This window comes from Mobula hypostoma, chromosome 1, assembly GCF_963921235.1.
Source record: "Mobula hypostoma chromosome 1, sMobHyp1.1, whole genome shotgun sequence".
Taxonomy (NCBI): Eukaryota; Metazoa; Chordata; class Chondrichthyes; order Myliobatiformes; family Myliobatidae; genus Mobula; species Mobula hypostoma.
This window is the reverse complement of record NC_086097.1, coordinates 213,865,503-213,937,591: the sequence shown is the minus strand read 5'-3', so window position 1 is coordinate 213,937,591 and position 72,089 is coordinate 213,865,503. Positions and strand designations below refer to the sequence as shown.

Below are 72,089 nucleotides of genomic sequence, written 5' to 3'. Positions count from 1 at the left end.
CAAAATGACAAGAAAGAAAGTCCACAGGTAGAGAGCTGTCAAATGCATGAGTTGATCTAGTATAAGGAGGTTAAGCTGCAAACTGGAATTTGCTTAGTGGAGATAGAGTGATTAATTGACAGAGGGGAAGAACAGATTTGCATCCAGATGATGTATTTCTAGTATCTGATGTTTCAGCAGAGAAAATAAATTCATACAAATATTATTGACAATGAATAGTCATCTCAACTCTCTGAAAATAACTACATATTCATTTCAATTATGTTGCCTCCCAAAAGTAAAGTACAACTACTTATGCCCAAAAATAAAATTGAGGCCCCAATAGAAATTCCAATGAAGTTTAAAGTAAATTTATCATCAAAGTACGTAGATGTCACCATATACTACCCTGAAATTCATTTCCTTACAGACATTCACAGTAGAACAAAGAAAATATAATATAATCAATGAAAAACACAAAGATGGGCAATGTGCAAAAGATGATAATTTGTGCATAAACAAAAATAAGTAAATAAATACTAGTGAGAACATGATTTGTAGAGAACTTGAAATTGAGTCTATAGGTTGTGGAATTAGCTAAGAGTCAAGGTGAGTGAAGTTAGTCATGCTGGTTCAGCAGCCTGATGGTTGAGGGTAATAACTGTTCCTAAATTTGGTAGTGTGAGACCCAAGGCTTCTGTACCTCCTTCCTGATGGCAGCAGCAAGATGAGGGCATGGTCTCGATGGTGGGTCGCCTCATGACTGATGCTGCTTTCTCGTGGCAGTGCTCCTTGTGGCTGTGCTCAATGGTTGGGAGGGCTTTTCCTGTGATGGCCTGGGCTGTACCCACCAGTCTTTCTAGGCTTTTCCATCCTTGAGCATTGGTGTTTCCATACCAAACAGTGATGCAACTAATCAGGATACTCCCCACAGTGCATCTATAGACACGTCAAAAGTTTTAGATGACACACTGAATCTGCACAAACTTCCAAGAAAGTAGAGACATTCTCATACCTTCTTTGTAATGGTACTTATGTGCTAGTTTCAGGGCGGATCCGTTGATATGGTAATGGCAAACCCACATAAGCTCAAGGAATAGCATGAATATCTTCCATTTGGGCATGTTGTAGCTCCTCAAGACTCAATAGTAAATTCCACTGTTTTAGACAACCAGTCTTTACTGTCTGTCTCAGAACTGACAGATTCAGATGCAAGTTTATCCATGGATAATGTTAACTCAGTTTTTCTTGCTCCACAGATGCTGCCTGCTTTGCTGGGCAATTTCTACTATTCTCTTTAGTTTCAGATCTCCAACAAGCCCTTTGTCCATCTTCTTACAATCCCAGTATGTTCTTAAGTTTTGTTTTTCTCTAACTGCCCTCATTCATCCGTTAATTTCCAACTTCTTTTAAAAAACTTTTTTAAAAACTGGAATCTTTTTTTTAATAATGTTATAGTTTTTGAAGAAACCCTTGTAGCCAAATAAACTGTCCCTCCTGGCACTTATCCATGTAAGCGGGACAAGTGCTACACATGCCCTTACACTTCCTCCCTTACCACCATTCAGGGCCCCAAACAGTCCTTCCAGGTGAGGCATCACTTCACCTGTGAGTCGACTGGGGTGATATACTGCGTCCGGTGCTCCCGATGTGGCCTTTTATATATTGGTGAGACCCGACGCAGACTGGGAGACCGCTTTGCTGAACATCTAGCCTCTGTCCGCCAGAGAAAGCAGGATCTCCCAGTGGCCACACATTTTAATTCCACATCCCATTCCCATTCTGACATGTCTATCCACGGCCTCCTCTACTGTAAAGATGAAGCCACACTCAGGTTGGAGGAACAACACCTTATATTCCGTCTGGGTAGCCTCCAACCTGATGGCATGAACATCGACTTCTCTAACTTCCGCTAAGGCCCCACCTCCCCCTCGTACCCCATCTGTTACTCATTTTTATGCACACATTCTTTCTCTCACTCTCCTTTTTCTCCCTCTGTCCCTCTGAATATACCTCTTGCCCATCCTCTGGGTCACCTCCCCCCCTTGTCTTTCTTCCCGGACCTCCTGTCCCATGATCCTCTCGTATCCCCTTTTGCCTATCACCTGTCCAGCTCTCGGCTCCATCCCTCCCCCTCCTGTCTTCTCCTATCATTTTGCATCTCCCCCTCCAGCTTTCAAATCCCTTACTCACTCTTCCTTCAGTTAGTCCTGATGAAGGGTCTCGGCCTGAAACGTCGACTGCGCCTCTTCCTATAGATGCTGCTTGCCTGCTGCGTTCACCAGCAACTTTGATGTATGTTGCTTGAATTTCCAGCATCTGCAGAATTCCTGTTGTTTGCGTCCAGCCTAATTTATTGGCACTGAACAGAATACATGTACTGACACACATGACTTTTTTCGCATTTTCAGTTCTGATAAAGATCGTAAACCTGAAACATGAACTCTTTCCTTTCCCACTGTCTGAATTGCTGAGTATTTCCAACACTTACCATTTGGTTACAAGAGGGCTCAGAATCCAAACGTCACTCTGCTTGCATACCCTTACCCGAAGCATCACTCACTCTTATCCCTAAGCGCCAGATAGAGACAAACAAGGTTGGTAGCTTCTCACAGCTACCATCAAGCAGGAGGTACAGAAGCTTAAAGTCCCACACCATTGGGTTCAAGAATAGCTACTTCCTTTCAGACATTCAGTTCTTGAACCAACTTGCATAACCATCATCACTACCTCAGTACAGTAACACAATGACCACGTAGACTTCGTCACTTATTACATGGATTTTGTTTTGTTCTAAGTGTGTCCCTTATGGTATAATTTTGTGTAATTTGTGTCTATGTTTTTGTTTTGAAAGCTGGATCTCTAATGCTATGTGCCTGTGATGCGGACATGTACCTGGATATATGAGTATAAACTTGATTTTCAAGTTTTTAGCTTTTGACCTTCAAGACATGAGCCCAGCAGTTTTCTGACAAGGATGGGGGAAGACCAGCGGAAAAGGGTGCAATTGCGTAGAAGAATGATATCCCTGCGAGCCTGGCTGCACTACTCCTTGACTAAGGAGCTTCAGGGTATACAGTAGGTCTAATATGTCTTGGTTTTAATTTAAGGTTATTAAATCCAATCTGCAGATCAATAGGGGTATATCCCAGTACTGAACCACATTCCTGTACAGTTGGCGGAAACACTTACAAGAGAGAGTGAAACCTACTGAATTTAACATCATATTAGGGAACAGTAAGCTTTGACCACACAGTTTCACAGAGGTTCTGGTTTTCCTGAGCTCCAGGGTACAGTTGATGGGATCCATTTTACCTGTTAAGTTCCATGCTGCAACACTTCCCAATGGATGACTTTTTTCTTGTACGATCATAATGCATGACAACACGGAAACAATTCTGCATTTCATTGCAGAGTTTGCTGGAGAATGTCATAATGCATTCATGCTTAGAATGAGCTCTTTTCTGCCCTTTTAAGGTAGAAAATTATTTTAATTTTGGAGAGAAAGCCTAGACAATCTACCAACTAAATGTTGCCTGAACTGCATCAGGGACACTTCACAGTCAAGGGCAACTGTTGACAAAAAACGGTCATGAATGGGATCAATTTAGTCAACTGATGTTTTGGTGTGGATGGATTGGTCATTTACACCAAGTACAGATGCACAGTTTATGACCACTTGGCAACTGGTGGTGGGTTTGCATATAAGTAATGTATTTTAAAATACTCTGCAGTAAATTAAGTTGGGTTACTTTTTCTCAAGTTCCAAACGGTTGATGGGCTTTTTCCATATTGTAATTTTCTTATGAAGGTGCTCTACTAACATCCTATGTGTTGCAGCCTGACTGGAAAACATTTGGAGTCTGTGTTACACTTTTAGTATTGCCACAACTAAAGTAGATTCAGCCTGGCATCGTGAAGCCAGAGTCACTACTTGAATGATATGTATCTGAGGCCTATTTGTCAGTATATTGTATTGACTACATCACATTTAGATTATGAAGACACGTAGTCCCCTTTTATTGTCATTTAGTAATGCATGCATTAAGAAATGATACATTATTTCCTCTGGTGAGATATCACAAAACACAGGACAAACCAAGACTGAAAAAACTGACAAAACCACATAATTATACATATAGTTACAACAGTGCACAATACCATAACTTGATGAAGAAAGTCCGTGAGCACAGTAAAGTTCAATGTTTCTCAAATGTCCCACATCTCACGCAGACGGGAGAGGGAAGAAAAACTCTCCCTGCCATGCCGACCACAGTCCGACTCTGAGTCATCCGAAAACTTTGAGCTCTGATCAACTGTCCGACACCAAGTACTGAGCGGCATCTCTGCCAAAAGATTCGACCTCCTTCTCAGTCGCCAAAAGCAGGCAAGGCCGGGGGTTTTGAGGCCTGCCCTCTGAAAGATTCCCGACCACACAGTAATGACAGCAGCGGACGGGCGTTTCAGAAATTTCTCTAGATGTTCCTCTGTGATATCATGTCCATTCTCCATCAAATCAGAATTGTCCATGGCCCCTATTTAACAGATACGACATCATTTAAAATTAGATTTAAAGAGAAAGATTGAAAATGGGGGTTGCAGAGAATGGCCAACCCATAAATGTCAAATAGCAAGGTACATCATTTATCTAGCACTAAATGATCATGATGATGAAAATAGATAAAACTTTAACATTGACCTGAAGTACGTAAGATGTGTGGAGCAGATCTAAAGTGATCACACACTACAATAGATTAAAATGTGTCCTTGTTGCTACAACAAGTTAGCAAACTAGGAGCAGGGCTATCTTATAATCAATATTGTAGACAGGAAAATATGTTTAAAATAATGAAATGTCTACAGTGTTCTTTCTAGCATTGTTAAACATTAAATAAGAGGTCAACTATATAAAACAACAGTTCATTATCTCTCAGTGCAGGTATTTTACTGAGATCCAAAGCACACTGACACCATGTGGAAAAGATAAGCTAATACTGCAGGACAATGTCATCAATACATGACCTGTGACAGTAAAAGTCCATGTCATTCTGAACACAGGAAGGAGCATTTTAATGACTCTTCGGAACCTGCGTCTTTGATCACCAGAGCAATAATTGAACATGAAGGCTGTGCAAGCACTGAAATCAAAGGATTTATGCACCATGTATCAATAGCCATTGCTGTTTTCATAACAATTTTTATTTCGACCAGTCAGGGGTTGTTAGCCCTGAGCTGAACCTGCGAACCTGGTGGACAGGCAACGCTGTGAGATGTCAGCGATATTACTTAACCTGGTGATTGACTGGGTAATGAGTCAATGAAAGATAAAGCAGAAAGCATTAGGTAGACTCTAATCTCTACTTTAGAAGACCTTGACTTTGTGGATGACCTCACATTGCTATCACATGCATACCAGCTTCATGCAGGAGAAAACTCAGTGCCCATGTACCTTTGGACAGGTTGGACTCAGTCAGCCAGAGAAAGGTAGAGACAATGACCCTCATTGTACAGTTTCCTCCTCCCATCAAGGCATATGGCGTTGACTTGCCCAGCACCAGCAGATTTACCTACCTGGGCAGCATCATTTGGCAGTATGTTGGAACCAAGGACAACATTGAGTGCGGACTCAGCAAAGCTAGAAATGTCATCAGATCAATGAGTAACATATGGAGATCAACCAAGCACAGCGTCCACTCCAAAGTGAAGCTCTACCAGAGCTGTGTTATGTCCACACTCATGGGAGGTCAGAATGCTGGCACATGACAGAGAACGAGCTTGCCAAGCTGTTGCCATTCCACACCATAAGCTTCTGGACTATCTTCCACACTTCTTGGCCAAGAAACATCTCCAACCACACCCTACTCCTTCAGTGTCACCATGAGGCCATGGCCATAATCATCACAGGGAAATGTTAGAGATGGATTGGACCTCATCAGGACAGCACCTCATTGGACCCCTGAAGGGCGGAGGAAACGTGGAAGACCAAAGGTAAGTTGGCCCAATACCGTAGAGGCAGAAATGCGGACCCTGATCCACACCTGGGACACAATAGAGAAGATGGCTAAAGACAGGCAAAGATGGAGGACCTTCTTTGTTGCCCTAAACACCTAGAGCATAACAGACATTTGATGATGAAAGTAAATCGTCAATTGGAGTGAATTTTTCGTAGGAGCACTGTGGATGGAATTGTGCTAACTTCAAAGCAAAGATGGAAAATGCTAAAAACTTGCTGTAGGTCAAGCAGCATCCTTGGGAAAAGGAACATCTCCATTTCAGGTTGTCAGAACCGAAAAGGAATCAAAAGAAACTTGACAAGCTGTAAAGAAGGAGGTGCCAGTATAGAGTAAGCGTGGAGTAACCATGGGGATAAGTTGTAAAGAAGGTTATCTGGTCATTTTGTCAATGGGGGCAGTTAGAGAGCGAGAACACCTGACAAAAGAAAGCACCAGAGATTACAGATGCTCGAGGAACTCGACAGCATTCGTGGATGGAAATAACAGTCAATGTTTTGGGTCAAGATCCTTCATAGGATACAACAAAAGAATGTGGGAATTGTGAGGTGCAGGACAGGAGAACAAGTCCAGCAGGTCAGGATTATTGGGTTTGAGTTTGGTTTCTCCAGTTAAGGGAAGATTACAAGGTGATGACTAAATGTACAGTAGTACACTAGTTTTGTGGAAGTGCAAGTGAATCATTGTTTCATCTGAAAAGATGTTTGGGGTGCTGGATGGTGGGAAAGAAAGGAGGGGAAGGGTAAGTGTGGCAACAGCCATACTTGCATGGAAAGTGCAGTGCGAATGGGGAGTGGACCTGGGTTTCAAAAAGGGAATAATCCCTATGAAGTGCTGAGAGAGGAAATGTGTCTGGTGGCGGAATTTCTTTAAAGATGGTAGGAGTTGCAGAGAATGATCCGGATGAATGTGAAGGCTGGTGGGCTGGAATTTGAGGATGAGGGAAACTCAATCCTTCTGTCTCTGAGGAGATGGAGGGTGAGATCAGAGATGAGACCGTGAGGCATAGGAGCATAATTAGGCCATTTAGTCATAACATAAGAACATAAGAAACAGGAGCAGGCGTAGACCATCCGGCCCATTGAGCCTGACCCGCCATTCCATAAGATCATGGCTGATCTGTCCGTAAACTCAGCCCCATCTACCTGCCTTTTCCCCATAACCCTTAATTCCCTTACTATGTAAAAACCTATCTAACTGTTTCCTAAATATATTTAGTGAAGAAGCCTGAACTACTTCCCTGGGCAGAGAATTCCACAGATTCACCACTCTCTGGGAAAAACAGTTTCTCCTCATCTCCATCCTAAATCTTCTCCCCTGAATCTTGAGACAATGTCGCCTAGTTCTAGTCTCACCTACCAATGGAAACAACATTCCTACTTCTATCTTATCTTATCTATCCCTTTCAAAATTTTGTATGTTTCTATAAGATCCCCTCTCATTCTTCTGAACTCCAGGGAGTGTAGTTCCAGACAACTCAATCTCTCCTCATAGGTTAACCCCTTCATCCCTGGAATCAACCTGGTGAATCTCCTCTGCACTGTATTTCCTTCCTCAAGTATGGATAACAGAACTGCACGCAGTACTCCAGGTGCGGCCTCACCAGTACCCTGTATAGTTGCAGCATGACCTCCCTGCTCTTGAATTCAATCCTTCTAGCAATGATTTCAATCATGTCTGTTCTGCCATTTCATCATTGCTGACTTATTGTCCATCCCAACACTGCTCTCCTGTTTTCTCCCCATAATCTTTGACAGCCTAAGTCATCAAGACCTCAACCTCCACTTGCTCTCCTCCACCCTCTGGCTAAAGAAATCCCTCCTCATCTCTGTTCTAAGCGAACATCCTTGTATTTTGAGCCTGTGTTGCCTCATTCTAAACTCTCACACTATTGTAAACATCCAACATCCACTCTATCTAGGCCTTTCAATATTCAGTAGGTTTCAATAAGATTCCCCCCCCCCCCACCACCCATAATGTGTGATGATGCATGGCATGTGCCTGTGCTAACTTTGTTTAGAGACGGAAGCCAAGTAACTGCTGTACAACTTAACAACCCTACACCCTGGACACTCACAAAGGGACTGTATTTGAGTACATCATGGATCTCGAGTCTTAATTTCCAAATTTCTGGAGGAAATGACCTAAAACTAGTCACTTCCGGCATTTCTCAGTCCATCTCATAATCTGATGTGTAACACCCTGAGAAAGGTTTCACCGTTAATGTAATGGTCTCTCTGTAGCAGCAGAATGGATTATGGCTAGAGATAATGGGGGCTTTGGAATGTGCACCATCCAATGAAGGGGGTGTTTCTTTTCTTGCTGTGTGCCTGAGACTGAGATGATCTGGATCTTTGGTTTGGCAGAAGATGGGGAGAGAGGATGCCAGAACAGAGAGGTCATAGACACCAGAAAGGAGTGGACATGGAGTGGGGCCAGGAGTCGACGACGCCCGGGGAAATCGATGGAGGACCAGCGGAACCAAAACTGTGACGCCAACTTGTGCACATTAGATTGTTTCATTAAAATGGGCCTTTTTCTTTTTATTTTACTTTACTAACCCTTTGGTCAAATTAAGAATTATAAAGCTAAATTGTTTAATTGCACATGGTGTACTGTCTGTTATTTCGCAGTACTGATTTGTAACAGGGGACACATCACGCAGCATCCACCCAGACGGGGTTTTGCACCTCAATCTCACACACTTGGTGGGGCCAGAGATTGTCTTCCCTAGACTTACACAGCCGACAGAACCCGAGGGTTACAGATGGAGTTTCAACTTTAGTTGCTACATACTAACATAATTTTATATGAGATCTTTTTACATTATATGTGTACATCTTTTATCAATTTGAACTTATTTTCTTCATTTTAATGTTACCCTTTATGGTTTCTGATCTGGAAAGCCAAACTGATCTAGCAGAAACTAAGATGGCTTAATCTCTCATAGATCAGCGTTCTTCAGTCAAGTTGAATAAGAACAGAAACTTGCCATATGAAAACAAAACACTGCAAAGACGTTTCTATCATTTTATTATGAATATGGAAAGTTAAGGTGTGGTAAAGCAGGTAAGAGCAAAAGAAGGCATTTAGCATGTGGACTTTGGAAATGAGTGTCATCTAAGGTAGATTTAGAAGACATGACGTTTTAGAAAGCGCAGTCAAACAAATCATTGTGACCACGAGAAACAGATCGTTAATACTTGGAAAATTATAGAAGTATAGGTGGTATAATAGCTTGGCCAAGACAGGTACCAAGAACAGAAAAGATGTCAAAAATCAGAAAGTAGCAACAATATAATTTTAATTTACAACAAGATTGAAGATAGAATTTCACAGATATATTCAGTAACTGCTTCATTTCAAAAAACATGAAGTAGAAAACCATAAACACAAGATAATCTGCATATGGTGGAAATTCAAGGTAACACACACAAAATGCGGGAGCACCTCAGCAGGCCAGGCAGCATCTATGGAAAGGAATAAACAGTTGATGTTCGGGCTGGGACCCTTCATCAGGGAGAGCCATGCTTCATGAAGTACTCACTTGTTTACCAGAGCTGCTGGCTACCTGGAAACAAATGAACATTTGGTTTCTGGTAATTAAAATGTTCAATTTAAAATTAGTGTTCAATGCTGAAAACAGCAACATTAAATCAACTAGCAGGTAGTTTTAAGAAGGCTGAAGCAGACTGGGACGGCAAGACAATAGAATATTTTCATTCCTCGAAATGACCACTCTCTGTGGAAGGCAACTATTGTCTGTGTGATATGGTTCCATAGGCATCAGTCGCCTTCTGGCATTTTACATAAACAGCAGTTTCCAAAACACTGAAATTCATGGCCCTAGGGCTACTGAGACAGCATATTGTGGGTAGATGAGGTTAGAGCTGGGAGTGGGAATTATTTCTGCCAAATCCTCTCCTATTATAAGGCTAAGCAAAAGAAGATAATATATCACAGACCACACTTCCTGTCATTTCACCCTAGTAGAGGAATAACTGCTCACGCATGGGGATTATTTAGAAGGGTACTTGCTGTCTACAGTATGGAAAAGACATTGAAATGGACTACTTTTCTACTTTTCACTGGCAGACCATAAACACCCAACACTGGGAAAAAATGGAGACTACATCTGCAATTAAATCATTTGGCATAATGTGTGGGTCAATAGCTAAAAGAATTCCTTTAAAGGTACAATTTCTAATAAAAATTATTTGGTAGCAGTACCTTTATCATTGTGTCTTTTGCTATGTGACAGTAATTCCATCCATCATAATGACTGGAGCTATTTACAGAAGAACAGAGATAATTATGGCATCAGTTACATGTGCTGAAATCAAAATCAGCTAAGTCACAGGTAGATTTGAAAAAGACCCTGGATTATATTGGAATTTCTCCCACTACACCATCATGGTGCTACTGGAGGAGGGCAGAAATCCCCTAAGCAGTTTTCAGTAGACATCTGACAAAGTTACCGAGGCAGGACTTCTGTGAGAGCTTGTATCTGATAATATGAAGCCTTCCAGTATGATCACTTAGGTTGTACGATTATACTTGCTTTAAAGTTCTCCTGATTAATCACCGTCTACCTAGTTAACCACCTTATTAACTGGTGCAGCAACTTTGAGGGATCTATGGATTTGGACCTCATAATCCATCTGTTCCTTGACAATGCTAAGAATCCTGCCATTAACCTTGTACTTTGCCTACAAGTTTGATTTTTCCAATGTGTATTGCACTCTTCCAGATTGAACTACATCTGCCATTTCTTTGCCCAACTCTGCGCCCCATCTATATCGCATTGTACACTAGCCACAACATTTCCAACCTTTGTGTCATCTGCAAATTTACTAACCCACTCCTTCTCTTCCTCTTCAAAGTCATTTATAAAGTTCACAAAGAGCAGGAGCCCCAAAATAGATCCCTGCAGAGTAACACTGGTCACCAACCTCAAGGCAGAATAAACACATCAACAACCACCCTCTGTCTCCTGTGGACAAGCCAATACCAAATCCATGGATCCCTTGCTTCAAGACTTTCTGGATGAGCCTACCATGGGGAAATGAAGCCCAAGCCTGCCCTACTCAATATCGCCTGTCCTGGCAGCACCCCTGAGTTGTTTTCCTGCATTTTTTCCAGTTTAATAACGTGTTATTTTCTCTCTACAGAAGGGTGACTAAAACTAAACACAATACTCGATGTGCAGCTTCACTGGTGTCCTGTAAAATCATGCTATGGTCTCCCAACTGCCATGCTCTATGCTGAGTTATTAAGGCCAGTATAAGAAAAGCCTTTTTCATCACTATCTACCTGTGACTCCACCTTCAGTAAACCATGTGCTTGTACTCCAGGGTACCTCTATTCTATAGCACTCCCCAGTGCCCTGCCACATACTGTGAAAATCCTGTCTGGATTTGACCTTCCAAAATGCAATACCTTGCACTTAGCTAAATTAAACTCTATTTAGCATTCCTCAGCCCATTTACTCAGCTAATCAAGATCCCCCTGTAATTTTTGATAACCTTCTTCATTGTCCACAAAATCACGTATTGTAGTGTCATCTGAAAATATGCTAACTATGCCATGTACATTCTTACCCAAATCTTTGATATAGATGACAAACAACAATGGACCTTGCATCAGTCCCTATGCACACCACTAATCACATAGTCTCCAGTCCAAGAACCAACTTTCTACCTTCGCCAACATACATCAAAGTTGCTGGTGAACGCAGCAGGCCAAGTAGCATCTATAGGAAGAGGTGCAGTCGACGTTTCAGGCCGAGACCCTTCGTCAGGACCTGACCTTCGTCCAGCATCTGCAGAATTCCTGTTGTTTGCGTTTAAATTCACTACTGCGAAGCCTCTTCCGGTGATGCCTACACCGAAGAAGTTTAGATCCTCTCTTCGACGAAAGTCGTGACGAAGGGTCTCAGCCTGAAACGTCGACTGCACCTCTTCCTATAGATGCTGCCTGGCCTGCTGCGTTCACCAGCAACTTTGATGTATGTTGCTTGAATTTCCAGCATCTGCAGAATTCCTGTTGTTTTTTTTCTACCTTCGCCCCTTGCTTTCTACCCTCACACCAATTCTCTATCCAATTAACCTACTGTCACCAAAGTCAATGTGATCTAACTTTCTAGAGCAGCCTACCATGTGGGATCTTTTCTTTTTCTTTTTCAATATTTTTTATTAATTTCTACATAGAAGAATGCAGAGTACAAGATGACCTTATCAAAGACTTTCATCTATTGAGATATTCCCACAAGCAATGGTTTCAACTTAAGCACTCTTTATCTTGTTATTTCATGCTCTTGTTATTTATATTTGCATTTGCACAGTTTGTTGTTTTCTATACCTTTGCTCTTTTTAATCCTGTTTACTGTTACTGTTCTATAGATTTGCTGAGTATGCCCGCAGGAAAAACAGTCTCAGGGTTGTATGTGGATTTATGTATGCACTGTAATAATAAATTTTATTTTGAACTTTGAACTTTACAGTTCCAAGGTTTTCCTTTGCTGCTCTTGTTAAATAAAGGCACAAGGTTTGTTAACCCACAGTCTACTCACAACTCAGCTATGGCTAACAATGATGCAAATACCTCAACCGGGTCTCCCACAATTTCTTCTCTAGCCTCCCACGGTATTCTTGGATAAACCTGGTCAGGCATTGGATATTTGTCTGCTTTCATATCTTCTAAGACATCTAGTACCTCCTCTATGGTCACATAGACTAGCCCCCAGACCTTACCATTTACTTTTCCTGTCTTCAATTCTTTCTCCTTGGTAAAACCAAAGAGGAGATATTCATTAAGGACCTCACCCATCTCCTGTGGCTCCACACAGAGGTGTCTCCTTTGGTCTTTGAGGGGCCCTTTCTCTATCTATTTACTCTTTTTCCATTAATATACATACAATCACTTCAGATTTTTCTTAACCTTCTCTACAAAAGTTGTTTTATGCTCCTTCTTGCCCTCCTGATTTTGTCCTTGAGGACACTTCTGCATCCATTATACTCTTCCAGGCATAGACTTGATCCTTGCTCCTTGTACCTGACCCATTCCTCCTTTCTCCTGGCCAGGGTTTCAGTATCACGTCTGGAATTGCCTACTCCTGCTAGCCTTGTCCTTCCACTTAACAGGAACAGGAAGACCTTGAGTGCTATCTCATCTTTAACATGGTCTTCTTCTTTTCATGGGTGCTTTTGTGTTTCTTTGTTTTGTGGCTGCAAATCTCAAGGTTTGTATAATGTATACATGCCCTGATAACAAATATACTTTGAAGTTTGAAAAACCTCCCAGTTGCCTGTGATCTCTTTGCCTGCAGACAACCTACTGTAATCATCCTCTGCCCTCCGAGGGTAGCAGCACGAACCAGCGGCTCCTCAGAGGGAAGCGACTCGAACCAGCGGCCCCTCAGAGGGAAACGAATCGAACCAGTGACCCCTCTGATGGGCAGTGATTCAAACCAGTGGCCTCTCCATGTGAACCAACTCAATCCAGTGGCCTCTCCATGTGAACCAACTCAATCCAGTGGCCTCTCCGTGTGAACCAACTCAATCCAGCGGCCTCTCCAGGGCAGTGACACGAACTCAGCAGCCTCTTCGCAAGCCACTCGCTCTCTTTCACATTTGCCTCGATGCTTTAATCTTCCTTGACTCTTTAATCAGTGAGAAATGTGGTTAATAATGGGTTCTCATATCATCTCTGAGCTTCTCCTCATGCTCGCATTTCTCTCCTGGAGTTTTCTTGGGATCAGCAAAGCACTAGCTCACTCGCTCAAACTACAGACTGTAAGGCACAGGTTCCAACAGTTTTAAAAACAAAATTAAGATAAAAATAATAAAAGACATAGAAAAACTAATATGATTGACTATCTGGAAGAATTCGCTTGAGGAATCATTGTTCACTGGCTCCATCTTGACTTAGGGCTGATGGGTAAGATAAATATAACAAGGTGAGACTAGGATATTATATGGAAACTTGGCTAAGGGAGGGACAGATTGATGTTCTTATTGTTTGTCCATGTGGGTGATCTGTCAGTTTTTGTGTGAGGGAGGGGTTTGTGAGTTTTTGTTTCTTTTTCTTTTGGTACAGAGGGCGATTGATGTCTTTCTTTCAACTACTCCTATGGTTTTCTGTATATTATAGCTATCTGGAGACCACAATTCTTAGAGCTGTAGTCTGCATACATACTCTGATAATAAAATGAACCTTTGAACCTTTAGACCTTTTGCATTAAAGTAAATACAATTTAATCCAATAGACCTCCTTCACTCATGAGCAATTTCCTGCCTGTCGTTCCTATTCACCTTGCTATCACTGACTTTGGCATCACCTTCCAGCTTCTCATTTGTATCCCTGATGCTTGGGATCTCGCACCGGCCCCCCCCCCCCCACGACCCCCGCCCATCTAATTTAAACCCATCCTAACAGAACTAGTAAGTCTTGTTAGAATGTCATGTGCATTAAGCAAGTAAAGAGTCAATAAGAGACGTAGCTGCAGAGAGAAGAGGCAGTATTTCAATCATGGCGTCACTACTAGGGAAATGTTCTCAAGCAACTCTAATGCAAATATCAAATTCTTGATTGACTGTGTGCATAATAAGCAGTTAAGATCATCACATACTGAAACAATTTGGGGAATTTGTAATTAATTCACTTTTATAGCTGCTCATATGGCTACGAAGGACAACATTATCGAAGCTTTCCATCATCCAGTGCTTGTAAAGAATTCAATAATATGAGGAGGCAGAATGTTAAAGGGTAAAAGAACAGCTTTATTTGTTACACGTACATTGAAACATACAGTGAAATGTGTTGTTTAAATCAAATCAACTCAGCGAGGTTTGTGCTGGGCAGCCGACAAGTGTTGCCACGTCTCTGGCACCAACATAGCATGTCCGCAACTCATAACCCTAACCCGTATGTATTTGGAATATGGTACATTATTAGCAGAAGGCCAACAAAATCATGATTTAAAACACCAGATTTGTTCAACTGCTTTTTTTAAAAAAAATTCCTTGTTTCTTCTGTCACTAAACATTTCAACTTGGTGTCCACAATTTAGCTGTAAATAATTTTTTCATGAGTGCAGCTTGTCATTTTTGACATTCAAGCATCTGTCAGATTCAACATAGAGCTTCTGTGAAATCCCCATCTCTAAACTATTGTAAAATTTAGTGTGCCCTAGAAAAGCTGTCAAAAGACATGAATTGTTCACATGACATCCAACCAGAAGTTGCTTCCACTCACAACAAGATGAGGGTATAGGAAAATGCTAAATGGCACAATTTTGAGATAGCATTCTTCAACAGAATAAAATGATCATCTGGCAGCTAGAAAAGGGACATCATCCTGAGTAAAACATTCGATTACTGCAGTCACTTGAAACAATTGTAGCTTTCCTGGGTGATTAGTTCCAGAATTTTGAAAATGGAAGTTAAAACGCGTGAAAGTTCTTTCACAAAATTATAAATGTGATCTAACAATTTTTGCCATTGAATCACAATAACCCGAGACTTGACTAGGAGGGAAGCCAGCAGTTTTGTTCTGAAATCTTCAATGTTTTATTTGACCAGTTATTAGTCTGCTTTTATTGCAGAGAGGATGTGTACACAGCGTGTTGGACACCACTCATGTTCAGAAATATGCCACTATATTTGCAGTATTTGAACCCAATGACTGGAACAGAATTTTGCTGAATTCACGTAATACAGATTTTATGTACAGAAAGAGCAAATAAATATTCTGCAAAACTGTTGAAAATTCTAAAACAAAGAAGCCTTTATTCAGCAATCCTTAATGTGTGCATTTTATGGAAACTCTTACTGACCCTGCCAGTTATAAACTGTGAAGGAGAACGTACATTCATAACTATGGCAGGGATAAATAATTGAACTGAGATCAAAATGCATCAGAAGTGCCTGAATTCCACGTCTCTGATGGCAGCTGAATTGAAACTGGAGCAACAAATTGTCTTCGGTGACATTGTATAAGACATTCCTCTCCCACAGCTTGCAGAAATTGATCATTTAAAAGGCACATCACAAAACCTTGTGAGAGTTTGTATGTTTGTAATTTCTCATATTTTGCTTTCATAATAATGTGTAAATGAGTGCACAGAAGAGATTTTACAAAATACAAAGTTTTGCATGCGTTTGGTGGTTCTGGGCTGAGTAAGGAAACATTAAAGATGTATTGTGTAAGCTTTATTTTACCTTCAAGAATCACCAGTCATCACTGTGAGGCTTATGCTTGAAGCCATCAGTTTGATTGGGTGACATGGTAGTGTAGCGGTTAGCACGACGCTACCTCGGTTCGTGGCATCAGAGTTCATGGGTTCAGTTCTGGCTTCCTCCGTATAAGAAAGTTTGTACGTTCTTCCCATGTGTTCGTGGGTTCCTCTGGGTACTCTGGTTTCCTCCACAATCCAAAGACTTAACGCGTTAGTAAGTTATTTGGTCATTATAAATTGTCCTGTATTTAGACAGCGGGTTAAATCAATGGTTTTCTGGATGGTACAGCTCAATGGTCTTGTTTCATGCTGCATTTCTGAATAAAAATAAATCAAATAAAATCTGTATTTTTCTTGTGATTTCTATGATGTAGTCCAAAGTAAAAAAGTGTATTCTCAATCAGGCTTATTAAACATTTTCATGAGATAATTTTTTTTCTTCAGTTTTGTGTGGCAAAAATAAGTACTTAGTTTTGATATTGCACATTCTGCTTTATTTACTAATGTGTCATGCAAAATATTTATTGTCTTTCCACATTAATATTCTTAATACAAATATGTTTTACAGAAGTGTTAGTATTGAGGGAAAACCTCCAATTTTCTGTTTGCCATGGCCCCAATAAAGCTTAATTCATCTCAGCTGGACTCCTTGACCTTCCGTTCAGTTAATTTTTACCAGACAACAATGACCACAAAGTGCACCACATGACACGCTCTTGCTAACTTTACTCATTTCTCAATAACTTTACCAATTCCTCTCGTTGGCAAAATTACACCACAATGCTCTCATACGTGCAAGTTCATGTGTCCAGTCCTCATACATGCATGTGACTCCTGCTTTCAAAATACATTCAGCAAAGTCGGTTTCTCAACTTCACAAGCAATGCCTGACAACTGAATTCCCTTTATTATCAATTTTCCCATTGTGTAATTTAATGTACCAGATCTTATAGTGTAGATGCCACCCCATGCCCTATTGTTATATCTTACAGAGTGCCAGGCTGAAGCAGAGACCCATTCCTTCCTGAGGTGTCAAATCAACCAGCTGTAGCTTCACCACAAAACCTTGGTGCAGCCGAGATTACTGGCAGTAGAGGTTGTCTGTACCAAGCCTGGGAGATCCTAGTTTCCAGTGGAAATTCAAGGTGAGCAGCTAGTCAGAAGGCTGGTGATTCATAATCATGTAATGGACTCTGCTGATCCTACTAATCTTCCAGTTGGACATAACTACTGGCAGTTATGGTGCTAATTGATAATTTGAATATTCTGATTGTAGTGGGGGCTGTATGTTGCATCTTCACAAATTCTATTCCTTCCTCCTTAATCGAATCAAAATTTGGAAATGGAACAAAATGTGGTTATTTCATTGTACTTAGTGCATGACCAGGCACTATGTTCTCCCAGAACGCCTCTGACTAACTCAGTATTCATGGCTGGAGAGGATCCAGAGAGGGGCAACCCCTACACCCATATCCATAAACTCCTACATATTGAAGCTCAGACTCACAACTTGCTCCACCATACCACAGTTTACATTGTTTAGTTCTACTTTATAAGATGTAGAAATCCACTTTTTAGTTAATCACACTTTAATCCACTTTTTAACTAAGCACAGAAAAATTGAGAACACTCATAAATACTTACCACTAAAAGCAGAGTGTTCTTCTTCCTTCACATCCTTAATTCCCACCCTCAATTTCAGCTCATTCCTGCCCTACCCGATCTTTCTATCTCTCCCATTTAAGAGATCTTAGATGCTTGGTTCTCTACTACTAACCTGCTAAACTCTCCAAACAACCCTTTCTGTAACTGGAATTGGTTTATAATTGTGGCTTGTACCAAGATACCGTGAAAAGCCTGTCTTGCATACTGTTCATACAGATCACAGTGCACTGAGGTAGAACAAGGTAAAACAATTACAGAATGCAGAATAAAAATGTAACAGCTACAGAGAAAGTGTCGTGGAGGTAAACAATGTGAAAGGTCATAATGAAGTAGACTGTTAGATTCAGAGTTCATCTTCTTGTACTGGTCCAGTAGTCTTATAACAGCAAGGTAAAAGCTATCATTGAGCCTAGAGGTATGTGTCTTCAGGCTTTGATTCTTCTGCCCGATGGAAGAGGAGAGAATGCCTGGGGCGGGTGGGATAATTGATTATGATGGTTGCTTTACTGAGGCAGTGACAAGTAAGACAGAGTTCATGGACTGGTTTCCATGATGTGCTGAGCTGTGTCCAAAACTCTCTACAATTTCTTGCAGTCGAGTCACATGCAGAGCAGTTGCCAAACTAAATAGGATGCTTTCTATGGTCCATCAATAAAAAATGGTTTGGGTCAACAGAGACAGGCCAAATTTCTTTAGCCTTCTGAGGAAATAGAGGCACTGCTGCGGTTTCTGGGCTATGGAATGTATATGGTTACACCAGGACGTGTTATTGGTGATGTTAACTTTTAGGATCTTGGAGCTGTCAACTTCAACACTACTAATGTAGACAGGAGCATGCACGCTGAACCACCTCCCAAAGTTAAAGACAGGCTCTTTTGTTTTACTGGCATCGAGGGAAAGGCTGTTGTCATGACACCATGCTACTAAGCTTTCTATCTCCTTCCTGCCCTCCGACTCATTGCTATTTTAGATATGATCCATTACAGTAGTATCTGGAAACTTGTAGATGGAGCTAGAGTAGTACCAAGTCACACAGTCATGAGTATACGGGGAGTGGAGCAGGGGTCTAAGGACACAACCACTCCCCGTATACTCATGACTGTGTGACTTGGTACTACTCTAGCTCCATCTACAAGTTTCCAGGTACTACTACAAATCCCAAGACAGCCCCTTTAAATCATAAAGCAGTACATGATTTTCCATTTGTTATAGACAAGTTTCAAAACAGAGCCATTACCAAAGGTTGGACTATACCACACATTGGAGGGTTGCAGATTTTGTTCCTTTATTCAAGAAAGGGAGTAGAGATAGCCCAGGAAATTATAGACCAGTCAGTCTTACTTCAGTGGTTGGTAAGTTGATGGAGAAGATCCTGAGAGGCAGGATTTATCAACATTTGGAGAGGTATAATATGATTAGGAATAGTCAGCATGGCTTTGTCAAGGGCAAGTCGTGCCTTACGAGCCTGATTGAATTTTTTGAAGATGTGACTAAACACATTGATGAAGGAAGAGCAGTAGATGTAGTGTATATGGATTTCAGCAAGGCATTTGATAAGGTACCCCTTGCAAGGCTTATTGAGAAAGTAAGGAGGCATGGGATCCAAGGACACATTGTTTTGTGGATCCAGAACTGGCTTGCCCACAGAAGGCAAAGAGTGGTTGCAGACGGGCCATATTCTGCATGGAGGTCGGTCACCAGTGGTGTGCCTCAGGGGTCTGTTCTGGGACACTTACTCTTCGTGATTTTTATAAATGACCTGAATGAGGAAGTGAAGGGATGGGTTAGTAAGTTTGCTGATGACACAAAGGTTGGGGGTGTTGTGGATAGTGTGGAGGGCTGTCAGAGGTTACAGCAGAACATTGATAGGATGCAAAACCGGGCTGAGAAGTGGCAGATGGAGTTCAACCCAGATAAGTGTGAAGTGGTTCATTTTAGTAGGTCAAATATGATGGCAGAATATAGTATTAATGGTAAAACTCTTGGCAGTGTGGAGCATCAGAGGGATCTTGGGGTCCGAGTCCATAGGACGCTCAAAGCAGCTGCGCAGGTTGACTGTGTTTAAGAAGGCATCTGGATGAACTCAGCAGGTTGGGCAGCATCAGTCAGAAACGATGAGTCGACGTTTCGGACAGGAAGCCTTCATCAGGACTGAAGAATGAAAGATGGGCGTGCGGATAAGGGAGTCACGGAGGGACCGATCCCTGCGGAAAGAAAAAAAAAAACGACTCCCTTATCCGCACGTCCATCCCCACTGATCTCCCACCCGGCACTTATCCCTGTAAGCGTAAGTGCTACACCTGTCCCTACACCTCTTCTCTTGCCACCATTCAGGGCCCCAAACAGTCCTTCCAGGTGAGACAACACTTCACTTGTGAGTCTGTTGGGGTCATCTATTGCATCCGGTGCTCCCGGTGCGGCCTCCTCTACATCGGTGAAACCCGACGCAGATTGGGGGACCGCTTCGTTGAGAACCTTCGCTCCGTCCGCCACAACAGACAGGATCTCCCGGTAGCCACCCACTTCAACTCTGCTTCCCATCCCCATTCAGATATGTCCATACATGGCCTCCTCTACTGCCATGATGAGGCTAAACTCAGGTTGGAGGAGCAACACCTCATATACCGTCTAGGTAGTCTCCAGCCCCTTGGTATGAACATAGAATTCTCCAACTTCCGGTAATTCCCTCGCCCTCCCTTCCTCTATCCCTATTTCACTCTACCCCCTCCCCCAGCTCCCTCATGGTTCCGCCTCCTTCTTCTACTACCCATTGTTTTCAGGGCTATGATGTCAATGCTTCCCCTCCCCCACCCCTTTGTCTTTCAAATTACTGGTCTTTCAACTGAAGCTACAAGCATTCTTCAAATCCTTCCCCATCTTTCATTCTTCAGTCCTGATGAAGGGTTCCTGCCTGAAACGTCAACTCATCATTTCTAACTGATGCTGCCCGACCTGCTGAGTTCATCCAGCGTACTGAAAGTGTTGCTTTGATCACAGCATCCGCAGTTTATTTTGTGTTCAGAAGGCATATGGTGTATTGGCCTTCATTAATCATGAAATTGAATTTAGGAGCCGAAAGATAATGTTACAGCTGTATAGGACCCTGGTCAGACCCCACTTGGAGTACTGTGCTCAGTTCTGGTCACCTCACTACAGGAAGGATGTGGAAGCCATAGAAAGGGTGAAGAGGAGATTTACAAGGATATTGCCTGGATTGGGGAGCATGCCTTATGAAAACAGGTTGAGTGAACTCAGCCTTTTCTCCTTGGAGCGATGGAGGATGAGAGGTGACCTGATAGAGGTGTATAAGATGATGAGAGGCATTGATGGTGTGGATAGTCAGAAGCTTTTTCCCAGCGCTGAAATGGTTGCCACAAGAGGACACAGGTTTAAGGTGCTGGGGAGTAGGTACAGAAGAAATGTCAGGAGTAAGTATTTTACACAGAGAATGGTGAGTGCGTGGAATGGGCTGTCGGCAATGGTGGTGGAGACGGATACGATAAGGTCTTTTAAGAGACTTTTGGATCGGTACATGGAGCTTAGAAAAATAGAGGGCTATGGGTAAGCCTAGTAACTTCTAAGGTAAGGACATGTTCGGCACAACTCTGTGGGCCGAAGGGCCTGTATTGTGCTGTGGTTTTCTATGTTTCTATATACTTTAAGTGGAAATACCCTTGTGGAGGCGCAGATTTCTGCTTGACAGATGTGAATCACACTCCAATATGTATATACTTCGAATTTTACTCAAGTCAAAAATCATGACCCTTCAGACGAAAGGAGTTTTGTCTAAGATACTAGAGGGCGCTGGCTCTCCATGCCTTGGTAATGAGTCAGCATCATCAGTCAGGAGAGGTCAAAAATGTGAAGTTGGAACGGGAAGTGGGTATTATTGACTTATTTGTTAGTGTTCCTGACAGTGGTAAACATATTTTAAGTATCTTAATGACTCACAGTTTTAAAATGGAGGACAAAAGGAATAGTTAATACAATGGTGATAGTGAAATATCACTCCATTATGTAGCATATCTTTGAACTTAAATGTACTCTTTGATGGGAAATTTAAATGTGTGTGATTAAGTGGCAGATTGACACATTAGGATTCAGTCCTTGTATCAGGAAGGATTTATTTGAAGTTAACTGAGTGTTAGTTATGCGCTGACTGCAGCTCTATTAACAGTTGTGTTAATGTCATCAAAATGCCTTTTTTCCCAAAGAACTCAGCTGAAAATTCCCAGGAGTGTTGTACCTTCACAGAACATTTGTTTTTTTACCCCCTTCCCCACAGAGCAGCTTTCAGAATGAAATCTTTTAACAGGTGAGTGCCTGAACTATAATAACAGCCTTTATTGTCCGTTATGCTGGAAGATAAGGCTCTAATGATGAGATCGTTTCTGCTTCCTGTATTCAGTTGATAAAACAGACTTCACATTAAAAAGGACTAACGTGCTTATTTCTCAGAAATGGGTCATGATGAGAGACAGAAAATGAAACAATGAGTCAGATAAATACATTGGACAGAAAATGAGTACGTCTCTGTTACAAGTGGGCAATTTCTGTTTCCCAGATTTCTGCAATATACTGCACATGTGATAGTTACTACAAAAGGGTGAGGAGAAAAATATGTTAATCCTTCTTGGTACTTACAAACATAGATGGAAGACATTTAACCTCTTGTACTCAATCTCTGGACCATGATCTCAACTTTGCCCTTTATTACTTGACTGGCAAGATTCTAACAAATTCAGGTCCAAAATCTTCGTGTCATTGAGACACCCCGTGAAGACAAGGAGGGAAAAAAAAACTGAAGCAAGTCAGGGATGACTGGGTGGACACCTTCCTAGAATCCATTGACAATAGGCTGAATGAATTAGAAAAAAGGACTCGAATTATGAAAGAGGGGTTCTTGTAGAGGAGGGTCATGTAGGAGAGAGATTGGTATACAATAGTTCTTAAGCAGTTCTTTTGGATCCAGGATAATTTACTTCCATTTTTGCTTTCTTAAGGAGGTGATTTTAGGAATCAAAGACTTCCACTGATGCACTAATAGCCCTTGGACTTATTTTTGCCTTTCATATACTGTAGCTAACTGTCCTTTTGTCTTTCCATTGATACCAGAAACCCTAGACATCCTGATTTTCTTGCCTGTCCTGTGCTCTAAACTTGCTTTTATAAATATCTCATTTGCCTTTCAGTGAAGCTGGTGATGTAGGGTTTTATATTCCTCATGCTCCTAACTGGTGGGTCTTTGTACCCAACTTACTTCAGTTTCAACTACTCCTCAACAAACATTAACAATATTTATCCTATTACACAAATAGAATAGTAATCATTCTGTGTAGAACCAGTTTCAACAAACACCCAAGCAACAAGCACCTGGATGAACTCAATGGGTCAAGCAGTATCTGTGAAGTGAAAGAAATTGTCAGTGGTATTGGATCAAAAGCCTGCCTCAGGACTGTACACAAAAAATGCTGGTGAACGCACCAGGCCAGGCAACATCTATAGGAAGAGGTACAGTCGACGTTTCGGGCCGGGACCCTTTGTCAGGACTAACTGAAAGAAGAGATAGTAAGAGATTTGAAAATGGGAGGGGGAGGGGGAGATCTGAAATGATAGGAGAAGACAGGAGGGGAGGAGGGGTGGATCTAACGGCTGGAAAGTTGATTGGCAAAAGGGAGAGGATCATGGGACGGGAAACCTGGGGAAAAAGAGAAGGGGGGAGGAAAGCCCGGAGGGTGGAGAGCAGGCAAGGAGTTATAGTGAGTGGGACAGAGGGAGAAAAAAGTGAGAGAGAAAAAAAAGGGGGGGAAAATAAAAAATATATATAAAAAAAATTAAATAAACAAATAAGGGATGTGGTGTGAAGGGGAGGGGGGCATTAACGGAAGTTAGAGAAATCAATACTCATGCCATCACATTGGACCATAACCTTGTCTTCCTTCATGAGAAGCTTTAAAAAGCAAACCCACCACCAATGATTTTGTAAACAATAGCTGAAAATGGTCATCTTCAATAGCAAAGCGCTAAATGGGTCTCGGTAGAATCATCTTACCCAAATCTGATTTTTTTTGGTTTTGCATCATTGATTGCCAATGCATGGTTTGCTTTAAATATTGTTTTTTGAGTATGAAACATTTATTATGTAACTAAATACAGAGGTGGGTGATACAAGGAAAGAAAATCCATATTCACATTTTTCAAATGGGAAGCTAACAATCCTAATAACAATATCTTGAGACAATAAAGCAAAAGCAGCCAAATTCCTACAAGATTTAAACCAGATAAATGTAAATGAAGAAAAAGCTTTTTTTATATATCTAACACTATCCATGCTTACAAGATAGGCCTCAACACTAAGCACCCAGAAATAAAATTTAGTATTTGTGATAGTGCAGGAAACATAGCAACCATTTTTCCGCCAAACAATTTAGTGACCTACCAGTGTTGGCACCTGCCCTACAGACAACAGGTGTTCTCGTGCCAGGAAAGGTGATAACTCCAAAGGGCCTGCTGCAGCACTTTAATGGGCTAGGAACAAACATCAAAGTGAAACGAAGGCCACTATGATCAACTGAGCAAAAATTTTATAAGGCCACGCTCAAGGGTAGAAATTAATAGCAGGATGCACCAACTAAATATGCCCTTCGGTCACATTATCATGCATCATAGTCATGGTCATACTTTATTGATCCCGGGGGAAATTGGTTTTCGTTACAGTTGTACCATAAATAATAAATAGTAATAAAACCATAAATAGTTAAATAGTAATATGTAAATTATGCCAGGAAATAAGTCCAGGACCAGCCTATTGGCTCAGGGTGTCTGACCCTCCAAGGGAGGAGTTGTAAAGTTTGATAGCCACAGGCAGGAATGACTTCCTATGACGCTCTGTGTTGCATCTTGGTGGAATGAGTCTCTGGCTGAATGTACTCCTGTGCCCAAACAGTACATTATGTAGTGGATGGGAGACATTGTCCAAGATGGCATGCAACTTGGACAGCATCCTCTTTTCAGACACCACCGTGAGAGAGTCCAGTTCCATCCCCACAACATCACTGGCCTTAAGAATGAGTTTGTTGATTCATTGAAGTTTGCAGGTGAAATTCAGTTTTGTAGTCAATACAACTGAATTTTGGAATTGGCTTCAGCGAATGTATTACCATATCACAACCATCATGCATAAGGCCACAGAAGAATATTCTGTTCCTATATGTGAAAATTTCAGAATTCACATGTGGTTGGTATTGAGTATACCAAATCTGTATTTAGCATTCCAGGATTGCAGATGAAGATCTTGAAAGATTTATGAAATGATCACCTCTAGATCACTCTTGACTATCTTATAAATATCTACCCTTAAATGTCCATGTTAGATGGGTGGATGCTGAATTGACAGCAATATATGGGAGCTAAGTAAAAACAATCATGGTGGGAGCTGCTCCTCACATTGTAGCGTAGATTCTTTCATAGAGAAACCATGGATCCATTTTCCTCAGATTACACCTTCAGGAAAAATGCATCTTCTCAACTAGATGGTATTGTTTGGTACTCACCATACATTCAGACTCCCATGGAAAATTCATCTCAATCTTCTTTTTGCTTCATGACCACATCCAAGTCATGATCCTAACAAGTGGGTCTGCAACAGAATTAAATATATTAAGTCCTGACGAAGGGTCTCGGCCTGAAACGTCGACTGCACCTCTTCCTATAGCTGCTGCTTGGCCTGCTGCGTTCACCAGCAACTTTGATGTATGTTGCTTAAATATATTAAGGATTGGTGTCAAGTAAATCTGTCACTGAACTTACACTTTTGCTAACCTTGCTTACTTCAGTGGTGCACAACGTGGAGACGATAATCCAGAATCAATAACATCCAAGATCTACTATCAAACTGCAGTATGCAGACAGCGTTGTTTCTCTGCACTCTGGGAAAGCAAGCCTCAGTCCTTCAACGATTCATTCTGTGAAGCATATGCAGGGATAGGCTTCATGCTGAACATCTGCAAGACAAACATTCTCTACCAACCTGCCCCTGCTGTACAATATTACCCTCAATCCACAATGCTTCATAGCAAGGCCCTGGACATTGGAAACAATTTTCTTCTCTCAGGAGCCACCTCCTGGCAAAGGCAGACAATAATGATGAAACTGGCCATCATCTTCAATCACTCGCAAAGGTTTTGATAATGAAGTAAATTTAAAAATCAAGATCTCAAATCTGACACAAAACGCATTGTGTACTGGGCTGCAGTGATTTCTGCACTGTACCTGCTTCTGAAACCTGGAGTACCTACCGAGTCATGTCAAGGCTCTGGGAAGATTCCACCAACATTGCCCTTGCAAAATACTCCAGATTCAATGCAAGGACAAGTAAATCGACTTGAATGCCCTTTTTCACACCAGCATCACTAGCATTGAGACTCAAGTTACGCTCGGTGGCTAAGTTGCTCAGGCTACATCACCTGCATGCCCAACACCAGATTCCCAATTCTTAAGTTCTGTCATGGAAGGGAATGACCAAGTAGAGTGAGGAAAAGATTCAACAATGTGTTCAGAGCTTCTAGAACAAATCCAGTGTTGCAATAGAGTCCTGGATACCTCTGGCCCATCACTGCTCAAAGTAGAGAAGTATGGAAGAAGCCAAAGAGTGGTGGTAGAGAATTGCTTCTCTGAGTGGAGGCCTGTGACTAGTGGTGTGCCACAGGGATCAGTGCTGGGTCCATTGTTATTTGTCATCTATATCAATGATCTGGATGATAATGTGGTAAATTGGATCAGCAAGTTTGCTGATGATACAAAGATTGGAGGTGTAGTAGACAGTGAGGAAGGTTTTCATAGCCTGCAGAGGGACTTGGACCAGCTGGAAAAATGGGCTGAAAAATGGCAGATGGAGTTTAATACAGACAAGTGTGAGGTATTGCATGTTGGAAGGACAAACCAAGGTAGAACATACAGGGTTTAATGGTAAGGCACTGAGGAGTGCAGTAGATCAGAGGTACCTGGGAATACAGATACAAAATTTCCTAAAAGTGGCGTCACAAGTAGATAGGGTCGTAAAGAGAGCTTTTGGTACATTGGCCTTTATTAATCAAAGTATTGAGTATAAGAGCTGGAATGTTATGATGAGGTTGTATAAGGCATTGGTGAGGCCGAATCTGGAGTATTGTGTTCAGTTTTGGTCACCAAATTACAGGAAGGATATAAATAAGGTTGAAAGAGTGCAAAGAAGGTTTACAAGGATGTTGCCGGGACTTGAGAAACTCAGTTACAGAGAAAGGTTGAATAGGTTAGGACTTTATTCCCTGGAGCGTAGAAGAATGAGGGGAGATTTGATAGAGGTATATAAAATTATGATGGGTATAGATAGAGTGAATGCAAGCAGGCTTTTTCCACTGAGGCAAGGGGAGAAAAAAACCAGAGGACATGGGTTAAGGGTGAGGGGGGAAAAGTTTAAAGGGAACATTAGGGGGGGCTTCTTCACACAGAAAGTGGTGGGAGTATGGAACGAGCTGCCAGACGAGGTGGTAAATGCAGGTTCTTTTTTAACATTTAAGAATAAATTGGACAGATACATGGATAGGAGGTGTATGGAGGGATATGGTCCGTATGCAGGTCAGTGGGACAAGGCAGAAAATGGTTCGGCACAGCCAAGAAGGGCCAAAAGGCCTGTTTCTGTGCTGTAGTTTCTATGGTTTCTATGGTTTCTATGGTATCTTTTGGGATGGCATTGAGAACTTCAAGTCCATACACTAGTAGGACACAGAAACCTCCATTAACAATGGAAAGCACATATCATCTCACAAAGTACTCAAGTCGGGCATCAGCTATCCCACTTGTGGAAGTCAGTCATGGTCACTTAGAGCCCACAGACTTGGAGGAGAAGTAAGTTATTCTCAATCTCTATTGACTGCTTAGGGAGTTTCATCTCCAACAGTGTTATTCATAAGTTTAACTATACAGAATCTTAACAACAAATTAGCCTTTGATGATTAAGGAAATTTAAAATCAGGACCTCAGACCTGGCACAAAACTTGTAGTCTACTAGGCAGCAGTAAATTAGCCATTCATCATTATCCTTTAAATTAGCCATTGCTGAAAATCCATATGAAAAAATCATGCAAAATAGTTTACAATCTTCCAAATATATACAGTACACTTAGTAACTTAAAAGCTACGGACAGAAGTAGCTTACACAGTGCCTCGAATCTGCATCATTATATGACCATTACTGATCGTTACACTGGCCTCAGACCCATTAACCTGCCCATTTTTCATAATCCTTGATTTCTCTGCAGTCTAAAAGGATTTTCAGGATGGGCTCGAATATACTCAGTTGACACAGGATCGACAGATCTCTGGAATAACATGACTTCAGGTATTAAAAACAGAACTGCTGAAGGTAGAAAAAAATGAAATGAGGTTGCGAACCCATGACCTCAGCAGAAATCTGAATGCAACCAGTGCCAAAATCAGCACCAAGTCATTTTATTTATTGATTGATTTAGAGATACTGTGCTGAACAGGCCCTACCGGCTCTACGAGCCACACCGCTCAGCGACCTACCCTATTCACAGGACAGTTTACAATGTCCAATTAACCTACTAACCAGTTTGACTTTGGAATGTGGGAGGAAACGCAACATTCACAGGGTGGATGTACAAATTCCTTACAGACAGTGTTGGAATTGTACTCCAAGCTCCAATTCTGTAATGGCGTCATGCTAGTCGCTAGTCATTCATGATATTCCAGTTTCTCTCACAGTCTACCTTGAGAAGCAGGAGAGAGAAAATAACTATCCCTTCCTGTTTTAATCCCTGTTCTATTCACACAGATGTGATTGAACATTCTGGGGTAAATTAAAAAAAACAAAAGGAGCATGGTTCTCTCAACACTTGAGCCCATTTCAGTCTGAGTACATCTGTTCTATTTCAATTGATGCTCACAGATTCATGGAAGCAATTCTAAGGTCACTGATTGTATCACACAACAAAGCAACAGAGAACTGCAGCTAAACATGCACATACATACCTGACAAAGATTAGTTTCCCTTTAATAGCCTTTTACATTTGTGTGACTCTGCTCTTCGCCTGGTGGCACATGAGGCAACCAATTCCTTCCACATCCAGCAGATCGTGCTCTAGGTCGTTTCCATAACAAAGGCCTTTTTTTTATGTGGTCAGCTCATTAGCCTGACTCATAACTCTCAACCAGGCAATCCAGCTAGATATGTTGATGGGGGAGGGCCGCTACTCATCTCCCAACCAACGTAATTGCCCTGCTGGAATTCAGCGTGGTATTTGGAACAGGTCAATAGTCTGCTTACTGAGGTTTTTATAAACAGAGGTTTGGATTCATACTTTACCAATTCTGAACCAGGAAAACTGCCACTTAAACAGCATATTTCATACTTGTTTCTCTGAAAGCATACTGCACTGCTTGGACGCTGTGATGTGAGCAGATGAAAAACATACATGTCTCCCAAAAGATAGCCTAATAAAATTTATTTTGTAGGTTAATACAACCTTCAGATGAAAGGGCCAACTTATCTTGTATGAAAATACTAAATGCTGCATTTTCCTGACTTCCTGATTTCTTGGTGCTCCCCTGACAAGTGCATACTCAGCCAATAAGCATTACATTTGAGTCATTAATTCCAGACTAATTTGCAGGTTTCGTAAAATCACAGTCAATTTAATCAGTCAACAACTCAAAGGTAAATAAAGCAAAATCATTAACACCACAAACAAGGCGATCAAGCTAATATATTACCAGCTGTAGGAGATCCTAGCCGTGGATGGAGTAGCAACCAGCACTTGAGGGAAGGTTTCAGTCGGGAGGTAGGGCCTAGTTTTTTTCTATTGAGGCCAGGTGGAGTATTCCTGATCATGCCTTCTGCCAGCTTTCATTCTGGCCTTGGCACCAGACATCAAAGCTGCCAACCAGCAGGTCTGATGGCATCGCTGAACCTTGAAATTTAAATATTAATGAGACCTGGGAGTTAAAAACTAAGATGGGCACAAAGGCATCTGCAGATACTTTGATTTACAAAAGCATCTTTATTGAAAAGGGAAATGATCATCCTCCAAAGTAGCCTTGGTCTCACCACCCTGCTCCTGTCAGGCAATTAGGATTAAAGTCGAACTTTTTATGTGTAAAATATTAACATCAGAGCATGGTTTGTCATTCAATCTTTGTTTCCCTGTGAAGAAAAATGATAACCAATAGAGGTGAATGATTTTCTACATTTCAGTTTTGTGCTTCAAGACTGGAGTTTTAATCAGGTTTCTGACTGTCTGGTATTTTACCTCCTGTTTTCTATTTTCCATTTCGTGGACAAATTCCCCTGCATTTCTCCAAGGGTTAATCTTTGCACACCACATTCACCCATAGAAAACCACACTATCAAGCAATTTACATATCAATGCCATGCAGAGCCAACAATATTCAAAATGACCATCACACTTGCAGCTGTGCAGTCAGAACCTATTCACTATCTGCCAACTATTAATCCCAAACAATGTAAAATGGTTTCATCCATCCGGGTTTCTCAGCACTTGATTGATTGGTAACAAAAAGCTTTTTGACAAGTCAGTTAATTTATTTTCACTTTGTTGTTATAGGATAGGCTAGAGCCATGCAGATATATCTGACAACACCCACGCTACTACAGCTAAACTGAGCCCTTAAGATATATTATGAGGTTCACGTAACTTAGGAAAGCCGTTCCCTTATCCCCTGCTTTCTTCTTTTACAAGTTCTCCATCGAAGCAAATTATTCATGCTGGGGCACAGTTCTACAAATGTTGTCAGTCTTCCAGCGTCTCAGTCGAACAGCCTTTATTAATGTGTGATCATGGACACTACACATCAGTTAATTATTCAACCATGGGAGCTTCTTAGTTATGCCAATGTTTCTTGCCCTTAACGTTCCTGCAGGTAGTTTTCAGTAGTGCTTGCAATGTTTTCACCAAAAGGTGGTCAGAGAAGAAATCATTTCAAGTTGTATACTTTGATAATAAATGAAACGTTGAACTTTAGAATTTCTCTCTTTCTTAGTTTACTGAGATAAATTCCTGCCCACTGCCTGTAAGGAGTTTGTATGTTCTCCCTTGGTGCTCCGGTTTCCTCCCGCAGTCCAAAGACATACCGGTTGGTGGGTTAATTGGTCATTGTAAACTGTCCTGTGATTAAGCTAGGGTTAAATCAGGCACTGTTGAGTGGCGTGGCTCGAAGGGCTGGAAAGGCCTGTTCTGTGCTAAATCTCAATAAAATAAAAATAATAATGCAGCCAAGCTTGTCCAAATTGGCAAGGAGTTGGCTTTAATAATTCTGCAATATGGAGCTGGGGTTTGCAAGCTATTAAGAATTCAAAGGATAATTTGATTCTATTTTTCCACTGGTGCACACCTGATGTATTATGGAAATGTACCACAGACAGCAAAAGGTAGGATTAATTATGTTTCTGCTACCTCCAATTGACTTGAGTTGACTTTATTACTTACATCCTTCATGTACATGAGGAGTAAAAATCTTTACGTTACGTCTCTGTTTAAATGTGCAATGTGCAATTTATAGTAATTTATAATAAATAGTAAGTACAACAGGACAGTCAACATAACATAGAAATACAGTTGTACCTGTCCAGTGACTCTTGCAAAAGGTAAACATGAGGATACCAAAAGTTTCTTCAAATACATGAAGTATAAAAGAGAGGCGAGAGTAGATATCAGACCACTGGAAAATGATGCTGGAGAGGTAGTGATGGACAAACTGAATAAGTATGTTGCATCAGTCTTCACTGTGGAAAACACTAGAAGTATGGTGGATCATAGTCATAGTCATAGTCATACTTTATTGATCCTGGGGAAAATTGGTTTTCATTACAGTTGCACCATAAATAATAAATAGTAATAGAACCATAAATAGTTAAATAGTAATATGTAAATTATGCCAGTAAATTATGAAAAAGTCCAGGACCAGCCCATTGGCTCAGGGTGTCTGACCCTCCAAGGGAGGAATTGTGAAGTTTGATGGCCACAGGCAGGAATGACTTCCTACGATGCTCAGTGCTGCATCTCGGTGGAATGAGTCTCTGGCTGAATGTACTCCTGTGCCCACCCAGTACATTATGTAGTGGATGGGAGACATTGACCAAGATGGCATGCAACTTAGACAGCATCCTCTTTTCAGACACCACCGTCAGAGAGTCCAGTTCCATCCCCACAACATCACTGGCCTTACGAATGAGTTTGTTGATTCTGTTGGTGTCTGCTACCCTCAGCCTGCTGCCCCAGCACACAACAGCAAACATGATAGCACTGGCCACCACAGACTCATAGAACATCCTCAGCATCGTCCGGCAGATGTTAAAGGACCTCAGTCTCCTCAGGAAATAGAGACGGCTATGACCCTTCTTGTAGACAGCCTCAGTGTTCTTTGACCAGTCCAGTAATAAAGTGTGTGAAGTTACCATTACTAAAGAGAAGGTTCTTGGGAAACTAAAAGGTCTGAAGGTAGATTAAGTCACCTGGACTAGATGGTGTACACTCCAGGGTTCTGAAACAGGTAGCTGAAAAGATTGTGATGGTATTAGTAATGATCTTTCTAGAATCACTAGATTCTGAAATATTTCTGGAATACTGGAAAATTGCAAACATCACTCCACTCTTCAAGAATGGAGAGAGGCAGAAGAAAGGAAATTATAGGCCAGTTAGTCTGACCTCAGTTGGAGATGTTGAAGTCGATTGTTAAGAATGTGGTTGGGGGACTGGGAGACCATAGTCAGCATGGTTTCTTCAAGTGAAAGTCTTGCCTGACAAATCTGTTGGAATTATTGAAAGAAATTACAAGTAGGATAGACAAAGGAGAATAGGTTGATGCTGTGTACTTGGATGTTCAGAAGGCCTTTGATAAGGTGCCACACATGGAGCTGCTTAGCAAATTAAGAGCCCATGGTATTACAGGAAAGATACTAGCATGGATAAAGGAGTGGCTGATTGGCAGGAGGCAAAGAGTGGGAATAAAGGGAGCCTTTTCTGGTTGGCTGCCAGCGACTGGCGGTGTTCCACAGGGGTCTGTGTTGGGACCGATTCTTTTTATGTTATATGTCTATGATTTGGATGATGGAATTGATAGCTTTGTTGCAAAGTTTGCAGACAATACGAAAATAGGTGAAGAGGCAAGTAGCATTACATCCTTACTTTTATCTGCTAGTCCCCTTGAAATGAATGCTAACATTGCATTCACCTTCCTCACCACCAATCCAACCTGCAAGTTAACCTTTAGGGAATCCTGCACAAGGATTCCGAAGTCTCTTTGCACATCGGATTTCTGAATTTTCTCCCTGTTTAGAAAATAGTGTATGCTTTTATTCCTTCTGCCAAAGTGCATGACCATATACTCCTCGATACTATATTCCATCTGCCACCTCTTTGCCCATTCTCCTAATCTGTCTCAGTCCTTCTGCGGCGTCTCTTCTTCCTCAACACTACCTGCCCCTCCACCTATCTTAGTATTGTCCGCAAACTTGGCCACAAAGCCATCAATTTATCATCCAAGTTGTTGACATGCAACATAAAAAGAAGCAGTCCCAACACAGACCCCCGTGGAACACCACTAGTCACAGACAGCCAATCCCAAACACATTCCTTTATTCCCACTCTTTGCTCCCACCAATCAGACAATGCTCTATCCGTGATAGTATCTTTCCTGTAACACCATGGGCTCGCAACTTGTTAATCAGCCTCATGGGCAAAGACAGATGCAAAATACTTATTCAGTTTGTCTGCTATTTCATTGTCTGCAGAATCTCCTGTGTTTATGGTGTTAATAAGGCTAGGATATAACAATAACTCAAACAACAGGAATTCTGCAGATGCTGGAAATTCAAGCAAAATACATCAAAGTTGCTGGTGAACGCAGCAGGCCAAGCAGCATCTATAGGAAGAGGCGCAGTCGACGTTTCAGGCTGAGACCCTTCGTCAGGACTAACTGAAGGAAGAGTGAGTAAGGGATTTGAAAGTTGGAGGGGGAGTGGGAGATGCAAAATGATAGGAGAAGACAAGAGGGGGAGGGATAGAGCCGAGAGCTGGACAGGTGATAGGCAAAAGGGGATACGAGAGGATCATGGGACAGGAGGTCCGGGAAGAAAGACGGGGGGGGGTACCCAGAGGATGGGCAAGGGGTATATTCAGAGGGACAGAGGGAGAAAAAGGAGAGTGAGAGAAAGAATGTGTGTATAAAAATAAGTAACAGATGGGGTACGAGGGGGAGGTGGGGCATTAGCGGAAGTTAGAGAAGTCGATGTTCATGCCCTCAGGTTGGAGGCTACCCAGACGGAATATAAGGTGTTGTTCCTCCAACCTGAGTGTGGCTTCATCTTTACAGTAGAGGAGGCCGTGGATAGACATGTCATAACAATAACTGTTAGCATTATATAGAATACACAGGAACAAAGGGATTTTGATGTCTCTGTCTCTGAAGAAGCACAAATAAATAAGATGATTAAGAAAGCATGCATACAGTATGCTTATCTTCATTAGCTGGGGCATAGATTGAAAAGCAGAGAGGCTATGACACAACTACATTAAACAATAGTTAGGCCAACACTGCAGTACTATGTGTGGTTCAGGTCACCATGTTATGGAAAGGATGTGATTGCACTGGATGGGATGGGATTCAGGATGTCTGGGACAGAGGACTTCAGCTATAAGGAGAGACTTGACCGGTTTTCTTTTCTTTGGCTGTGGAAAAGGCTGAGTGGCGACCTGACAGTGATATACAAAATTTTGAGAAACTTAGATCCAGATAGTGAGAAACCTAATGGAAAACTCTTAGCTGAGGAGCTTATGACCAGAGGGCATGGGTTTAACTAAGAGATAAGGGATCTGACAAAGATTTCTTCACACGCAGGTCATTTGAAACTTAGAAGCCAGTACCTGAAGTGGTGGCTGGAAGTCAAGCCATATTTAGATAAACACTTGTTGCACTGCAGAGAAGGCAATGGGCTGGGTGTTGAGCAACAGGGTTAGCACAGAAAAGTATTTGATGGCTGGCACAGAGACAGTAGTCTGATGAGTATGTTTCTATGCTGAACGATCCTATGACTTAATGACTCTATGTACTGGAGTTTGAATGTGCCTAATTGAATCTCATCCCAACATAATCAGTGTTGCTAATACTTATAGAAACCACAGAAAAACTACAGCACAGAAACAGGCCTTTTGGCCCTTCTTGGCCGTGCCGAACCATTTTCTGCCTAGTCCCACTGACCTGCAAACAGACCATATCCCTCCATACACCTCCCATCCATGTATCTGTCCAATTTATTCTTAAATGTTAAAAAAGAACCCGCATTTACCACCTCGTCTGGCATCTCGTTCCATACTCCCACCACTCTCTGTGTGAAGAAGCCCCCCGCTAATGTTCCCTTTAAACTTTCCCCCCCTCACCCTTAACCCATGTCCTCTGGTTTTTTTCTCCCCTTGCCTCAGTGGAAAAAGCCTGCTTGCATTCACTCTATCTATACCCATCATAATTTTATATACCTGTATCAAATCTCCCTTCATTCTTCTACACTCCAGGGAATAAAGTCCTAACCTATTCAACCTTTCTCTGTAACTGAGTTTCTCAAGTCCTGGCAACATCCTTGTAAACCTTCTCTGAACTCTTTCAACCTTATTTATATCCTTCCTGTAATTTGGTGACCAAAACTGAACACAATACTCCAGATTCGGCCTCACCAATGCCTTATACAACCTCATCATAACATTCCAGCTCTTATACTCAATATTTTGATTAATAAAGGCCAATGTACCAAAAGCTCTCTTTACAACCCTATTTACCTGTGACGCCACTTTTAGGGAATTTTGTATCTGTATTTCCAGATCCCTCTGCTCTACTGCACTCCTCAGTGCGTTACCATTAACCCTGTATGTTCTACCTTGGTTTGTCCTTCCAACATGCAATACCTCACACTTGTCTGTATTAAACTCCATCTGCCATTTTTCAGCCCATTTTTCCAACTGGTCCATGTCCCTCTGCAGGCTCTGAAAACTTTCCTCACTGTCTACTACACCTCCAATCTTTGTATCATCAGCAAATTTGCTGATCCAATTTACCACATTATCATCCAGATCACTGCTATAGATGACAAATAACAATGGACCCAGCACTGATCCCTGTGGCACACCACTAGTCACAGGCCTCCACTCGGAGAAGCAATTCTCTACTACCATTCTTTGGCTTCTTCCATTGAGCCAATGTCTAATCCAATTTACCACCTCTCCATGTATACCTAGTGACTGAATTTTCCTAACTAACCTCCCGTGCGGGACCTTGTCAAAGGCCTTACTGAAGTCCATGTAGATAATATCCACTGCCTTCCCTTCATCCACTTTCCTGGTAACCTCCTCGAAAAACTCCAGAAGATTGGTCAAACATGACCTACCACACACAAAGCCATGTTGACTCTCCCTAATAAGTCCCTGTCTATCGAAATGCTTGTAGATTCTGTCTCCTAGTACTCCCTCCAATAACTTACCTACTACCGACGTTAAACTTACTGGCCTATAATTTCCTGGATTACTTTTCGATCCTTTTTTAAACAACGGAACAACATGAGCCACTCTCCAATCCTCCAGCACCTCACCCGCAGACAATGACATTTTAAAGATTTCTGCCAGGGCCCCTGCAATTTCAACACTAGTCTCCTTCAAGGTCCGAGGGAACACCCTGTCAGGTCCCGGGGATTTATCCACTTTAATTTTCCTCCACAGCAAGCACCTCCTCCTTTTCAATCTGTACAGTTTCCATGATCTCACTACTTGTTTCCCTTAATTCCATAGACTTCATGCCAGTTTCCTTAGTAAATACAGACGCAAAAAACCTATTTAAGATCTCCCCCATTTCCTTTGGTTCTGCACATAGCCAACCACTCTGATCTTCAAGAGGACCAATTTTATCCCTTACAATCCTTTTGCTCTTAATATACTTGTAAAAGCTCTTTGGATTATCCTTCACTTTGGCTGCCAAGGCAACCTCATGTCTTCTTTTAGCCCTCCTGATTTCTTTCTTAAGTATTTTCTTGCACTTCTTATACTCCTCTAGCACCTGATCTACTCCCTGTTTCCTATACATGTCATACAACTCCCTCTTCTTCTTTACCAGAGTTGCAATATCCCTTGAGAACCAAGGTTCCTTATTCCTATTGAATTTGCCTTTAATCCTGACAGGAACATACAAACTCTGCACTCTCAAAATTTCTCCTTTGAAGGCTTCCCACCTACCGATCACATCTTTGCCAGAGAACAACCTGTCCCAATCCACACTTTTTAGATCCTTTCTCATTTCTTCAAATTTGGCCTTCTTCCAGTTCAGAACCTCAACCCTAGGTTCACCGAAGGTTTCTCCTAATCTGCTTTATATTCAGCGGGAGATAAGCAGAATCCTAGAGGTGGGCTGTGAATAGCCAGTAGTAACATTCATACTGGGGTTCCACCAGTCTCCTAAAAAGTAATGGCAGGCAACTGTGGATAGTGCTTCAGAGGAGATCTCTATACTTCTCCCTCACCCATCTTTGATTTTAATCAATCCACCAGTTAAGCACAAATCCTACACTGTGGAATTCTTTCCTAAACCTCATCATCTCTCCATCTTCTACTCCTCATTTATTTTAGATCTTTAAGGTCACCAGGCCTCTTAGCATACCTTAGTGTCAGTTTTTCTTCTCTCTCTGAGCACTCCTTGAAACATCTTAAGTATTTCTTATGAAGTAAAAGACAAAGTAGAAATGCTCGTTGTTGTGGTTGTGGTTTAGAATTTATCGTATTCAAGTGAGTAGTGACAATTCCAACCTTCAAAGTGAACTTTGTTGCTGATAGATAAAGGTTTCCTGTATACTTTTCCACTGATCTGAATTCTTCACTATTTACTCATTTCACACCTGAGATCAGCAAACAACCTCACGCAACCTCATGTTTTACCCTTGCTTTTCTGTTTTCTTGTTTTTTGGTTTTAGTTGTGCTTTTGCAAACAGGAAAAAATAGTTACTGACTTTAATCAATGGTGTAGGCACAGAAGCCTGGCTTTGCTACACTACATGATGGGGGCTTCTCCTAATTTGAATATGTAACTGATAAGTACACACTTGCTCTGAGAACTTGGCTGCTAGTCTGGGAGTTCTTTTTTTTTCTGGGGCATCAATACTTAAGCAGGAAGTTGTAATGAGTGGCAGAAAGTTACTTAGTGGAGAGGAATGTGCAAGTTTGCCTACTTACTGCTGTACAATTGGGGAAGCTGCTGATGTGAAATGTATTGAGGGAGGGTGACTTTAGCCAGGGTAAAATTCATCCTCCAGTGGAAAATCATCAACTGGATATTAAGTTGCGTGAAGAGGTGTTCTCATCTCAGGAGTAAGATAAATTTGCTCATCTTTTAAGGGGCTTTTAAGGAAGACCACAACCTGCGCAGATCGGAAATAACATCTCCACCTCCCTAACATCAACACTGGTGCACCTCAGGGATGTGTGCTTAGCCCACTGCTCTACTCTCTCTACAACCATGACTGGGTGGCTAGTCACAGCTCTAATGCCTCTATAAATTTGCTGATGATACAATGGTTGTTGGTAGAATTTCAGATGGTGACGCGAGGGCATACAGGAGTAAGATATATCGGCTAATTTAATGGTGTCACGGCAACATTCAACGTTAGTATGACCAAAGACTTTAGAAAGAGTAAGACGAGTGTTCCTGGGGTGTCAACGTCTCTGAGGATCTAACCTGGACCCAACATAATGATACAGCAACAAAGAAGACCTGACAGAAACTATATTTCATTAGGAGTTTGAGGAGATTTTGTTTGTCACCAAAAACACCAGAAAGTATCTACAGGTTTACCATAGAGAGCACTCTTAACTAGCTAAATCACAATCTGGTATGGGGTGGGGGGGCGTGGAGGCTACTGCACAGGATCAAAGTAAGCTGCAAAGAGTTGTAAACTTAGTCCGCTCCATCATGGGCACTAACCTCCATAGTATCCAGGACATCTTCAAGGAGTGAAGCCTCAAAAAAAGTAGTGCCCATCATTAAGGTCCCCAGTCACCCAGGTCATGCCTTGTTCTCATTGTTACCGTTAGGAAGGAGGTACAGGAGCCTGAAAGCACACAGTCAGTGGTTCAGGAACAGCTTCTTTCCCTCTGCTGTCCAATTTCTGAATGAACATTGAACCCATGAACACAAACCCACTACTTCTTATTTCTATTTTTGCACTACTTAATTAACATAACTATTTTATATATGTACTTTCTGTATTTCATATTATGTATTGTATTGTATTGTATTGCTGCTACAAAGACAGTAGATTTCACGGCATATGCCAGTGATATTAATGCTGATTCTGCTAACCAAACATGATATTAAAATAAGAATGGCTGCACCATTTTGGATTTATCACTTGTAATAATGTACACACAACCACTGTATATATTTCCATTATGACTAAATTACGTGACACAGTTGTGTTAATAAGGATAGTCCTGTACTCCGAAGAATAATGAACCCGGTATTACACCTCCATCAACTAATGTGGGTATAATGAACTGTTACATAATAATGCATGATGGCTAAATAGGTCATTGACAACCATGAAAACATTCAGGTATGATTTGAACACTAGTGTTTTGCCAAGGGCCATGAGAAAAGTTATTCTGGTAGTGTGATGTGACCAAAAGGCCTTCTGTCATTGCCTCTTGCTGAATTTGTTGGATTTTCTTTTTCTCCTCTTCCTTGTTTCATAGTGCAGAATGACACAACCCCAAGATTAGATGTTCACATTTCTGCATATTTGGTGGTAGCTACAACCAACAGCAATGTTGCAGGCTGTGGATTGAAAATATTAAATGAAGAAATAACTGGAGAAAATACTTCGTTCTTGGAAATTAAATGGAAGAGCACAGGCAGGAAGATACAAACATACCCACCACCATTTCCCCACACTAGGAAGACCCTATAAATGGAAATAAATCATCATTTTGTTTTAAAAACATTTATCTCACTTTTAAGCTGAGGTACCCACCTTGACATAGTCTTCACTGAAGGGATGATGAAATTTAGCATTGGACATTTAATAAGATACCAAACTAAAATGAAGCAGCGTCTGCCCATACTCTTACTTTGAAATTGCCTATTGAAGATTTAGGCTTTCTAAAACCTTGAGAAGAAAATAGTAGAGTTTGTAGATTTGCCCAGCTTTGAGAAATTCACCACAGCCTGCCAGGTACATCAAAGATGATTACCTATAGTTCCCGTAAAACTGTAAAAATATTGAAGGGCTGCAATATACCTATCAGGAAAGAAATATAACAGTTAATGTTGTAAAATGCCACAAGGCTGTGAAATGCAGCACATTAGTGGCTGTAGATTGGTGTGAATTAGCACACACAAAAGCACGCATAATCTGCATGTTATGACACCAACATGTGCGTTATAGGTTTAGAATGTTCCTTTGGAACAGAGATGATGGGAGGTTTCTTTAGCCAAAGGGCGGGGAATCTGTGGGATTTATTGTCATAGTCAGTTATGGAGGTCAAGTCACTGTATATAGTTAAAGAAGATGTTGATAGGTTCTTGATTAGTAAGAGCACTAAACGTTATGAGGAGAAGGGGTTGAGAGGGTTAATAAATTGGCCATGATGGAATGGCAGAGCAGACTTGATGGGCCAGTGGCTTCATTCTGCTCCTATGTCTTATGGTCTTATGGTCTTATGGTAGCAGTTCTGGTAGATTAGACCCCAGTGCTGGAGACAACACGTTCTGAAGTCTGCAAGGAGGTGTGGCTGAAGAAACCGTGGTGCCCTATTTTCACCTTCAGCAACACCCTGCGTTCCAAATGCTGGCATTTGCCGAACACTGCTTAGACTTCGGGATGTCAGAGCGAATGAGGAGAAGCTGCTGAAAGCTAGAAGTAGCATGTGGAGAAAGCTTAATGGATTCCAAGCAGGAGGTCTGATCTATAGAGGATTTCTAGCATCAGCTCTCCTCAATGGATCTCGCTGATCAGAAATGTTTGAGGTGGAGCTGTGTCTCCAAGGAAGAGTTTATAGAGACTTCACTCAGGTTTCAGTTACAAATTAAGGTGAGGCCATTGACAGTGGCAATGATGGTTCAATTCCTATAGTTCTCTATGTCCTTACAGGTCAGTGTAGGAGATATTTATATCACTCAGAGGCACAGCATTGCAATAATAATACAGGCCCACTCCATTATATGAAGTTGAATTAGAACATAAAACATAGAAGAGTACAGCCAAGTACAGACACTTCAGCCCACGATGTTGTGATGACCTTTTAATCTACTCGCAGGCCAATCTAACACTTCCCTCCCACAAAGCCCTCCATTTTTCTTTCATCCATGCGCCTAACTAAGAGTCTTGAATGAAGAAGGGTCTCAGTGTCCTGCAGAAGGGTCCTGTCCCGAAATGTTGACTGTTTATTCATTTCCATAGATGCTAAATGACCTGCTGAGTTTCTCCAGCATTTTGTGTGTGTTGCTCTAAAATGTCCCTACTGAATCTACCTCTGCTATCACCCTTGGCACCTACCATATGTCTATGTACAAAAAAAACACTACCTCTGCCATCCTCCCTATACTTTCCTCTAGGCACTTTGAAGTTATATCCCCATGTTTCAGCCATTAATACCCTGGAAAAAGTCCTGGGAATTCAAGAGAAACACAAAGTTTGCCGATGGGCATGGAGGTATTTCTTGAGAATTGTGAGCCTTCCACTGTCTAGAACTTCATCACCTTCAGGATATTTCATTGGAATCCCATAAAATTCAAAGCATTTAAGGGACTTGATACCTGAAGGTGCTGAATGACAGCATCAGTGTCTTCATTTGTGGCAGGCTCATGTTGCCTTCATCTCTGAACCGCCACTGTCAGCTAGAGAGTTATTCCTTAACCAGATAATGATTCCTTAATCATTATCTGAAGTATGTTCATCATAGTAGAATGTACAATCATGAGAGTCAGCCTGCCAAGCCAATGCCGTCTTACAGTACTTCACCTGCTTGGATCAAACAGGACCACTGATGTAATCAGCACATCAGGTCACTTGTTGAAGGGTCTACAACTTCAATATAACATAGGCTCATTCTTTGTTCGCAACTGAGGAAAAGGTGGAGAAAGGGGAGAAGAAAAAGAAGGGTGACAACTTCAGGAACACCATTCTGCTCAGGCCGAGTGAGATTAAATGATCTGATTAACATTTACTTTTGTTCTAATGCTGACCGGTTTGCACATTGTGATTGAGCGAAAAGCTGTAGTAAATCAACACTCCAAACATGCATAAGCAACCGTTCCAAACACCACTCACCACTCGAATATCAACCGATCATTTTTGTGCATTCCCTTTCAGTCTGGCCCAAGAATGCCATCCTGTCCTGGAGATCCAACACCATTAGCCACAAGTGATTGCAGCATGGTTTAGGGAAGGCTGCTAGGTTTCAGTGGAAGAAGTTTCAGAGGATGACCTCCAGCTGCCACGGCCGTGGAAGGCCTGGTTCCAGCCTGTCCACTTTCACCATATGTAGCACAATCTGGCCAGGTAGCTGACAGGGAACAGCAGGGACACTGGAGGGGAGGAAAGGGTGGAAGCAGGAATGTTGCCATCCTGAGAGAGGGCAACAGACTCAGGTTCTGTAAATTGAGTGTGTTCTATAGAGTCATTATCATGGAGTTGTAAATCACAGGAATGGGCTCTTCAGCCACTCTGAATCTATGCTACTTCCATTCGTCTGCATTAGGTCGATATCTTTCCATACCTTGTCAATTTAAGTGTTAACCTTAACTCTTCTTCAACTTTATAATTTTATTTGATTCCACTGCCTCGTCTGGCAGCACATTCCAGATTACAACTACTCTCTGTACATAAATCTTACTCCTCAGATCATCATTAACTCCTACCTTTCACCTTAAACCCATGCCCTCTTGTTTTATGACACTCCTCTCATAGGAAAAAAGATTCTGACTGTCCAACCTATCTAAGCCTCTCAAAATCATATTAAACCACCTTCTATTAGACCACCCGTTATCCTCTGTTGGTCCATGGTAAAAGAAGCCCAGGCTATAACTAATGTCTTCTATTCCAGGCAACATCCTTGTAAATTTCTTATGCACTCTCTCCAGTGTAATGACATCCTTCCTATAGTGTGCTCATCAGAAATGCACGCAATAGTGTGGTCTAAACAGTGTTTTTTAAAATTGCAACATGACATTCTAACTCTCCTGTATTCTATGCCCTCACCTTTGAGGACAAGCATGCTGTATGTCTTCTTCTCCACTCCATCCACTTATATTGCCACTTCCAGACCAGCACCAGCCACAGCCACAGGAATCTTCTCTGTAAGAGACACAAGCATGGACGACCAGTGCAGCTAATCAACTGGTGCTATTTCCTCAATAAATAAGACCCTAGAATGATTTGTTCATACAAGAAACAGTGCTGCTGAATGCTAAACTCATAATGACAAGGTTGTAAAATGAATCTTGTTCGTACTGGGTCAAACAGATAAGGATTAATAATGTATTGAAATTCCAGGACTCATTTCCCCCATGTTTTATTCCCCAAAGAAACTGCATTGTACGCTGGGTACATTAGGTTTTCATCTGCGAATGATAACTTAACAGGTATATGGTATCAATATATTCCCTTTAATTAGGGCCTTTGAAATGCCATGTTTAGTGTGGCCAGCTTTACTGAGGTGGCAGAGGAACCTTTAAAGATTAGAAAGCAATAGTCAGTAAGAGTTTTCCAAATAGCTACAGTATGGCAGCAATTGTAGATTCCCAGTGTGTCACACAATCGTCTATATTACACGGCAACATAATATTCACCATGAGACTGGTCTACTTGTACAAAGTCCTTAGAGGGTATGAAGTTCTAAAACTTCTCCTTAGTCTGACAAAGTGCTGCATTGAGTAAAGTGTCTGCTTTCAGCAGCTTGTCCCTTCTGCATCATCTTCCACTTCACTGGACAAACAATCCTAAACTCAGCTTAGATGCAAAAAAAGGAAAACAGCAATGACAGTTATCTGATATAATGCCAATATTGATTGTCTGGTGATGAGACTTATAAAAAATAACATTTCATGTGTGCAAGAACCAGTCACTGTTCCTTCCTACATCGATGATTCCTAAATATTTCCATTGACTGAAAATCGTTATCAGGTTGAAACGATGGTTGATTTCAACAATAAGTGAAAGCCGGACACAAAAGCAACAGCTTTACATTCAGCTCTGCCAAACAGAATGGTGCAATGAAACAGGTGGGGCTTTACAGAGCACCTGCACTCAGTCCTTAAGAGCAAGTCTGAGTTCATGGTTACCTGCCACTTTAATTTTCCAGCCTTTATACTGTTACAACAAGGCCCAAAACAAGCTTAAAGAAGAGCACTTCATCTTCTGTCTGAGCCTTTTAGACCCAGTACTGAATTCTTCAGGTAACTTGCTCTTCAATCTGTAAAGATCAAGTCATTTCTGTCCATCTTGAGAGTCTCAGTTTTTCTCATTAGATTGATATAGCCCAGTCTACTGGCATGTCCCACAGCCTTTGCATTAGCAAAGAAAGAAGCATTATCATTAACTGTGCCATTATCCCATATGACCTAGTCACATTCTACCCATTCTCGTATTCCTCTCAATTCCTCCCACCTCCTTCTCTACATTAAAATTACCGTTTTAATCTCTCTTTCCTCACTCTAACCAAAAGTTTTGAACCTGAAATGCTAACTTTTTTTTTTCTTTTCACAGATGCTGTCTGACCTGCTGTGTGTTTCCAACGCTTTTTCCTTTCTTGGATCAGTTTCCCAGCTTACACATTTTTTCTTTATTTACATTTGTCTCACATTTCGAAAGGACCTCACTGACTGCAAGTCATCGAGCAATAGGGAAAGAGGCAAGAAAGGTACTCATTCAATACAAATAAAAATGTCTTTTTTTACTTGTGTGTGTGTGTGTGTGTGTGTGTGTGTGTGTGTGTGTGTGTTTGTGAAACTCCACAGACCAGAAACAGGGTTGATTAGTCCTTTTTTGCATCAGTGGAGCTGAGGTCAGGAAGGTTGAGAGGTTGAAGGTCCTAGGAGTGAACATCACCAATAGCCAGTCCTGGTCCAATCACGTTAAAACCTTGGCAAAAAAAGTTCACCAGTGTTTCTACCTCCTCAAGAAGCTAAAGACATTTGGCATGCCTCCTTTGACCCTCACCAATTTTTATCAATGGACCATAGGCAACATCCAATCCAGATGAATCATGGCTTGGTGTAGCAATTGCTTTGGCCGTGGTCTTAAGAAACCGCAGAGTTGTGGCCACAGCTCAGCAGTGTATAGGAATCAGTCTCCCATCCATGGATTCTGCCTACACCTGACTGCCGGCATAATCATTAAACCCATGGACCATGGATGCTTCCTCTTCTCCCCTCACACCCCATCAGGCAGAAGATATAAAAAGCCAGTAAGCATGTAGGCCTAAGGACAGCTTCTATCCCACTGTTATAAGATTATTAAATAGTCCCCTTGTATGATAAGATATTTTCTTGACCTCACAATCTACCTTGTTATTATCCTGCACTTCATTGTCTCCCTGCACTGCACTTATTCTGTAACTTCAAATATTTATTCTGCACTCTGTTATTATTTTAACTTGTATTACCTCAATGCTCTGTTGTAATGTAGTAATCTATACGAGCAGTATGCAGGACAAGTTTTTCACTGTACCTCAATACATGTGACAATAATAAACCAATTTTCAAGTTCAAGTATATTGTCCTTCAACCATAACATGTATACTGCCAAGCAAAACAACACTCCTCCAGACCATAGTGCACAACTCACACACAGCATATAAGGTAATATTACCACAAATAAATTTACAAATAATAAAATATATTCCAGAAGATTGATATTTAGCATGAGGTGCATTTATGACACAAGTAAAAAAGTAAACAGTATAAGGCTACTGGTGCTTTATATGTGATGAGACCTCGGTGGTGGCAGGGAGTTTAATAGTCTCACAGCCTTGGGGAAGAAGCTTTTATCATCCTCACAGTCCTTATCCTAATGTTACGATATCTCCTGCCTGATGACAGGGTGTCAAAGAATTGTGGTACTGAGGGGGATGATTCTTGACAACGCGAAGAGCCCTGCGTACGCAGTCTTCTGATGAACATCTTGGATGGGTGGAAGAGATACTTCAAGTATCCTCTCAACAGTCCTCACATTGCTTTGTAGGGTCTTGTGGTCAGATACCTTGCAATCCTCATAGCAGATGGTGATGCAGCTCGTCAGGACACTCTCAAAGGTCCTCCTGTGAAAGTTGGTTAGAATGCGGATGAAGAGGAGAGCCTCATTTGCCTCAACCTCCTCAGAAAGTGGAGACACCGCTGTATCTTTTGACTAAAGAGGTGGTGTTGAGGGACCAGGTGAGATCATCCATTATGGCACTCCTAGAAACCTGGTGCTCCTAACTCTCACCACGGAGGAGTCACTTATATGCAATGATGAGTAGTCAGCCTGCACCTTCCTAAAGTCCACAATCATCTCTTTAGTCATGTCCATGCTAAGACTCAAGTTGTTGTGCTAACATCATTCTACAAACTGCTCTATCTCCTCTCTATATGCAGTCTCGCCATTGTTGTTGATGGGCAAAACAACGCTGTGTCACCAGTGAATTTGATGTTTCAGTTTGAGTGGGATCTAGCTGACATGGTATTCGACAATGTCTAACGTGCAGAGGGAGAGACACAGCAGCAGGATGAACAGTTCACTGGTTCTTAATAAGAACTGTGCAAAACCAAAGGAAAATACTAAATGCTAGGCCAACAGGGCTGCTAACTAAAACTCTCAAACTAAAATCTAACACAACCACTGTGGCTCGGCAGCAGAAACCTAATACAAAATAAGTACTGCTCCTTCGCATCAATTGAAGTTGTGATCTTTTTTTCCCGGAATGTGCACTAAGATAAGCAGATATGCTTCAGTCAAAACTCGACAAGGCAGAAACTAAAGAAAGAGAGTTAAATACGACCACAAATAAACCTTAAATAACTGGCATGAGCAATATCCTTCCCAATCCACTCGGTACTGGAATCTGCCCTGAACCAGGCAAGATGTTAGGATGTGTAGTACAGAATAGACCAGGGACACATCCACCAAACAGGGAAGAGGGATGATGAGCAAATGAGGAGGAAGTCATCAATTTTGAGCTGGGAAACATGGAACAGTAAGTGAATCTTCATTGATAGTGGAAGGTGCAGTCTATCGGAGGCTCCCACATAGCATGGAGCCAACTTGCATTTCTCTACTCTCTCTACTCTCAAAGCAAGATATCTAAATGCCAGCCAAACTTTTTCCCCTGGCTTCAGCAGCCTCATCAGCCAGCTGGGCATGTTGTTTCTGTGTGTACAGCAGAGAAGCCCTGGCCATCTCCCCATCCACTTGTGGCATTGGCCAGTTGTTCAGCAGTAGGAATTCCCACATCAGTCTCCTGCTCAGGGAAGAGTGGTGGCTGGAATCCCCTTGGGAATTCAAAGGGGGTCGTGCCAGCGGAGGACGGCTGGAGGTCATTGTGGGAAATCTCTGCCAAAACCAGTTGGGAGCTCCAGGTTGTGGGGTTGGTGGAGAAAAGGCAGGCAGGGTCGTTTCCAGCTCTTGATTCACTCTCTGAGTCTGACTGTTAGATTGGGGGTGGAAACCTAATGAAAGGCTGGCTGTGGCTCCCAAAAGAGAACAGAAAGCCTTCCAAAAACGGGATGTGAACTGTGGTCCTTGATCAGACGCTGTGTCCTGTTGGAAGCTGAGCAGCCTGAACACATGTTAAGCTATGAAAGTGGCAGCTTCACGAGCTGATGGGAGCTTGGGGAGAGCAGCAATGGGGGGCTGCTTTGAAGAACTGGTCGTAAACTACCGGAATGGTCGTGTTCCCATCTGACAGAGGCAGACCAGTGATGAATTCCACTGAGAGGTGGGACGTGGGGTGGTGAGGCACAGGCAGCAGTCAGAGCAGACCAGCTGGGCTCTGACACGATGTCTTGTTCTGGGCACAAGTACGACAGGCAGAGACAGAATCGTGGACATCTTGGGACATTGGCAATCTGAGATGTCAGTCTGGCAGGAGAGGGCATCAGTCTTCGTATTCTTGCTGCCAGGATGGTAGGTGAGGGTGAAATTAAACCAGGTGAAGAAGAGAGCCCAACAGGCTTGAAGGGAATTAAGTCTCTTGGCATTCCAAATTAAGGAGAGGTTCTTGTGATTTGTCCATACCAGAAAGGTGTGCTTTTCGCCCTCCACACAGTATCGCCATGTCTCTAAGGCCTCCTTGGCAGCCAGAGGGTTTCTGTTCTCAATATCGTGGTTACACTCTGCAGGAGTCAAGTGACGGGAAAGAAAAGCGCAGGGGTTCAGCTGATTATCTGCAGAAGAGCACTGGGAGAGTACAGCTCCAATGCTGACATCTGATGTATCAACCTTGACGATAAATGGACAGGATGGGTCTGGATGTTGTACCACTGGGGCAGTTACTTTAGCTCTGAGAATGCCTGGTCAGTTTCACTTGTCCATAGGAATCCTGCAGCGGTCTTCTCGGTGAGTGCATTTATGGGTGTCATGCTGGATACTGGGAACTGAAGTTTCTGATGAAGCAGTGATCTAGGTTTGCAAACCCGATGAGATAATTTACCTGTTTGACTGTAGATGGTTTGGGTCACTCATTACTGGCTGAACTTTAACAAAGGTTCATTTGAACACTGGAAGTGGTGAGGATGTAACCCAAGAATGACACCTGCTCTTTGTGGAACTCACATTTCTCTGGCTTGGCATAAAGTTTGTTCTCAAGGTGCCATCTGAGAACCTTCCAGACATGCTGGACATATTCCTGGCAAGAGCGGAAATAGATAAAAATGTCATCCAAATACACAAAAACAAACTAATACAACATGTCCCGGAACACATCATTGACTAGGTCCTGAAAAACAGCAGGGGCTTAGCCAGACCAAAAGGCATCAGAAGGTACTTATAATGACCTTTGGAGGTGTTGAATACTGTCTTCCACTCGTTCCCTTCCTGGATGCAAACCTGATTGTAAGCATTGCACAGATCTATTTTGGAAAATACAGTTGCTCCCTGGAGATGTTCGAATGCAGAGGCAAGCTGGGGAAGAGAGCAGGTATACTTGACTGTGATGTTGTTCAGGGTCTGATAATCAATGCAGAATGGGGCTTGCCATCCTTGCTCACTAAAGAAAAGAAGCCCACCCCTGCTGGCGAGGTTGGCAGATAGATAAATCCTAAGGCAATGCTTCCTTGATGTATCCTCCCATTGCCACCATTTCAGGACAGGAGAGGGCAAAGAGCTGGGCCCAGGGAGGACTAGAACCAGGTAAGAGGTCAAGGGCACTATCATAAAACTTGTGTGAAGGCAGGGACATGACCTTCTTCTTAATGGAGACTTCAGGAAGGTCAGAATCTTCAGCTGAAACACCAGACAGGTCCACACTAGCAGTTTACATATGCTGACAGGGGCTTAACCTGGACCCAGACAGGTACACAGGCAGGTCGGTCCCCACTCCTGGAGCACCTTCATGGACCAATCATCTCACAAGTTGTGTCGAGATAGCCAGTGAAGGCCAAGCACCAGCGGTAGTTCCGGTGAATCAACAAGATAGGAGAGCTGTTCCCTACGGTTGCACTTTAGCACAAGTTGGAGTGGTTCTACGGAGAGGTGGATCTTGCCAGTGCCCAGGGGCCAACCATCCAGAACCTTGACATCAATATATTCTCTTCATTGTTGAATCAGAACTCCCCATTTTTGTGCCAGAGAGTTATCCATGGCTGAAAATTCTCTATTTCATTTTCCAATTCTTTCTTGAATATTCATTTTTATAGTAAAAGACGATGTCTGGAAAACTATGGGCAGCACCTCAGGGACAGGATGCTGAAGGGGGCATGCATGGACTGAGGAAACATAAATGAAGTTAGAGTTAGATGCCTGCTAGTGGTTTACCTGGGACTTAAGCTACATCAACTCTCCTGCTGAGCTTTAGGTTCAGATTCACTTAATTTATCGCATGTACATCAATATATACACTGAAGTGCTTTGTTTGTATTAACAGACAACACGACCTAAGGATTGGTGGGGGCAGCCCACAAGATCCACCACACAACTGGAACCAACATGGCATGCCAGCAGACAAGCAGCAACAAAACACAATAGCAACAGCAAAACAAGCCCCTTTCCTCCCTTATACCGGAGAAAAGATAGCTTCTGTGGGAATGGCATTTGTAACAGTGAAATACAACAACCAACAAGCCGCATTGGGTTGTTCTGTGGTAAAAACAGGAAGGCCAGCATTGTGGGGGTGTGGTTGGCTGAGACAACTACAGTGTGACTGGAGATCCATCCACCTTTTGCATGCCACACTCCTGAAATAGTCCACTGAAAGCAAATTTAAAAAGGTGCTGGATGATGCCACAGCAGAACCAGAATCAGGTTTAATATCATCGGCATATGTCGTGAAATTCTTTAACTTATGACAGCAGTACAATGAAATACATGATAAATAAATAAAGAAAATGAGTTACGGTAAGTATATAAATGTCTATTAAATAGTTAAGTTAAAATAAAGAGTGCAAAAGAATAGAAATTTAAAAATGTAGTGACGTAGTGTTCATGGGTTCAAATTCCATTTAGAAATCAGATGGCAGAGGTGAAGTAGCTGTTCCTGAATCGCTGAGTGTGTGTCTTCTGGCTTCTGTACCTCCTTCCTGATGGTAATAATGTGAAAAGGACGTGTCCTCAGTGGTGAGGGTCCTTAATGATGGACGCCGTCTTCCTAAGGCACTGCTCACTCAAGATGTCTTGGATACTATGGAGGCTAGTACCCAAAATGGAGCTGACTAACTTTACAAGTTTCCGCAACTTACTTCGATCTTGTGCAGTAGCCCCTCCCCATACCAGATGGTGATGCAACCAGTCAGAATGCTGTCCATGGTACATTTGTAGAAGTTTTTAAATGTTTTAGTTACCAAACCAAATCTCCCCAAACTCCGAATGAAATATTGCCGCTGTCTTGCCTTCTTTATAGCTGCAACAATATGATGCAACACACATCAAAGTTGCTGGTGAACGCAGCAGGCCAGGCAGCATCTCTAGGAAGAGATACAGTCGACATTTCCGGCCGAGACCCTTCGTCAGGACAGGTCTCGGCCTGAAACGTCGACTGTGTCTCTTCCTAGAGATGCTGCCTGGCCTGCTGTGTTCACCAGCAACTTCGATGTGTGTTGGTTGAATTTCCAGCATCTGCAGAATTCCTGTTGTTTTCAATATGATGCATCCAGGTTAGGTCCTCATTGACACCCAGGATCTTGAAAATGCTCACTCTCTCCACTTTTGATCCCTCTGTGAGGTCTGGTTTGTGTTCCCTTGCCTTATCCTTTCTGAAGTCCACAATTAGCTCTTTGGTCTTGCTGACGTTGAGTGCAAGGTTATTGCTGCCACACCACTCAACTAACTGGTATATCTCACTCCTGTACGTCCTTTCGTCACCATCTGAAATTCTGCCAACAATGGTTGTATCATCAGCAAATTTATAGATGGCATTTGGGCGTAGGGAGAGTAGCGCAGTGGGCTAAGTAAACACCCCTGTGATGTGCCAGTGTTGATTGTCAGCGAGGTGGAGACGTTATTTCCAATTCACACGGACTGTGGTCTTCCAGTTGGAGGTTGAGGATCCAGTTGCAGAGGGAGGTACAGAGGCCTAGGTTTAGTAGCTTTCTGATCAGGACTGTAGGAATGATGGTGTTAAATACTGAGTTATAGTCAATTAATAACATCCTGACATAGGTATTTCCAATGTCCACATGATCCAAGGATGAATGGAGAGCCATTGAGATCGTGTCTGCTGCAGACCTATTGTGGCAGTAGGCAAACTGCTGTGGATCCAACTCCTTCTTGATACAGGTGTTGATTCTGGCCCTGACCAAACTCTCAAAGCATTTTATCACCATAGATGTGAGTGCTACTGGACAATAGTTGTTAAGGCAGCTCACCCTGTTCTTCATGGGCACTGGTATAATTGTTGCCCTTTTGAAGCAGGTGGGAACTTCCAACCGTAGCAATGTGAGATTGAAGATGTCTTTGAATACCCCTGCCTGTTGGCTATCACAGGTTTTCAGAGCCTTACCAGGTACTCCATCAGTCCCTGCCACCTTGCGAGGGTTCACCCTCTTGCAAGACAGCCTGATGTTAGCCTCCGAGACGGAGATCACAAGGTCACCAGATGCTGCAGGGATCCTGACAGCGGTGGCTTTATCTCCCACTCAAAAGTGAGCTAAAAGTCATTGAGCTCATCTGGGAGTGAAGCTTCGCTGCCATCCATGTTATTGGGCTTTGCTTTGTAGGAAGTAATGGCCTGCACACCTGCCAGAGTTGATGTATATCCAATTTCACTTCCAACCTTGCTCAGAATTATCTCTTCACTCTTGAAATAGCCCTCCGCAATTCATACCTGGTTTTCTTATACAGACGTGGGTCGCCAGATGTAAATACCCCATATCTAGCCCTCAGCGGACTACGAAACTCCTGGTTCATCTGCGGCTTTTGGTTTGGGAGTGTACAGTAAGTTTTCGTAGGGGAGCTCTCATCCACAGAGGTTTTAATGAAGTCAGTGACAACTGCAGCATACTCATTCAGACCCGAAGATGACACCTTGAATACAATCCAGTCCACCCATTTAAAGCAGTCATCAAGGACGGAATCAGAAAACTGAGACATATAAATTTCTCTTTCACTAATTGGTAAAGCTATGACACATCATAATATGATTGGCATAGACTTCGCCAATGAACGAAAGAGAAATATACTGCTAGATAGTCAGGTTAAACATGTTATATATGCTGCTGTTATTAGCAACAGCTGAAAGTCAAGTTATTACAAATTAAGTTCCTTAAAAAACAGCATATTCTTCAACCATCTTTTTGCATGATGATGATGATTATATTCAAAACACAAAATATGGAAAGGACTTGATTTGTTCAATTTACATCAAAGTTTGCTTATGGCTATTGGATGTAAAGGCAAGCAAGGGCTGGGAATTCATCTTTAAACAATGGCTATCTTTTAACAAATTCAGATGAATGACAGTGACATTCTGATCTGTCTTTATGCTGCTCTCTGTGGATAATTATTGTGTGTGTGTGTGTTTGTGTGTGTGTGTGTGTGTATGTATGTGTGTGTATGTGTGTGGGTGTGTGTGTGCGTGCGCACGTGCGTGCGTGTGAGTGTGTGCGCGTGCGCATGTGTTCATTTACATTCCATTCCTGTTGTTTTTTATCTCATGCTTTCCTTCACTGGGTCTCAACAGATTAGCAGGTTGCTCCCTTTCTGGCCACCTCCATAATTCTCCACTCACTCTCTCACTTGCTCACTGAATTCCATTCGCTAGCACACCGATTCGTTCACACGCACATGGAATGGAATTTCACCATCTTTTGTTCAGCCAAGCTGTTTTTCCATTTTGCACTACTGCACATTCCACACAACAAAAAAACGTGCAGTGGCCTAAAAGATGTCTGAAACAGTGCCATGCTAATCTATGTTGAAAAAGATGTCATAAAATGGAATCTATTTTTTCCTGACGGGACCGCATCAGATAAGTGTTATTCGGTTGCTGCACACCACCCAGAGAACACACACTCATAAATTGGAAAGTGCTGCTCACACTGCTGACGTATGACTGGACTGTTAGTGTCACAACCACGGACTCTGCCTTTCAGATGGACAGCTGAAAGGGGGCTGGATTCACACTCGTGAGAATGCACATTCCTGCCAGTTAGGGTCTATTAGTCATTGTATTTAACTCCCTTCCTTTCGTTTCAGTCTTGTTGAGTCTTGACCAAACCACAGTGACGGTAACGCTCCCTGCTCTTCTCAGTCCACTTTCCAGGAAGGAAGATTACAATTTCAATTCACATTGAAAAAGAGTGGAATTTGTTTAGAATTAAGTTACTGCTTCTGATTTTAGTTTGAGAGATTTTGTTAGCAGCCCTGTTGGCCTAGCTTTTCTTATTTTCCTTTGGTTCTGTACAGTTCTGATTAAAACTCAGCAAAATGTTCATTCTGTTGCTGTGTCTCTCACTAAGCACTTGGGCCATCACTAAACATTATGTCAACAAGACTTGACCACTAATGGACACAGTGGAGAGAGAACAGCTAAGTTAAAGTTAGGAGAGGAGAAGTTAAAGTCAGTGGAGGCTCGTTTGGCGGAATTAGCTCACTCAGTGCATCAATTACTTTCAGAGCAGAATGCCCAGTCGAAGCCGGAAGAACAGGTGTCAGCACTTGCAATGGCAGTTCAACAACTCACCACTGACAGGCAGAATCAGCGTCAGCCATTACTGCTCTCACTGCTGCAATTCAGCCAAGATACTCCCACTCCCAGCATCAGCACCTCCCATATTTCCTCTATAGCAGTCTCATCAGCCTCAGCCCTGAATGTCCCGATTCCCTTGACGGATTTCTGACAGAAAATCAAGTATTCCTCCACCAGATAGATACTCCGGTGACTGGCTGTCTCTGGGCTTTCAGACTCCAATGGACTCAAAGACGCTGGGTCTCCAACTTCCCCATCGGGCCTCCCCTAACAGACTCAGTGAATTTGGTGTTTGACCTTCAGGATTCGATCTTTGATATTGACCCCAGGACTCGCCATTGACAGGACCCGAAACTCCAAGTCACAAACTCTAGCTTCGCCGACTTGCTGACCTGGGGAGTGGGGGGGTGGGGGGAGCAGGGAGTCTCTGGCCCTTGTGCCTCCAGCCTGCACATACCTCTGATCCCAGGAGCCACTGAGCTGGAGGGTCTTGCTAATCTGGAGCAAGTGGGGTTGTTACCAGTCCTCGTGCTCGCTGGTCTTCTTCCACTTTGCATACTGATTAAACATTTATCCACAGGAATCATTGGCCTTTGATTGTAGAGCACTCTAAACTGGACTCCAGCCTGATGTCTAATTCCAACACCCCATCCCTGTCCCGAAACTAATCTGACTCCTAACTGACCTCTCTGTTTTCAAGAATTTCCTTATGAACCTAAACACAACTAAATCTAAACCATTACCTCAACCTTAGCATGTTTGTTTCCGAGTAGCAGATGACAGGTCTCTTCAGATCAGAGAAAGATCATTCCAGCGTGTGGCAAGAGATATCCTGCTTCCTTTGATCTGCACTTTTGTCATCCATTTCACAAGAGGCCTACTTCTTTACCTGAAAGGCAGCAAGTGGTCAAGAAATGGCTAATCTTTACAAGCCAAGACCCGTCTAACTCCTTCCATCCTCATCTTAAGCAGGCTACTTAGTTGAACTTAAATAGTAAAACTTGCAACAAGTGAACAAACAGGAAAATAGAACTGAGGAAAAAGGCTTCCTGTACTTCTGTATGTGCGGAGAGATGTATGATGTAATGCTGAGGGCCCTCTCCCCACCTCCCCAAGATGAGGTGGGAGGTATTGACTGTAGTGATGTTAATATTTCAGAAATATTTGAAAAATATTGTAAATATATTGTTTGAGTAAGCATTCTTTGTTTCATTACAGGTTCTATATAAAAAGTCCACGAATGGTGTATGCTATTACGCCATATGTGAGCGCGTCACTGAAAGTAAAACAAAGTAGATACATTATCACGGGCAAACTTAATTAGACGATGTAGATCATAATATGTCTGACATCACCATTTCCTTTGTCTTTAGGAAAGCCACTTCACACTCTTTGTCCATTGTCATTTCTTTCTGATCTGTAGTAATAAGTTCAAGGGATGGAACACAGTAGCCAGGTTTGGCAGGAGCCTGTTATTGACAAGTTCCTGCCAAACCTGTAATCGACAATTCGTGAAAAGGACCTCAACTGTGACATGTCTTTTGGCCTTGGGGCATCCAGCATGGCTTGAATTTTCTCAGCACAGTTGGGTAATACTTGTACATCAATTCTGTGACCACAATATGTGATACTTAGTTTAAAGAATTCACACTTGCCGCATTATATTCTGAGCCCATAATCTTCTAGATTTTTTAACACTGTCTTGAAGTTTTGGAGATTTTCCTTGTCATCCTCACCAGTAACAATAATGTTATCCAGGTCACACTGAGTGCCTGGGCAGCCTTGCAGTATCTGGTCCATAGCTTTCTGCCAGAGTGTAGGTGATCTATTATAGTGATAATGCTCTTTGTGAGAGTCTATGCTGAGAAACACTTCAGAATCTTCTTCATAGAAACATAGAAAACATACAGTACAATACAGGCCCTTTGGCCCACAAAGCTGTGCCGAACATGTCCCTACCTTAGAACTACCTAGGCTTTACCCATAGCCCTCTATTTTTCTAAGCTCCATGTAACCATCCAGGGGTCTCTTAAAAGACCCTATTGTTTCTGCCTCCACCACCGCCGCTGGCAGCCCATTCCACACACTCACCACTCTCTGCGTAAAAAACTTACCCCTGACATCTCCTCTGTACCTACTTCCAAGCACCTTAAAATTATGCCCTGTCGTGCAAGCCAGTTCAACCCTGGGGAAAAGCCTCTGACTATCCACATGATCAATGCCTTTCATTATCTTGTACACCTCTATCAAGTCACCCCTCATCCTCCATCGCTCCAAGGAGAAAAGGCCGAGTTCAATCAACCTATTCTCATAAGACATGCTTCCCAATCCAGGCAACATCCTCGTAAATCTCCTCTGCACCCTTTCTATGGTTTCCACGTCCTTCCTATAGTGAGGCGACCAGAATTGAGCACGGTACTCCAAGTGGGGTCTGACCAGGGTCCTATATAGCTGCAATATTACCTCTTGGCTCTCAAAGTCAATCACATGATTGATGAAGGCCAATGCACCATATGCCTTCCTAACCACAGAATCAACCTGCATAGCAGCTTTGAGTGTCCTGTGGACTCAGACCCCAAGATCTCTCTGATCCTCCACACTGCCAAGAGTCTTACCATTAATGCTATTTCTGCCATCACTTTTGACCTACCAAAATGAACCACTTCACACTTATCTGGGTTGAACTCCATCTGCCACTTCTCAGCCCAGTTTTGCATCCTATCAATGTCCCGCTGTAACCTCTGACAGCCCTCCACACTATCCACAACACCCCCAACCTTTGTGTCATCAACAAATTTACTAACCCATCCCTCCACTTCCTCATCCAGGCCATTTATAAAAATCACAAAGAGAAGGGGTCCCAGAACAGATCCCTGAGGCACACCACTGGTCACTGACCTCCATGCAGAATATAACCCGTTTACAACCACTCTTTGCCTTCTGTGGGCAAGGCAGTTCTGGATCCACAAAGCAATGTCCCCTTGGATCCCATGCCTCCTTACTTTCTCAATAAGCCTTGCTTGGGGTACCTTATCAAATGCCTTGCTGAAATCCATATACACTACATCTACTGCTGTACCTTCATCGATGTGTTTAGTCACATCCTCAAAAAATTCAATCAGGCTCGTAAGGCACGACTTGCCCTTAAGAAAGCAATGCTGACTATTCTTAATCATATTATGTCTCTCCAAATGTTGATAAATTCTGCCTCTCAGGATCTTCTCCAGCAACTTACCAACCACTGAAGTAAGACTCACTGGCCTATAATTTCCTGGGCTATCCCTACTCCCTTTCTTAAATGAGGGAACAACATCCACAACTCTCCAATCCTCCAGAACCTATCCCGTCCTCATTGATGATGCAAAGATCATTGCCAGAGGCTCAGCAATCTTCTCCCTCGCTTCCCACAGTTGCCTGGGGTATATCCCAGCCGGTCCCGGTGACTTATTCAACTTGATGCTTTCCAAAAGCTCCAACACATCCTCTTTCTTAATATCTACATTCTCAAGCTTTTCAATCCACTGTAAGTTATCCCTACAATCGCCAAGATCCTTAATGAATTGCCAAGTATTCATTAAGTACCTCCGCTATTTCCTCTGGTTCCATACACACTTTTCCATTGTCACACTTGATTGGTCCTATTCTCTCATGTCTTAACCTTTTGCTCTTCGCATATCTGTAGAATGCCTTGGGGTTTTCCTTAATCCTGTCCACCAATGCCTTCTCATGGCCCCTTCTGGGTCTTCTAATTTTATTCTTAAATTCCTTCCTGCTAGCCTTATAATCTTCTAGATCTCTAACATTGCTTAGTTTTTTGAACCATTCATAAGCTCTTCTTTTCTTCTTGACTAGATTTACAACATCCTTTGTGCACCACAGATCTTGTACCGTATCAGCCTTTCCATGTCTCAGTGGAACATACCTACTCAGGCCCCCACGCAAATATCCCCTGAACATTTGCCATTTTTCCTTGGTACATTTCCTTGAGAACATCTGTTTCCAATTTATCCTTCCAAGTTCCTGCCTGATAGCCTCATAGTTCTCTTTATTCCAATTAAACGTTTCCCTAACTTGTCTGTTCCTATCCCTCTCCAGTGCTATGGTAAAGGAGATAGAATGGTGATCATTATCTCCAAAATGCTCTCCCACTGAGAGACCTGACACCTGACCAGGTTCATTTCCCAATACCAGATCAAGCATAGCCTCTCCTCTTGTAGGCCTATCTACATATTGTGTTAAGAAACCTTCCTGAGCACACCTAACAGACTCCACCCCATCTAAACCCCTCACTCTAGGGAGATGCCAATCAGTATTTGGGAATTTAAAATCTCCCACCACAACAACCTTATTATTATTACTCCTTTCCAGAATCTATCTCCCTATCTGCTCCTCGATGTCCCTGTTACTATAAAAAAACACCCAGTAGAGTTATTGACCCTTTCCTGTTCCTAACTTCCACCCACGGAGACTCCGTAGACAACCCCTCCATGACTTCCTCCTTTTCTGCTGCCGTGACATTATCTCTGATCAACAGTGTCGTGCCCCCACCTCTTTTGCCTTCCTCCCTATCCTTTCTGAAACATCTAAAGCCTGGCACTTGAAGTAGCCATTCCTGCCCCTGCACCATCCAAGTCTCTGTAATGGCCACAACATCATAGCTCCAAGTGCTGATCCATGCTCTAAGCTCATCCACTTTATTCATGATACTCCTAGCATTAAAATAGACACATCTCAAACCATCAGAGCGAGTGCATCCCTTCACTATCACCTGCCTATCCACCCTTTTGCACTGTCTCCAAACTTTCTCTATTTGTGAGCCAACCTCCTTTTCCTCCGTCACTTCAGTTCCCACCCCCCAGCATCTCTAGTTTAAACTCTCCCCAATAGCCTTAGCAAAACTTCCCGCCAGCATATTGGTCCTCCCTGGATTCAAATGCAACCCGTCCTTTTTGTACAGGTCACACCTGCCCCAGAAGAGGTCCCAATGATCCAGAAATCTGAATCCCTGCCTGCTGCTGCAATCCCTCAGCCACACACTTATTCTCCACCTCATTCTATTCCTATACTCACTGTCACGTGGCACAGGCAGTAATCCCAAGATTACCACCTTTGAGGTCCTGCTTCTCAACTTCTTTCCTCACCCCCTGTAGTCTTTTTTCAGGACCTCCTCCCTTTTCCTACCGATGTTGTTGGTACCAATATGTACCACGACCTCTGGCTGTTCTCCTTCCTACTTCAAGGTATCATGGACGCGATCAGAAACATCCTGGACTCTGGCACCTGGGAGGCAAACTTAATCTAGATCTGTAGACAGGCCTCAGTTAAGTCCACTTTGCTGAAGCGCTTCCCTCCTGAAATGTTGGCAAAGGTACCTTCTTTCCTCGGCAGAAGGCATTTATCTATTTTCAGTACTGAGTTGATGGTGACCTTAAAATCACCACAGATCCTGACAGACCCTTCCTTCTTAGCTACTAGGACCACTGGCATTGCCCATTGTCTCCACTCAAATTTGGAAAGAATTCCTTCACCCTCCATCCCCTGCAATAGAGCCAACTCACTATCTCTGCCTCCATTACAGCTTCGCACACTTTTGATGTGTTGAGAAGCCTTTTCTCAAGGACTGGAGTTCCAGAACACTTAGTCAGTGACGATGGACCAGAGTTTGGTGTGGAACAGTTTCAGACATTCCTAAAAATGAATGGCATAAAACATACTACATTTGCACCGTACCACCCAGCTACAAATAACTTGAAGAAAAAATTTTCCGATGTCTAAAGAAGGCACTTCAATCAATGACAGAAAACACTACACTGATACTGAATCAGAAGCTCACCAATTTCCTCCTTGCATATTGCAATGGAGCAGACTATGTAACCAACAACTTACCAGCGATACTGTTCCTGGGATGTTCCTTGTGCTCACGCTTGGATATCATCAAGCTCAATCTCACAAGGAGTTTGCAGTACAAACAGCTGAGACAAATTGAGGCTCCTCAAGCAAGAAGGTTTGATGTTTCACTCCTAGACTAGCAGTCCTGGAGAGGGCTTACAGAGGTGATCAAAAATTAGTACTTGAACAGATTAAAGGGCAGAACTGAGCCAGTCACCTACACAGCAGAGGTTGCCTTGAATGTCATTTGGAGACAACATATCAATCAGTTGAGGAGAGAAAAGTCAATTGTTAGAGAAGAAGTTGTCCTGAACTGTCAGACAGCAGGGTAATGTAATTGGGAGAAATGAACATAATTCACAGTGATTGACATTGAGTTGGGGTTTGCTTTATGTTTAGGTTTTGAAGTTCAATAAAATGTGTTGTGGGTTTCATTAAAAATAAAACATCTCACTTCATCACTTTGTTCTATTTGCGAAAACCTCCACTGGTGACCCAGGAGTTCTAGGATTATTCCAGAGTTATGAAACGTGTCGGCCAACACAGTCGAGTTGAAACTGCTAGAGTTTTCAGAACAAAATGCCGTCGCTTGGTTGTACAAGCTGAGGCCCAGTTCCCCTGCGAGAAATTTCCATCGATGACTCAAAATTCTACCACATGGTAGCATCAATCAGCAATTCCATGGCTGTAAGAGTGGTGAGTCTACTTGAACATCAGCCTGAACACAATAAATACTGATCGCTGGAAACTCACTTTTGGACTATTGGAGTCTAAGTCCGCCAAACAGTTGCTTTCCTTATCCAGTCTTCGCGATGCTAGGCCTCCGGAGCTAATAGACCACATGCTGTCTCTCCTGGGAAATCACCATCCTTGTTTTATTTTTAAAGAACTCTTCATGAAGCAAATACTTGATCAAGTTTGCATAGCCCTCGCCAATACACCCGGGAAGGACTTTAGGGAGCTGTCTAAAATGGCTGATAGTCTACAGTCAGCTAAGCAGTGGTGCATCATTCCTCCTCCTTTCTCGACCTCTACCCCAGCCAGGTCCCCAGCATAAGGATGCCCATGGCTGCGAAACTGATGACGTTGGGTCTGTGCTTTCACCATGCTCACTTCGGTATGAACACAAGGATGAGTTGACCACCTTGCAGCTTCTACAGTGCTAATGCATTGGGACATCAGAGGTCTGCAAACACCATGGCCTTCAGCTGCCAGGGTCATCTACTGTTTGTTACGGACACCCTTTCAGGGTGACGCTTCTTATGTGACATGAGTGTGCTGCTGGCATCACCTATTGATGAAAAGGCAAAGAACAACGGAACCTCGCTGGAGGCCACCAACAGCAGCGAGATCCAGACTTATGAACACGACAGACGATGCTCTACTTCGGTGGGTGACGTCACACATGGGACTCCGTCCTGGCTAAAGTGGCTGGACCTCAACTCAATGCAGTCTCCCTGTGTGCCCAAGAACTATTAGTTGATCTTAAGAATTACTGGCTTCTGGATGTCAAGGACCTTTAGTCATCACCCTGCTCCACCAGTAAGTTCCCCACTCTGTCAAATGCATACAACACCTTACGTGAGTTTACTCTACTGCTGAGAGAATTCCTAAATCTCACCATGCCCACTTTCTCCACAACAGTCACAAAACATGGAGTTGAATACCGCATTCCCACAACTGAGGTCTCAGGGAATAGAATTAGGTACAGTCAAGATTACTAGAGAGAAAGTGCTTGGGAAGCTAAATGGTCTAAGAATAGATAAGTCTCCCGGACTGGATGAGGTGCACCCACGGGTTCTGAAGGAGGTGGCTTTGGAGATTGTGGAGGCATTGGAAATGATCTTCCAGGAATCATTTAGACTCTGGCACGGTTCCGGAGGACTGGAAGGTCACAAATGTAGTTCCGCTGTTTAAGAAAGGAGGGAAGCAGCAAAAAGAAAATTACAGACCTATTAGTCTGACATCGGTAGTTGGAAAGTTATTGGAGTCGATCCTCAAGGATGAGGTTATGAAATACCTCGAGGTGCTTGACAAGATAGGCCCAAGCCAGCATGGTTTCAAGAAGGGAAGATCCTGCCTCAGGAAAGATATTGGAATGGATGGATCATTGGCTGATAGGCAGAAAACAAAGGGTGGGAATAAAGGGATCCTATTCTGATTGGTTGCCGGTTACTAGTGGTGTTCCACAGAGGTCGGTGTTGGGACCGCTTCTTTTTACAATGTATATCGATGATTTAGATTATGGATTAAATGGTTTTGTGGCTAAATTTGCAGATGACACCAAGATAGGTGGAGGAGCAGGAAGTGTTGAAGAAACAGAAAGGTTGCAGAGAAACTTGGTCAGTTTAGGAGAGTGGGCAAAGAAATGGCAGATGAAATACAATGTTGAGAAATGTATGGTTGTACATTTTGGAAGAAGAAATAATTGGGCAGATTATTATTTAGATGGGGAGAAAATTCAAAAATCAGAAGTGCAAAGGGACTTGGGGGTCCTCATGCAGGATACTCTAAAGGTTAACCACCAGGTTGGATTGGCGGTAAGGAAAGCGAATGCTATGTTGGCATTCATTTCAAGAGGAATAGTGTATAAGAGTAAGGAGATGTTGACGAGGCTCTATGGGGCACTGGTGCGACCTCATATGGAATACTGTGTGCAGTTTTGGGCCCCCTATCTTAGAAGGGATGTTCTGATGTTGGAGAGAGTTCAGAGAAGATTTAAGAGGATGATTCCTGGAATGCAGGGGCTAACATATGAGGAGTGTTTGTCGGCTGTTGGACTGTGTTCATTAGAGTATAGAAGAATGAGAGGGGATCTCATAGAAACATTTTGAATGTTGAAAGGGTTGGACAGAATAGATGTGGAAAGGCTGTTTCCCTTGGTGGGTGAGACCAGGACAAGAGGCCACAGTCTTAGAACTAGAGGGTATCCATTTAAAACAGAGATGAGGAGAAAAAACATACTTGTTGCTAGTACATCCAAATCTGAACACACATCTCATCTCCGCACACTTTTCGAGTGCTTACGCCAATAAGGGTTGATTATTAACCCTTTTAAATGCCAGTTTGGGTTGCCAACCGTTGACTTTCTCAGCCTTTGCATCTCCGCAGATGCCGGTTTTAGTGAATTCTGAGAGGCCTGTGTAGGGTAACGTAATTGGGAGAAATGTATATAATTCTCAACCCACTGACACTGAGTTGGGTTTTTGCTTTGAGAGGCTGATCTGACGTGATGACTTTGTGCGTAAGGATTTTTAGCATGCTTTTGTGTTTAGGTTTCGAGTTCAATAAAATGTGCTGCGGGTTTCATTAAACATAAAACACGTCACTTTATCTTATTTGCAAAAACCTACAGAACCACTTCCTGCAGACCCAGAATTAACTCCTACAACCACCACAGTGGAGGCCCCAGAACCTGAGATTGTTTCACAGCCACACGTCTCGCCTGCCAAGCAGAGCAACCACCCCACCACCACCATCCAGAAAGAAGTTATCCTACAAGAGTAAGAAATCCTCCATATTGAATGGGACAATTTAAAAATTGACTATGCTGCGAATGTCTATATAGTAGTTATATAGTTTACTGCGTGTATATTTTAGTTGAGATGCATTTTATATTGAGTTGGAGTTTATAGATAAGCTGGATGGAGTACAGTGTTTTTAATATTTCAATAATATTGTAAATATATTGTTTGAGCATTCTTTGTTTGTTACATAATTCATTATGAGTCATATGTAAAAGTACGTGAATGGCTTACATCATAATGTCACTGCTTCATATGTGAATACCTCTGTAAAAGTAAAACTAGGTAGATACATTATCCTGGGCTCTTGTGTGTTTCAGGAGTTACAAAACATAATAGTGACATATGAAATGTTTCCATCATAGCATAGCAGTTAGTGAAACACTATGACAGCACCAGTGACTCGAGTTCAATTCCCACCACTGTCTTCAAGGAGATTATACATTCTCCTCATGTCTTCATGGGTTTCCTCCAGGTGCTCCAGTTTCCTCCCACCTTCCAGTGATGTAGGGGTTAGCAGGTTAAAAATCATATGGGTGTAATTGAGCAGTGTGGGCTCATTGGGCCAGAAGTGTCTGTTACCGTACTGGATCTCTAAATTAAAAAAAAGCCACTCTAATAGTAACATAAAGGTGTAAGCACAAAGAAACCCCTGCAGGTAGTTGGATTCTGAAACTAACAGAAACACTCTGAAACAATGGAAACAGTCAGCGGGTCAAGCAAAAATCCATTTCAGGCTTTTGGCCTTGCCTTGACTGGTGGATGCCACAGATGCGCAGCTCTCAAAAAGGGACACAACAAGAGCAGGGGGAGGGGAAGAGCACTGACAGAGCAGAAAAGAAATAGAATGAGCTGTGACGTGTCTGGGTGGAGAACAGGAGGTGATTAAATGGCAAGATATGACATGAGAAGGAGACAAAAGCAGCAGAACTAAAAAGAAATCAAATAAATAGAAGATGTGACAAATCTGCTCATTTTTTTATTTCAACAATAGAGGTACGCTTCTGTAAACTTAAACTGGCTACATTGAGGCACGAGGTTGTTCAATGTGTTACAGAAACGTCTAAAAATAAGAAAAAACATCCAGCCAAGATAAATCAGATCAAACGCTGGGTTTGGCATATTGTGATATTGTCCTGTGGAGGGAAGGAAATTGTATTTGTGCTCCATGTGGATTAATGAAGCTGACCTTGCTCGAATTCTTGTGGTCTTCCTGCCCTTTAATGGCTTTCTCCATTAGTGGTGCAGCCTTAACAACCCTGTGGCAGCACTGCTTTCCTTGACAATCAGATTTCCTCCAGGATTACTTACAGTGGATTCTCTCCCAGAACCACAGTAAATCAGAAGAACAGCTGGATTTCTCAACCTGGCTGAAATCGATCTCATGGAGAAGAAGACACCCCAAATGATGTAACATAAGATTCAGAGTATAGATTTAAATAACATTACTTATTTTGTTTCTTTATGGGGAAACAAGCAACTAGAGAGTTCTGGCTTAGATATCTTACTTTCAGAAACAGAATCAGATGTATTATTCCTGAAATATTGACATGGTATTTGTTGTTTTGCATCAAAGAAATAAAAATTACTATTAAGAAAACCAAAATAAATAAATAATGTAATAAAAAGGAATAACATGTTCATGGGTTCATGAACCATTCAGAATCTGATGTGAAATTGGAAGAAGCTACTTCTGAATCATTCAGTGTGGGTATTCAGCTCCAGTACCTCCTCCCCAATGGTAGTAGTGAGAAGCTGGCATGATCTGGATTGTGAGAGTACTTAGTGGTGGATGTCACTTTCCTGAAGCGACAGCTCTTGAAGACATCCTTGGTGGTGGGAAGGGTTGTGTCCATGATGGGTCTATATGAGTCCGTAACCCTCTGCAGCCTCCTGCGATCATGTGCTTTGGAGCCTCCATACCATGTGGTGATGTAACCAATCGGAATGTACCCCACCGTACATTTATTGAAATCTGTAAGAGTCTTTGGTGAGATACCAAATCTCCTGAAGCTCCTAATGAAGTAGAGCTGCTGGCATGGCTTCTTTGTGATTGCATCAATGTGTTGTATCAATTTACCCAGAGATTTAGCCTTGTGGTCTGTATTTTTTGTTGTGTATTGTAAGCATGTGGAATGTCTAATTTCCCTGTGTGCACCAGCACCATTTAGTCAGTAAATAAAATATTTTTCAGATAACTTCTGCATTGTAAGCATTCTTCAAATAATTTAGGAACTTCAAAATGTTAGATCATAAGACCATAAAATCATGAGATATAAGAGCAGAATTAGGCCATTTAGCCCATCGAGTCAGCTCAGTCATTCCATCATGGCTGATTTATTATTCCTCTTAACCACATTCTCCTACCTTCTCCCCATAACCTTTGACACCCTGATTAATCAAGAACCTATCCATCTCCTCTCTAAATATACCCAACAATTTGTGCAACTCTCTCACCGGAGCTCGTATACTAACTTGGCTCGTTAGTGTACAATGCTAATGGCCACATGACTCAGCAGTGAGAATGCCATCTTACATAAGCAAAACACATCTAGGGTTGGTAATGATTTGAGGTTCAACCAAATCAGAAGGTTGGGATGTTCCAATTAAGGAACGTTGATTGTACCGAATGCTGTGTAAATCCTGCCCGCGCACAATTATCCATCACCAAGAAATGTCAGACCGTATGCCAGTATAAAATTACAAAATTATATTTACCAATTTCCAACTTTATCAAACACTTAAAAGGAAAAATATAAGAGAGCCCTTTATAGTTAACCAGTTCAAATGTGCACATAAACATTGGAGCTTGTTTCTATAGAAGCAGCTGTATCACCGTACTCACAGTGCTGGATTCCCATCACCAATCACAGGTATAACTTCCCTTCTTCGAATCTTTCGTCTCACAAAGTGCTCCTCGCACTAGGGTCTTCCCTTCAGATTTGATCCTCCAGGCAACTTTCGTGGTGCTCTTTTCTCTGCACCTCCCACTGAATGACCCAAACCAAACTCCTGTCCTTGAGAAATCTGAGATACAAAACATACCCAGACAATCCTAACTGCCTGACACAACATTCCTAAATTGGACAACATGACTCGTTACCCTAAGCCGAAGCCAAAACATTCTTACTAGTAGGACATACTGCTTTTGCAGAAACTGCTAAAATAATAAAAAAAAACCTCACAGCATAGCAGTAGAAACCTTAACTGGGGCATTGTACTTGAATGACAAGAATTCCACAGATTCACCACCATCTGGCTAAAGAAGTTTTTCTTATCTCCTTCTGAATGAACGTCCCTCAATTCTGAGGCTGTGCCCTTTGGTCCTAGACTCCCCCCACTATAGTCTTATGGTCTTATGACTGATTTTAAAACAGCTTCTTCCCTTCTGCCTTCAGATTTCTGAATGGTCCATGAACATGTTATACATATAAAATGCATGTTGATTAATTTTTGTAAAGTTAGGAGACTGTTCATGCAGATCTGTTCAAGAAAGTCAAAGAACAAGCAAAAGAGGACTGGCTCAAACACTTACTAGTTTAAATGTTTGCATCGCAGTCCTATAAACTCAAGGGATTGCACTAACTGGGAAGTAGGGAAAGAGAGATGCAGTGAATGAGAGAAGGGAATCAAGAGGCAAGCAGAGAAACTCTCTGTTAAATCATAAGTTTAATGACGCAAACATGTGGTCAGAATTTCTCCTCGGGGTTAAACACTACTCTGAGGTTTTAGACATTCTAGTTCCAGCTCAGAGAGTCACCTGGGAGAGGAATAAAATCAGTAGTCTGAAAACAGAAGTCTGAAGAAGATATTGTCCTCTTGAAGTTGGAGGACATTGTTGCTCTTTCAGTACCAAATATTGGATAAACCATGTGCTAATTTAAAGATAGACAAGCAATTAAGAGGTGGTAGTGGTGGGTTATTGCTAACACACCATGGATGATCCATTTCTCTCTCAATACCATTCTCCTGCCTGATACCCATAACCTTTCATGCCCTGGCTTATCTGGCTTATCAAGAATTTATTATTCCCTCCTCCCTTAAATACTCCCAATGACATGACCTCAACAGCCACCTTTGGCAATGAATTCCACAGATTCACCACCCTCTGCTAAAGAAATTACTCCTAATCTCCATTCTAAGTGGATATCCCTCTTTTCTGAAGTTATGCTCTCTGGTCTTGAACTCCCCCAATATAAGAAACATCCTTTCCACATCCACTCTATTTGGGCCTTTCAGCATTCAATAGGTTTTAATGAGATCCTCCTTCATTCTTCTAAATTCTAGTGAATACAAGCTCAGAGCAATCAAATGCTCCTCATACGATAAGCCATTCATTCCTAGAATGATTTTTGTGAACCTCCTTTGAACCCTCTCCAATGCCATTATGTCCTTTCTTAGATATGGGGCTCAAAGCTGATCCCAAGCAAGGCCTCACCAATGCAATATAATGCCTTAACATAGAAACATAGAAAATAGGTGCAGGAGTAGGCCATTCGGCCCTTCGAGCCTGCACCACCATTCAGTATGATCATGGCTGATCATCCAACTCAGAACCCTGCACCAGCCTTCCCTCCATACCCCCTGATCCCTTTAGCCACAAGGGCCATATCTAACTCCCTCTTAAATATAGCCAATGAACTGGCCTCAACTGTTTCCTGTGGCAGAGAATTCCACAGATTCACCACTCTCTGTGTGAAGAAGTTTTTCCTAATCTCGGTCCTAAAAGGCTTTCCCTTTATCCTCAAACTGTGACCCCTCGTTCTAGACTTCCCCAACATTGGGAACAATCTTCCTGCATTTAGCCTGTCCAATCCCTTTAGGATTTTATACGTTTCAATCAGATCCCCCCTCAATCTTCTGAATTCCAACGAGTATAAGCCTAGTTCATCCAGTCTTTCTTCATATGAAAGTCCTGCCATCCCAGGAATCAATCTGGTGAACCTTCTTTGTACTCCCTCTATGGCAAGGATGTCTTTCCTCAGATTAGGGGACTAAAACTGCACACAATACCCCAGATGTGCTCACCAAGGCCTTGTACAACTGCAGTAGTACCTCCCTGCTCCTGTACTCGAATCCTCTTGCTATAAATGCCAGCATACCGTTCGCCTTTTTCACCGCCTGCTGTACCTGCATGCCCACTTTCAATGACTGGTGTATAATGACACCCAGGTCTCGTTGCACCTCCCCTTTTCCTAATCGGCCACCATTCAGATAATAATCTGTTTTCCTGTTTTTGCCACCAAAGTGGATAACTTCACATTTATCCACATTAAATTGCATCTGCCATGAATTTGCCTACTCACCTAACCTATCCAAGTCACCCTGCATCCTCTTAGCATCCTCCTCACAGCTAACACTGCCGCCCAGCTTCGTGTCATCCGCAGACTTGGAGATGCTGCATTTAATTCCCTCATCCAAGTCATTAATATATTTTGTAAACAACTGGGGTTCCAGCACTGAGCCTTGTGGTACCCCACTAGTCACTGCATTACATCCTTGAGTTTATATTCTAGTCCTCTCAAAATAATTGCTAACATTGTATTTGCTCTCCTCACCACTAAATCAACCTGTAAGTTAACCTTTAGGGAATCTTGCATGAGGACTCACAAGTCCCTTTGTACCTTGGATTTTTGAATGAAGAAGAAGAAGAAAGCCCTTAACTCCGAGTGGAGCTATCGGGACGCTGTCATGACTGCTTTCTTTTAGCAGGCTTTCTTATTTTTACAAGGCTGAGTTGCTAGCTCGACGCTCAACCTAGCACGGATGGAAAACGTGCAAGGGAGCTGGCTGGATTCGAACTCGGGAGCCTTCGCTCCGAAGTCTGGCACTGATGACACTACGCCACCAGCCGGCTATTTAGAAAATAGTCTGCACTTTTATTCCTTCTACCAAAGTGCATGACCATTCATTTCCTGCCACTGTATTCCATCTGCCATTTCTTTGCTCATTCTCCTCATTTATCTAAGTCCTTCTGCAGCCTCCCTGTTTCCTCAACATTACCTGCACCTCCAACTATCTTATACCACTGTCTCACTGTAGTTGATACCCAACTACCTCACTGAAGTATGTCAGTGATATTAAACCTGATTCTAATTCTATCATCATATTGTCGGCAAACTTGGCCACAAAGTAATCAATTCCACCATCAAAATCATTGACTTACAACATAAAGAAAAACAGTCCCAAAACTGAACCCTGTGGATCACTGGCAACCAATCAGAAAAGGCTCCCTTTATTCCCACACTTTCCCTCCTGTCAATCAGCCAAGACTCTATCCATGATAGTATCTTTCCTGTAATACCTTGGGCTCTGCTAAGCAGCCTCATGTGCGGCACCTTGTCAAAAGCCTTCTGAAAATCCAAGTACTCAAAATCCAGCTATTCTCCTTTGCCTATCCCATTTGTTATTTACTCAAAGATTTCCAGTAGATTTGTTAAGCAAGATTGTCCCTTAAGGAAACCATGCTAACTTTGGCCTATTTTATCATGTGTCTCCAAGTACCCCAGAACTCCATCTGTAACTGTTGACCTTAGCATTTTCCCAATCACTGCAGTCAGGCTAAATGGCCTATAATTCTCTTTCTTCTGCCTCCCTCCCTTCTTGCAGAATGGAGTGACATTTGCAATTTTACAGTCCTCCAAAACCATGCCAGAATCTAATGATTCTTGAAAGATCTTTACTAATGCCTCAGCTACCGCTAAGTCTACCTCTTTCAGAATCCTGGGGTGTAGTCCATCTAGTCCAGGTGACTTATCTACCTTCAGAGCTTTCAGCTTCCCAAGCACACTCTCCTTAGTAATAGCAACTACATTCACCCCCCTCCCCCACTGATACTCTCAAAGTTCTGGCATACTGCTAGTGTCTTCACAGTGAAGAATGATACAAAATACTTATTCAGTTCATCTGCCCTTTCCTTGTCTTCCATTAATACCTCTCTAGCGTGGTTATTCAGCAGTCTGATATCTATACTCTTGCACTCGTTTACTCTTTATGTATCTTAGAAAACCTTTTGTATCCTCTTTGGTATTATTGGCTAGCCTACCTTCATATTTATGTTTTTTCCCTCCTTATGGCCATTTTAGCTGCCTTCTGATGGCTTTTAAATGTTGAAGAGTTATTCTGTTGGATAACACTTCAATGCAGTACTGGGACAGTGATGTACCATCTGGGGTGGGGCATCTTTTGGTTGGACATTTAAAAAACCCAAACAAAAGCAGAGCTCTCTTGAGTAACCGAGGCAATGTCTACTCCTCACTAAACATTTGAATTTTTAAAGGACACTATGCAAATGCAAGCCTTCCTCCTTTCTCACTGCTGTCCTTACATTCTGCTGGCTAGTCTCCACCTCTTTGTCCTCATGTGCAAACACAGCTGCTTTAAAGACCCTGCTCCTGTCCAGGCTTAGCTTCACTCAAATTTGATAGACCATTATGATTAAACAGTCATGCTTCAGTGTAGAACCTGCCCTCCAGCCAGGAAATGTATAGTCCAAGCAACTGTGCTCAGGCCTCCGATCTTTTTTCTTAGCCTTAGGTGCCCTCAAAGTGCAATCACAGGAAACAGAGGCAGTGCACAGGGAGCATTTCCACCCACCTCATTAACACTGCTCTGCTGACCCTGCTCCACCACTTGAGAGTAGTTTCAGAAAGCCTAAGCTACGTAAAGAGACACAGACCTTGCTTAACATGCTGCTCTCTGCCCTCAAATTTTCCCTGATATTTAGAACCAAAGACCAGGCATTTTGGAGGCGTGGGGTAAAGGTCAAAAAGATTGAGCTTGTGTTTTCCAGCATGTTGAAATGATCTTTGTTTTATAAATAGAAAATAATAATGAGCAACAAGCTTGTAATGTTAGTCAAGGGCTCAAATGATGTCATGGACCTCAAGAGCAAAGCTGATTATTGTCATTTGAACTACAAGATTAAATTACAGTTTTGAATTACTCTCTGGCTAATGTTAATTTTTAGACGTTTTGTCTTTGGCCTTTTGATTCCACAGTGGAACCACATTTTTCTTTTTGCAGACTGACAGCACACATTCACAATAGATCCCTTGTGATGTTAACAAAAGGATGTTAAAATGTTTTATGTTGATTAATAGAACTTTCCTCTGACAGGATATTTTCTGGTACAGTACGTGCTAACACTGGTGTTCCAAAGAAGCAGCAAATGTTAAAAGATTAGTAAATTCAATTAGTGAATTAATCGCAGCCCGGCACAGTTGGTGGGGTGGGGGTGTGGGGGTTGGTTTGAACAACAGCTGCAAAGTGCATGTGAGTTGCTGCTCACTTCCTTCTTAGGGTTTCCTTTGCTAATATTTTTCTTTCCTGATAAGTGAACCTGATAACATTCCTTTTGTACCGA

The 72,089-nt window shown here is 42.3% G+C and overlaps 1 long non-coding RNA gene across 3 annotated transcripts; it reads right to left on the bottom strand.

The window, feature by feature from the left end:
- Positions 1-14,819: 14,819 nt before the first annotated feature.
- LOC134343084 (uncharacterized) lies at positions 14,820-66,669 on the bottom strand. 3 transcript variants are annotated; one of them, XR_010017154.1, is made up of 4 exons: positions 66,570-66,669; positions 38,920-39,046; positions 25,446-25,531; positions 14,820-16,544 (listed from the first exon to the last, which is right to left on the bottom strand). It is a non-coding gene; the product is annotated as an uncharacterized LOC134343084 (long non-coding RNA). The 3 variants fall into 3 exon arrangements; XR_010017152.1 differs by lacking the exons at positions 38,920-39,046; positions 66,570-66,669 and adding an exon at positions 25,714-25,737; XR_010017153.1 differs by lacking the exons at positions 14,820-16,544; positions 38,920-39,046; positions 66,570-66,669 and adding exons at positions 24,382-24,420; positions 28,924-29,103.
- Positions 66,670-72,089: the final 5,420 nt, after the last annotated feature.